Raw genomic sequence first — 62171 nt, 5'->3', positions numbered from 1 at the left:
TGATAGTGATGAAAAGATTTCAACACTAACAAATTATTTTATAGAAAACAAATATATTTATAATATTTAATTTGTTATCTTAGAACTGATCTTAATTTTTATTGTAAAATTATTAAAATTAAGTTAAGTAACTTGAACATACACACACACACACATAGGAGATAACATCGTGATAAATAATTTATCTATATAATATAAATATTTGTAATAAGTTATATATCTTTAATATTAGAAAATAGCGGTGCGGTTTAACCGCGCATGTATAATTTCAAACGGCAACCCGCACCGTACCGCGCGGTTTGTTAAAATTTCAATCCGCAACCGCATCACAAAAAAAAAAAAACCGCATTTTGCGTTGTGGTGTGGGGCGGTGCGGGCGGTTTATGCGATGTGGGCGTTTGATGAACACCCCTACTATATATTGGGGGTGTACATAGTTCAGGTTGGACAGGTTGACAGAATTTATTAACCCAATCCAAGTAAATCAGATTTTCAAAATTCCAACCCAATCCGAACCGTATCAATTTGTAACCCAAACCAATTTGTAGTACTTCGATTTGGATTGGTTTGGGTTAATAAATTATATAACTAGAAGAAAAATCTCAAGATCTTAAATAGGTCTTCAACATCTAATTCTGTTACACTAAAACTTACTTTAACAATCTTGTACAAGACATAAAATTGAATTCAGTTAAAAAAAAAAAATAAGTAGCAACAAATAATGAACAAATATATTCATGAATTTAATTTCATATTCTCATTCGTGTTACTTAAATAAATAAATTTTAGGCCATAAATACATTTACGTGACAAAAAAATTTCATGTTTGTTTGCTCTTAAACAAACATAATAATGAATTTAATCTTATATTTTCATTCATAAATATGTAAATAGCAATAAAAAAATTATTATATTAAATTTAGAGAGCACACAAATACAATAAAATTAAATGGACTAGGCTAATAAGTGATGGTAGTGATAAGTTTAATATGTTTTCATATTTTTCATGGGGTTGAGTTGGATCGGTTTATAAAACCCGAAACTCATGTTTAATCCAACTAAATTAGGTTAACATTTTTTCAATCCAGTTACTTGTGAGTTTAAAAAATTTCGGATCATATCAAATGAAATATGATCGGTTTGATAGGTTTCACCGCCGACCGTATACACCCATAATATTTATGTTTAAGATTTAAAAGAATAAAATTGTATTCAAATTTAACTCGTGAACTCTAACTTCAACACACTAACGATACAAAAGACATGTGTTTAAATTTAGATCCTGAAAATTTATTATAATTTAAAATTATAATTTAAAATTCTGTAGCAAATCCATTATAATTTAAAATTCTTTAGCAACAAAACCTTAATGATTCTAAGATTATGTTATAAAGCTTGGTTCATGTATTATATATACAAGATTTAACAAAAAATTGGTATTATAGGCAACAGACTTTAAGCTTCAACAATATATAAAAACAGCATGTCAATAAACAAAGATTAATAAAAATAAGATCATCAAAAAAGATTCAAGAGTATAGAATTTAAGCTTCAACAATATAACAAAATTTTATCCATATGAAATTTAACTGAAAGCCGCAATCCAAACAACTACAAAAGCATAGCAGCCTAAGAAGACTAATTAACCCTCTTCTATGCTCCAACAACTTCAGTCTCTGCCTCTACCATTGTTTCTTCAGCTGGCCTCTCAAGCTTCACACCAACATCTTCAGAGTAATCACCATGAACCTACACATACAAGGCCAAATCCATCAAGCTGTCATTCCAGTTATTTACCAGCATTATTAATTTACTTGGGGATGTAGCCACCTATAACAAGTAAAATACATACCTCCATCAGCTTGCCAATGTCAAACTTTGGTGCTTTGAGGATCTTAACTTTGCGAATGAACACATTCTGAAGTGGGAAGATGCTGGAAGTAGCCTTCTCTATTTCCCTGCCAATTGACTCGGGAATAAATTTAGCAACCAACTCCTTTAGATCGCATGAGCTAGCCTGATTCCTCATGATTTCAACCATCTTGCGGCGAATCTGCAGGTAATACAGCCCTCAATACCATTTGTCACTGGAACAGGCATGGCAACACAAAAACAACTCAAGAATATAACTAACCTGGCGGATCTGACTAGACTGAGCATAGCAGGTTCTCTTCTGCTGATTGGCACGTTTCTTGGTAAATCCAATGCAAAACATGCGAAGGGTGTAACTGTCAGTTGTCTTCACATCAACATGAGCCTCAATCAAAGTCTGCCACTTGCGTACAAGAGATCTCAGCTTGTCGGTTGTGAAATCCATTCCCTGAAAAGTGAAGTCCTCGTAAGTCATATTTTAAAAAATATACTAGTTGCATACAAAATAAGAAAACGAAGATGCAAAAATATCAAATACCCACCCAGAAGTTGGTAAGGACATTCTTTCCTTGCACGTCCTCTGCTCTCAAGCGGATCTTCCTGTAAGCCTGATCCTCATCTTTCTGAAGATCAGCAAGACTGACCTCAAAGACTCTATGTTTAAGTCCTTCAGAAGCAATCTGTAAAAAAACATGTCATGACAAACAATTACAATACAGAATTCCCTGTACTAATCCAGGAAGCACATATTATTCACTTTTACCTGTAATTACTGAGCAAAGTGGGTATAACAACTAATTGTTTAGCAATTAGTTACAGATCAAATATCAATACATTCTGCCATCTATAAGCAACACTACCAAAGAACATCAGGTACAATGGAATCCTACAACTTCGGAAGAAAAAGGATGATAAAGCAGCACAGCTAAAAAAACTAACATGTTCTGGCAACAATAGAAACGAATAAAGCATCTCAACAACTCCAATAACTAATCATATGTGATATGACAAGATAAAACCATCGAAATGTTCTAAACAATTGCTCACAACAATCTTAACAATTACAGATTAAATACCTACAAACAACACGTACACCCAATCTATACACAAATGAAAACAACAGGTTCTCAATACACTAAAAATAAAATAGACATCTCAATAAACAATAATAAATATTCATCATTCAGAATTCCCAACACAACACACATCATCATCGAGCTCAAAACAAACAAAATGCACATCCCCTAAAAACCCGATACAAATCCCACAAACAGATTCATGTAGCATAATCAAATAACAAATCACACACACAAATCTAGAAATGAAGAAACTAGTAAATTACCTTAGTACCCTGAGTTCTGCTAACTAGGGTTTTGCCAACATTCTTGTGCTCAAAAACATTAGGTGCCTTAATATCATACCAGTCCTTCTTGGCAAATGGATCAGTTCTACACACATATACATACACAAATACAAATACATACATTATAAACACAATCAAACACATATACATACAAAAAACATCATTATATTACTTACGCCTTCTTCTTTCCTCCTTTCTTTCCCTTGGAAATCCTCTTGTTCTTCCTGCAACAATTAAATTAAAGCCCTAATTACACTCAATTCATATATTAAATATAATCATAATTATTTTGTGAATCAAATTGAGTACCCGACGGCCATGATTGCGAATGGGGGAGATGGATTAGGGTTAGAGTGGCGCAGAAGCAGCTGCAGCAATCTTTTATAAAGAAGAAGACAGTGACTAGGGTTTTGTAGCCCGATTATGGACTTTATACTTCGTTTATGGGCCTTTCTTGGGCTTCATTTTCCAACACTCCTCTTTTCTTACCACGACTACGGCCCAATTTCATTTAACGCTCTTTCTAATGTGTGCCCAAGGCACACAGTAGTCACTAAATTTTATAAAAATGGCTTATTCTGATTGGTGGAGTTGATGTGAATGCAGGGGTCCATTCTCATTAATTATTCATCCACCAATCAAAAGAAGCTATTTTTATTGGAGTTAGGGACTATTGTGTGCCCTTGGGCACACCATAGAAAATCCCTTCATTTAATGTGCTTTTTCTTTTCTTTTTTTATCAATTTTAAATTTTAAATTATTACTCCCTCTGTACCATTTAATTCTATACGTTTCTTTTTCACTGTCCGATACGCACTTCAATGCTCTTATAAATATAGTTCTATAACTTATCTTTAAAATTTTCTTTTTCTAAATAAAAATATAACATTCAAACTTTTATTCAGAAAAGAATAAATTTTAATAATAAATTATAGAATTATATTTTACAAGAGCATTAAAGTCTGTGCCGCGTCCCCATCCCAAAAGTATATAACTCAGGAGGACGGAGGGAGTAATGAAAAACGTTAGATACCCAAAAATCATGTGTTGCATAAATGTGTTAAGATAATATTGGAATTGGATTTATTAAACTAGTGATAAGGAATATATAGTATCATATTATTGTGATCGTGTGCTGGATCCAAAAATATATCATTTCAGGACTTGATTTGATTTTGTTTTGAAGTTTCAATTTATATAATAAATTTTATTTATAATTTGAATAACAGTTTGCAATTTTAATAACAAATTATATATTTAAAATTAATATTATATATATGTGTATATATAATTTAATCTGGATAAACTGAAATATGTTAATAGAGTTGGCCTCATTGGTCCCATTTTTTTATCGACTAAGAGCAAGACCAAGAGGCACCCTAGTGGTGCTCTTAAGTCAAATAATAAAGAAATTAAAGGGAAAAGCGTGTCCAACAGTCTCCTAATCTCTCTTCATAAAACTAGGAGCTTTAAAATGTTCCTCAGTGATGAGGAGTCTGTACTCTCTCCTAAACTAATTTTATATTACTAGATATTATTTTCCCTCTAAAACTTAACTAATGTTTCCCTCCCTTTCCAATACACAACCGCCCCCCCGGCCCCCCCTCCCCTCTCTCTTTTATCATCTATTCTTCACTTTTATCATTGTTACATTTTCTAAAGCTTATCACTGTGATGAATTTTCAGGAAAGTGTACCATCTTTTTCTACTATGTTGATCCCTGATTTTCCTACTTATGATGAGTATACAACAGGTAATCCAAGTATATATTTTCCACAAGATCACAATGGTGAAGAAAGTGAGGAAGTGAGGGTTATTCCATCTCAGGTTTTTCCTTCACAAACGTTGAAAGATAGAAGACCACGAACAAAGAATTTTACGAAACAAGAGGATGAGATGCTTATCTCGGCATGGCAAAATATATCATCCGATCCTATCATTGGAGTCGATCAAACTAATGGAACCTATTGGGAGAGAATACACAACTATTTTACGAAGTACAAAGATTTCCAATCAGACCGCAGTTGGAACTCATTGATGCATCGATGGTCTGTTATTCAGCTTGGGGTTAATAAATTTCAAGGATTCTATGAGCAAGTGGGTATACCAAGTGGTTGTTCTGAAGATGATAAGGTATCGATATTCTCATTTAGTTTGATGAAAGCTTGTTTAGTATAGTTTTATTATTGATCTACTTGTTGATGTTAAACAGATTTGCCGTGCAAAAATTATGTACAAAGACATCTACAAAACTAACTTTTCGTTAGAGCATTGCTGGAAGGTTTTAAGAAACTTACCTAAATGGAATGCAAGTTTTGCTACCAAAAAGCCAAAAAAAATTCAAAAGGATAATCCAGCAGGATCTTCCCCGTGTACTCCCGAATATGTGGTGTTGGATGACTCGGAACTCAAAAGGCCAATTGGAAGGAAAGCTGCAAAAGAGATGGAGAAAAAGAGGAAAAGATCAGAAAATGAACATGATGATGGTGGAGCTGCCATATTGGAACAAATGAGAGCTGATCAACTAGAATCCAAAAAGCAGAGGAATGAACATCTCAAAGAGATGATACAATTAGCAAAAGAGAGAGCTGAACGTGAAAAAGAAAGAGATGAACGTGAGAAGATAAGAGTAACTCATGAACAAGACGAAGCTGATGCTGTTCTCCAGAGATATATGATGTTCTGTTTAGGAAAGAAAGACTATGAAAAGAGCTGTTGATGAAGAATGCCGTTGTGAAGATAGCCGTTGTAATAAAAAAAGGATAAACATCATATAAGGATAAAAGATGAGGAAACTGTTGGAGTTGGACTCCACATGTGCGTGTTAAAAGGGCTGAGAGTCAATATAATAACAGTTGTTATAGAGAGTATCTAAAAGAACTCTTGGACCTGCTCTAAAGAACTTATTAAAAACATCTGACGATTGTAATTTAAACTAGAGGTAATAGTAATTCGGACCTCTTAACTTTCGTTCGAAAATGATATTGTACCCATAATTTTGGAAACTCAAATCACATCCTCTATCTTTACATTCCAAAAACGATACGCACCCCCTCCGTTAAATTCCTTTAACTTTTTGCCTTGATGTCTAACCAAGGATCCATCTTTGGTTGAAACTTTATATTATTTCATTTCTTGAATCATATACCAGTGATTTTAATAATTATTAATTTTGGATATATTATACTTAATTTTTGTAATATATATAATCTGTCATATATATCAACTTATATATTCACCTTGTTTTCTTTGTTTACATTTTCAGGATGTTTGGAAGAAGATTATATTCACCTTGTTTTCTTTGTTTACATTTTCAGGATGTTTGGAAGAAGATTAATTTTTCTTTTTGGACATTAAAGTTTTATTTTCTAAATTTACCGGTCATCTTGCATGTCTGACGGGTAGATGATAAGCTTTCTTGAATGAAAAAATTATCACGATGATTTGTCGAATCATATTTTTTGAGATTCATTCTCATTGTCAAAAAAGATAAAAAAAAATCCTCCTATCTGGCTGTTTTGAGCTAGTGTTGCTTTTCAGTAGCCTTACTTCATCAACAATTCCATGCTTAGAATGTCATCCATTGCCTTCTCTGATCTCTAATTTAATCCCAACAATTTCAACATTGTTAGATTAGGAACTCTTGGACTCGAATCAGACGTTGATAATCCCTCACTAGAGTTTGTGTAAATCAAGATGCAATTTGGTAGAGATCCACCAACCCTAACCCGAACAAAAAAATCAGATTCGGGTTTGATTTTTACTAAACCCGTTTCGACCAACCTAATTTGTCGTTCATACTTGCCAGTTGTTTTAGTCTTGTTTTCTTTTTGTCCTTCTTACAATTATATGCATGCCTTGATGCCTTCTTAAACCGAGGTCTCCATTTTTTTCCCGGACTGTTTACATCAAAGCATTACCAACTATCCAGTGTTTTTGCGGACTGCCAACTTTTTCCCCAAACTCATATTCTTCAAACCAGGGAGTAGCAATTCATCCTCCTTATCATCGTTGTAAGAAATCAATTCATCACCCATCGAGGACTTCACCATTGCTAAATTATACGCCTTATCCATACTGAAATTATAAAGAGTTCCTCCTATTATTGAATCCGAAGAGGTTTTAGTAAATTTATTTCTCAGATTCCATCTATTAATCTCTTCTTTGTCCCCCTACACATCATTAACCTTCAGTTCACTATCATTCTCAACACTTATCTGAATCTCTTCTCTGGAAATATTTTCTTTCTCAGCCTCTAAATTCAAATTATCAACCCAAAATCCTCTTAGAACTTTCCATTTCGGGTTCTCTTCCAACATCTCTGAACTTGGGCTTCATTCATCCCTCTTCTTCGGCTTCATTCATCCCTCTTCTTCGGCAAGACTATATCTTTAATATTTCATTTTACATTAAAAAAACAGCTATATTATTCTCTGATTAACTTCTTTGGAAAATTATGAATCATCGCTGAGAAGCGTCCATGGTCCACTACTTTCTTCCTTATCATATGTTTTTCCATAGCTTCCTCTTCTTTACTCGTATGCAAACCAGTTTTCAACACCTGTTTCGTGCATTCTGCCTATGTAGCTTCCTCTTCTTTACTAGTATGCAAACTAGTTTTCAACACCTCTTCGTATATTCTGTAGATACCTCCACTGCTTGTTCTTCCACTTCTCTCGTAGAAATGTATAAAATCCTTTTCCCACTAAATTTATCACGAATAACTGCAAACCATTGGCCAGACCTCTGTAATTCTGATCATTTTCCAGTTGGTGGCCAGCGTTTTTGAATCTGGAATTTGAATTTTTAACAGATGCTTTCTCTCCATTTAGAAGCCAGGGTAAACTCCCAAAACTTATAACAATATAACTTGGCAAAAAAAGGAAAAAAATGATTACATACGTCGCAATATTGGTTACAGTATTCTTCAATGTTACATTATTTTCCTTCGTATTGGAAAATCTTTTATATTTACAGACTTGAAAATGAATGTAAAATGAAAAGATTGACGACAATCATGAGCATTACTAAAGATTGGATGTCATCCACCCATTGTGTCGGTTGCCTATCTTGGCTACCAATCTTGAAGCGCCTCTAGTGCCATTATCATCATAAAGCACAGTTGATAATTATGCAGTTCAAATTAGGAGCTAGATCCTGGTAAAGAAAGAAGACTGCTTCGTTTGGTAAACATACATGTGGACTTCGCATTCCCTTTGTCCACACTCTAGAACCAAATGCCACAAACTTTTAACACTAGCATCTTTTAGAGTCTGAATGGATTCCGGATTTCCAAGAAAATATTTGCAGAAGACCTGCGATGAGCAATTAAATAACAGTCACAAATTTAAAGCAATTGTCAGAAGAATTTACAATAGTTAAGTTAGGACAACTAACCAACCACATATAAGAAAAGTTACTTGCTCCTTTCTAGCATAATATAGACAGTGATGTGCATACCGTGCACAATCATAACATGGAAGAAAACTAGTTTAACACGCCCAAACATGAAACAACCATTGTATCTAATAGTAACAGTAAAAGATAGGTTATAACTGTACCTTATATCTTAAGCAAGAAGGGAATCTATGTCCACCAGAAGTGAACTTATTAATCGAAGATCTTTATCTTCCAAGGTCATCCTGCATAAAACAGTACCTTAATTAATTTGACAACATGACCAAGGGGAATATGGAAAAACTAAATGAACAAGCAGGAAAAGGTTAATGTACAGTATCAACTACAAAGTCATCTTCCTAAATGGTCAGACCGTCTTAAGACTTATACCCAACATCTCGTCGTTAATGATAGTTGCACTTCTAATGCCTCGTTTGGTTGGATGTAACCCAACACTGTAACTTGTACGTCCTTGGAACTAACATCAGTTGCAGTGTTTGGCTTTATACTTTTAGTTTAAACTATGTAACTCATACTTAAAACACCAGAACCTACTTCCCTTGCTTCAACTTGGTTTTTGTGGGTTACAGTGTCTATTTGTTAAATTTATACTATATTTTTTTCCAACCTTCCTATATCTAGAAAATAATAATATATATAGAACTGATATTTATTTAGGGTGCTGGTCCCTGGCACTCGACTGCGAGGGACTGTTTAGGCGGCATTACTTTTCTGGGCCGTTCGATGAATATCCAGCGGCCCAGATTATAAAATAGGTTTATTATGTCCGGCGCTTTCGGATCCCGTCCAGCGCTTTTTAACCGCTAGACGGGGAGCGCTGGATGTATTAAACTTTTGTTATAATCATGACCGCCGGATATTCATCCAATGGCTGACAAACCATATGCCAACTAAATCGGCCCTGGCAGCTAGATGTATTAAATTTTTGTTATAATCCTGACAGCTGGATATTTATCCAATGACTGACAAACCATATGCCAGATTGCCAGCTAAATCGGCCGTGGCAGTCGGTCGACTGCCAGGGACCGACACCTATTTATTTATAGTTAATTATAAATACATTGATTTTAACTTGATTTTAGATAATAGTTTTTATAATTTGTCTATATAATATGTTAATTCATTTAAATATCAATTCTTAATAAATATTATTTATACTATCATATCTAATAATTACTTTTCAATGTTAATAGTTATAATACTTTGATGTTGTAACATTTTTTCATATGTCAATTATTTTTATAATCATTTTGATTCATGTGTATAAATAATTTTAGTATATTTCTTTAAATATACAGATAATTAATTATTTTTTGTAAGAAAGTTATTTTAAATAATGTACATATATGTAATTTGTAATTATTTTTTACATATTTATAATGATATTTAATTATTTCTTTATCTGATTAAGTTATCTAATTATAATACTTGAAACCTTATAAGAGCCATGAATAAAAGTGTAGTTACATACTCTAAACCAAACATGATTTCCAAGTAACCAGTTCCATGAGATTTCAACTTACTATGTAGCTACAAAACTGGTGAACCAAACGAGACCTAAAGCTTCAAGTCACATGCCTACTAAGTGGGTTGACTACAACTCTACAAGTAAATGACCTACTACCACATTACTATTTATAATATAAAAACTGAGTAGTTGAACATAATTTATATAGGTTGGCGAAAATAAATTAAATGGTCAACTTGGCAGAAAACTCATACGTACAGTCATTCACTGCTATCATACATATAATTCTCCCGACTCCATCGAAGATGACCAATACCGCAACAGGGCTTCAACAGTTAATCTCCGTGTGGCACTGAGCATTGATATAAAAAATCGACAACCATCTATCTTGTATTCTTCAAGAGGATTCCTGTGCCCAAAGCTCCTCACATTCACCTGCATAATATCGCTTATTAGCCTCTGTTAATGGTACCCCAAAGAAGTTGTAAATCGGCAAGTAGCTTCATATACCGCGGAACTGAGTCTGTTCATATTTACAAGATGATCCCTCCAGTAAGAATCCAGAGTCTTCACAAGAATTGTTCTCTAAAGTCAACAATAATAGTAGAAGTATGTGTCAGGAATAACTAAAAATTATACAAAGGCAGGTTTAAATAAGAGAACAAAATAACTAATTATTATCATTTTTGCGGAACAGAGACCAAAATAGTTTTTCTCCTGATAGAGTAATGAGCATTCACATACTAGGTGTTATGTGGATCATAGTTACAAGGAAACGGGTACGCCCCCACGTACCCCGAACCAGTTCGTTCGACCCGGAACACGGGTCGTTTCCGACCCAGATCGTCACAATTCGCGACCGGTTCGTCAATTCCGGCGACCCACACAAACTCCGACAACCAAGTCTTTTAAGAGGAGAAAGAAAAAGATGAAGAATAACAGAGAGAGCGACGAGAACACACATAGTTCAGGGCTTTTCGTTTGATGTGATTGTACACAGAGAAGAAGAAGAAAAGGAGTGAAGAAGAAAAGAAACGGTGTGCCGTGTGTGTATATCTGTATGTATATGTATACAATCAGCCACCATACATGTGTTTGGGCTTTCATTCTCCAAGCCCAATACAATTTAATCAACTGTTACTGTTGCAAATATATTAAGTTAAAGAACTAGCCCGTTTTCGGGCCCAGTAGCTTCATAAATCACATAATAATTTCAAAACAGTTTCATTTCAAAACAATTTTATTTAATATAATTTTAAAAATATATTAATTAACGAGTAAATTATTGATTAAACTGTATATTTACCATTAAAATATTTAAATATATATTTACTTTTTTTCCAAAATGACCCATCGTACCCGTACGTTCCTTCGTACCCAAACGTTCCGTCGTACCGGATTCACTGAAACTAAAGTTTCGCGTATCCGATTTCGTCCCCCGTTTCGAATCGAACCTCGACCTATGTAACTATGATGCGGATACCAACAAGAGAAAAAATTATTTAAACACATTATTCAGTGAATTCATATGGAGAAAAATAAAAATGAAGCAAAAAACAAAAAAGAAATTCGAACTCCTGTACTGCCTTGCTTGCTTTTACATGACAGAAGAGGCAGGCTAAGAAAGAAATAAAGCTGTCTGGCTTAGGAGTAAAGTAAAGAAACAGAGAGCAGGTTCAAATATACTTTCCTTCTATCAAACATATTAGAGAGTCAAGTCATTTTATTTACGCACAAAAGACAGATTACTGTTTTGTTTAAAAGTAAAGTCTTTAATAGCTTCTTATCAAATTACAACTAAAACAAATAGTTTTTACAAGTAGAGGGTCAAATCTGAAAAACAAAGGGAATTGATATAAAAGGTCCATATTTTACTATTTGAAGTCAGATGCTTAATTGTGACAAGTAAGTTACATTGTTACCCATTGCTTCTGTGTAATTTCTTCAAATATATGTAATGCGCATCCGAAAAAGTAAGAAATGGAGCTTATCTATCAATTCCCAAATACATTCTGATGTTCATTTTATTCAGAAATTCAAATTTTTATTATTTAAAATTCAGCAGCTAGCTGTAAGGATTTAGGGTCAGAAATACTAGAACAACCAAGAGTAAGAAAACTCCAAATTCCAGGATTCTAATCTTCTAAGATGCCAAACACCAAATCAGGCATATATTCCTACTAGAGGGCCTAATTTATAAAAAGTAACACTATAAATGTTCATAATTTGAATAATATCGAATAAGTTATCATATTGTACTTCAAAATTGTTAGGACTGTTAAAATAATAATGTCATCGCTGCATTTGATATCTTCGAGTTTGTTAATTATTTTTTGCATTTTCTTCCAAATACTGTAATATCATGCATTGAGAAAATTGTCTTTCACAATAGTGTTTCAGTGTTTATTGATTACTTTGCTATAAGAATTTTTACTTTTACAAGGGGCCTATAATTTTTTGTGGCTCCTGGACCTTCAAAATGTCGGGATTACCAGATTGTGGAGCAAGCTTAAACTAACTAGTAATCTAGTACTAACCTCTATTTCCTTTACATAGGCATCATCATATCCAGATTCTTGTACGATGTTTAAATATGACGCAATCAGGTAATCTCCAAGGTATTTGCGAAGTAGATTAGCAGTTACTCGGTATTTTTGATCTCTACAAAAGACATCAGTGACCAATATAATGTGTAAGCTTAAAGATACATATGTTATCTAACAATTTGATACAGTTATAAATGTACCGCACTTTGTTGAGTCATCAGAGCAAATGGAAAGCCAGCGCTTAAGTGAAGAGTTTTTCATGCGGATACCTCGAAAGGAATTTGGAGGTGAAGGCAAATTAGGAAGATTACTGTCATTAATACTAATAGACCTCAATTTTGAAACTTGTTCCAGTGATATGAGCAAAGCTTCTTGAGTAATACCTGCTGAGAAGTCTGGAGGTAATTCAAGTTAATTATAGCATTGCATAGATGCATTATACAAATTTGGTGCCACACACACACACACACATATAATTTAAACAATCTCTAAGGCAGATACGTGCTGGAGAGCTCACCATCCAGTAACTTCCCAGCAATATCCGTGTAATCCATCAATAGCTTGCTCAGATTCCAGTTTCTTGGATGCTGAATTTGAAGCGAAAGCATTATAAAAATAAACAGTATAAGATCTGAGAACACAATCTGGAGCAGGAGTCTACTACCTTTGATGAATTGACATTTCCAAAAATGATTTCATCTACTACAGCCTGCATGTACCTATAACAATATATACCATTCCATTCAGTATCTGCCATACCTTTCTTTTCCTTTTGAGAAATCATAGAGAAGAAGGTGGACGTGAAAGCATCCTCCAAAATTATATATACATTGGGTAATCCATTACGAAAACATGGATATAGACAATATACTTAGCAATTTTCATTTAACTTACCCAAAGGAAAAAGGATTTTTTATGCATGTATATTTCAAAAAATGTGAACTAATGAATGCAGAATCTTTTACTGCTTCTATAGTACATTACAAATTTCCAACTGATCAAATCATTAAATAGCAGAGAATATTAGGTACCAGTAAACATCACATAAAAATGTGTTCATTTTTACTCATATGCTGATTGTTTCTCGGAAATATGATAACTTCAAATTCACATATCATCAGCTGATCATTTTAAGATTCAAGTCGTCCGATAGACAGGCCCACCCAGTATGTATCACTAAAGTAGGGTGGGGGGAGGGTGAGAAGTATGAAGACCTCAGTCTATACATACGCTTTCCTGTAAGGCTTCTGAGAAAAGTCCTAAAGGTTCTAGAAGATTTTAGGAAATCTATTGGGAAGCTGCAAATAGGCAAAAAAAAGAAAAGAAAAGACATAAAAATTTGAAATCTGTAAGAACTTCATAGGCATGAATAACAATAAGAACTGTCAAACAAAAGAAATACGATAAGGTAATCAATAGATGCACATGCCAGCTACAAGAGCATGAGAGTCTTTAGAAAACTTATACAATAATACAATAATTTGAATAAATAAATAAATCTATACTATTATATTAATGATAAACTAAAAATAATATGTTGGTACTTTAGTCGGTACTATCAGCCTTATGGGCTCTAAAAGGAGTATAATAGTTGTCTTATCTAATATGAACCTATGTACAAATAATATAGGCTTCGTAATCCTTAATTAGAATTTACTAGAACTACAACTGCTATTATAAATAGAGTCTTAATAGAATTTTAATCTACAATATATATGTGTGTGTGTGTGTGTGTGTGTGTGTGTGTGTGTGTTTGTGTGTGTATTATGTGTGTATTTTTATGTATGTATGTATGTATGTATGTATGTATGTATGTATGTATGTATGTATGTATGTATGTATGTATGTATGTATGTACTATGTATGTATGTATGTATGTATGTATGTATGTATGTATGTATGTATGTATGGGTAAGGCTCAAATGAGAAGCAGAGTTACATGCGAACTAGTATGTTCTGTGGTTGATAATTAGAACTATTATGTTCTGTACTCTATATTTATGTGTTCTGCAAACCTTTTTTTACTATGTTTTTTTTCAATTGCATAAAATTATTCTGATGATTATGTTTTTATCACATAACACATCAAATTCAATTGAATAATGTCACGAGTTTTATAGAAACAAATTATAGAACGAAATTCAATCAATGATTTTTATATTATATTACAATCTGAACTTAAAATTACATATACTTTCGACATATTTAAACTATCAATTAGTAAACAATATTTTTGTCAAGTGGGTTTTTATAATTATTCAAGCACATGCTTTGCAAGAGCTCCATACATATAAAAAAGAATAAAATATTAAAAGCTAGCATTGCACACGTGATAAGCTAGTTACATAATAATAATAAGATGTGAAATTGATAACTTGAATCTAAAATTTTGGTTATGATTCTTTTTCTAGAGTATAAATATTTGTTTAGGTTTTCTGTCTATACCTTTAAGGCTATTATAAATAGAAAAGGCCTAAAACAAATAAAAATTGGGGCCTGAGGTAGCTGCCTTTCCACCTCAAAGTTAGACCATTCAGGGATTGTTTGAATTAATATATGCCAGCGTAAAAGTCATAGCATGTTTATGTAAGCATAAGTAGAAAGTTTAGACTTGTAACGATTTTGACTTCTCTTATTTTACATATACATGATTTGGCAAGTAAAACTAATCAAAAGCTTCATATAAGAGATTTTAATGTGTTGCATTAATTTATTGCACTTGTTACATATGTACACAGAAAAAGCAGATCAACTTGGGGAATCAAATGAAACCATGGAAGACATGGAGTGATTAAATTTAGAAGAAACTCACTGAAACATTTGCTGAGAGGAACATTCAGAATCCCCCATTAAAATTAATTGACGAAGATCATAAACATGTTTCCTTTGCACCTAATAAAAGTACTTGTATGTTAGAAAGGTGGCTAACTTCAACACAAAACTTGTTTAAGAGATATGCTAGAATGTCCCGAGCTCATTGATATACTTCAGTGGCACATTTTGCATTAAGATAAAAAACTTTAGTAACAAGAATGTTAATAATATGCGTACCTCTAGAACTTCATCAAATTCTACAAGGCTCTTTCTTATATTGAAAAAGTATTTCTCCGCATTAATTTGTAGCATAAGAAGCTGAAAATTTGCAAACATTCAACCTCAAGTCAAGGACACAGAGAGTGAAAGATAGGCTGCACAATTAATCACTGAATTGCTCACCTGCTTAACGATTGAATCACCTTCAATTGGCAAATCCTCATCGTTTGTGATTCTTGATATAAGATTTACCGCCCATGCAGTGTCAAAATTAAACTTCTGAAACATCTCATCCTGCAAGCTGTAACACATCTAAGCTGAGTGTCTACAGATACAGAATTCACCAAATAATAACCTCCAGTTTTCAGACGATAAAATCCAAAGGGATATAGGGCTATAAACGAGCCAAGTTTTTTTATGACACAGTTACGTTGGTACAAGTTCATCTTGTGCTGCTCACAAGACCTAAGCGCTCATTTAGAAGCTCAAAAACTAAACGAGCCAGTTACGCTCGACTTGTATAAACTTATAAGTTTAGTGAACAGATGTCAAATAAGCTCCTAAAAAAAGCCATCAATAACATTCAAACAAGGTTAATCATTTAATCGTAAACAAACTTGAAATAAACAAATCAACAGATACTTAGATATACCTCCATTGTAAATGTGCTTATCCGCACACATCACATAGATAAAAAAAAAAAATTAGAAAGCGAAGATATATTATCATAAAAGACTAAAAAAAAATAAATTTGATTTGAATATTTCGATATACTATATCCTGGATAAGTTTAATTCCAAGTTTAAATATTAATATAATACAATTAAATTCAATATATACAGCAAGGTTGTAAAAATCGGAACTCGGTCCAACTCGGTTTGGTTCCGGAAAAATGAGTACTCGGAACTCGGGTGAGTACTCGGAATGAGTAATCGGATAACTAATCGGGTATTTTTTTTAATTAATTTTTTCCTCTCATATGTAGTTATATACTGATTAATAATAAAACTATCTAATAATATTAATATTTTAATAAAACACTTGAAATAATGAAGTTCAAATATAAGTTAATTGTTTGATAGTTTTTGACATAATAATCATTCACAAGTTTTAATCATAAAACACATATACTTTCTAATTAATGTCAATACTTTACCAAAAAAAGATCAAAACATACGTAAATTTACGTTTAGTCTCTTTTGAAATAATTTTCAAATAAAACAATAAAACATTGATAAGTCAAACTCGGATATGATCTCGAGTACTCGGAGTCAAACCGAAGTTTGACCGATTTTTTAATAAATCGGTTTTGAACCCGATTACTCGGAACTCGGATCGGACAAGGGGTTAAAAACGAGTACTCGGAATGAGTACTCGGCCGACTCGGCGATTTTTAGAACACTGATATACAGCATTCTACAAACTCTATGGTTTCTTTTCATGCCTTGACCAGTTCAGCATCACACAACCGCAAATGAGCCATTCAAAGACTCAGGTTTGAACAAAGAAAAAACAATTGATTTGTTTAGACTTGTGAGAACCCAAATAACCTACGCAGGTTTATCATTATGCTCGTTAATCACAATTACATAAAGTAGATAGTGAAAGCGATACAATACGGAAGATATTAGATATATGTAATGCTTTGTCTTATATTGATAAAAGTTACAAAGTATACAAGATTTCGAAAAAATTCAGATAAGCTCTAGTAATTTACATTCTGACTCAAACTTTCAGTACATATCCCATCCTAAAGAAAAACATTACAACTTGTAGTAATGTAAAGACCACCTAAAGTACAGCCTTCATGAAGATGAGATGGCATTCACATATATATGCTACTAAAAACATAGTGGAATTTGTTTTCTTCCAAGATAAATTTGATTCCCCGGCTAAACTCAATTTAAGTGGTGTTGTGAAAGCTTGAACTAAGCTGAGTGGGTATGGACTGAGCGCATGGACATTAAGGTTGTTTGTTATAATAGGATTTTTAATATGAACATCTACCAAAATGAACAGCAAGTTAGTTCAAGTATTCTATTCACAAAGTCTAAACAAAATTTGAAGATTTTATCAGAAATTCACTCAGCAGATCTAACTTAAGTAAAGTGTAATTTTCATTCAGTTTCATCAGACACTTACACCAGTGATGACTTATTATGCCAAAGTTGCTTGCATGATTCAAATGTGTTCATATCACATATAGAGTGAAAGGGCAAGGGAAAGAAGTACAAAGATATATATATATATATATATATATATAAAGGAGATATATAAATTAAAACTAAAAATATAATAAAATAATATAAAAACCAAGAAATGAGAACTGATACAAAGACTATATACTAACAGTAATCCAGACATAGAACGAAGGGTATAAAAAAAAGATATAGAGATAAGAGCTAATTGTATAAATAAATATACAACATCACAACAAGGACAAAACAGATATAGTTTATTATTCTTAAATCCACTCAACATTGAAAGGAACTTGCCCTCATCCACTGCTTTTGCAGATCATTTTTTTGGTTAGATTATGATTAAAGTCTCTTTGTACAACTTTCTCCCAAATAATTACCACAAAGGTAAACTGAATATTATTTACCTCACCATAAACCGTGTCGATCCAGGATCCCCTTGCCTGCCAGCTCTGCCACGAAGCTTCAGAATTTTTTTTATTATTTACTATGTGCTTGAAAATGAAAAACAAAACAGATAATACAACCTAGCAATGAATATAAAAATTAAATGCTCAAGTTAAGATTTTTGAGCTGAAGCCAAAAATATATCAAATATGATTTTCAACAGGCCTCTTTACTAAAATAGGTCACTGACGGGCCTTTGGAGTTGGGGAATTCAATAAATTACATAGAGTTCAAAAGATTTATGTTTCTAAGAATAAATGTAAACTTACAGCTGCAACTCAACTTAAAAGGGCCAAATTAAGTTCGTAGGGTGACACGCATATATCCTTGGCCTACATGCACAGAATGAATGTCTCTATCACTCATTTATATCTCAATCTGAACCAAAGACAGTGGATGAAGCTCTTCGAGATGCTGATTAGGTAACAGCAATGCAAGAGGAGCTCAATTAATTTGAAAGAAACAAAGTCTGGACATATGAAGGGCTCTGTACTGTATCATTGACATTAACAATTTCAAAAACTCACAAAAGAATATTAAGTACATGTCTACTTCACACAATAGCTCCATGCAGAATTCTCATGAAGGTTAGTAGATCTGCATTATGTCTTACTGCAGAACATGGTGTACTTACTCTTCTGATAGTTGATTAAAAAATTTAGTTACTGTGTCTACTAGTTTCTCTATAAATTATAGAGTTGTAATGTGTTTTTCTCTATACAAGTAGCTGAAAAGGATTTTAAATTGAGATGTCCACCAGAACTCTCAGCATGTGTCAGGGTTTTGTACTTATAATTTCTTTTCTCGATAATTCTCTCTATAATCTTTAAGATTCTACTTTAAATCTTTGTTATCTGACAAGAATCATTACACAAGCTAAAAAAAATTATACCTATAATTTAAAGAAGCTTAGTAGAATTGATTGCACTTGTATACTCAGCAACAACTCCGAGCTTCTTATCTACTTAAAGCTTATTTGATATGGTTAACAGTAACTTAATGTGAATTGCCAACATATGAAACAACGTGAAAGAGGATGTGAAGCTGCACAAGGTCGGTGAATATATACTTACTAGCCTTATACCCGTGCAAAGGACGGGCGAGAATATAATTCAAAAAATCTTATTTATAATTTAGTTTTTAACGTAATTATTTTTTGTATATGAGAAAATCTATGATAATGTATTGAAGTTTGATTAAATATTATTGACCGATTGATTCTGTTTTCTTTAAGCTTTTTACAATATTGTTTTATATATTGTAAATGGGTATTAGAAATGATATATATTTTTATCATATATCTATATCTATATCTATATCTATATCTATATCTATATCTCTATATATATATATGTAATATTAAAATATGTTATCGATTGTACTTTCACTTTTTATTTGCTTTTATAACTAATTATAGTTATATTCTAATTTCTTCGTATATAAGAAAAAGAATATTATTTATCTTGTATCAATTACATGATGACTTCCTATTTGTCTTGGAGTAGAAGACATCAGAGCTAGGAAGACTCACGTTGGTCAGTCTCTTGTTATTTATCTATTTTTTCTATTTAATTTTTAAAATAATGCAGAGAAAAGTGTAATTCAGTTTTGACCAAAGCTATGTAACCAAACGACTACAAACTATCCAGATGTTCGCTTATTATAGTTTAGTATAAGATTAGTATAAGATTAAGAACTTCTCATCACGAACTTAATGCTTAAAAACTACATCAAGTAACAATCTGCAGTTTCTCTTACATGTAATATCAACTAGAAAAATTCACTTTACAAATGTGCACATATAATCAGAGTGTGACTGTTTATTCTTGTCCACATGCACATTTTGGGTGTATTTATGTTTGCGCAGTAATAAATTCTCTGCCAAATGCCAACCATAACTAGGGATGCATATTCACCCCGCCCCGCTCGACCCCGATCCGATCCCCGCCCCGTTCGGGTCAGGGATTCGGGGAAAATTTTCAGGTCGGGACGGGGAACGAGGAATGTTTTATAAAAATTTGGGGATTAGGGCGGGGTCGGGGATTTGTGTCTCCCCGCCCTGATCCACGACCCCGATTGTGTATATATATATATATAAGAATAATAATATATTTATATATATTATGCTAACTAAATTATTAAAAATAGATATCTTTTATAATATTATTAAAATTAAAAAATAATCTTTATTTTTATTGGTCGATTATAATTATATTGTAATATAATATATTTTATAATTTTAAAATTATCTTTTATTTATATTGTAAATCAATTTTAATATGATTTCATGTCGAAAATACGAGAATTATATCATTTTATTGAATTCGGGGATCGGGCGCGGGGATAGCACTCCCCGACCCCGAAGTGCCCCCGCGCCCATCCCTAACCATAACTTGTGTGTATTGATAACAATTTAACTATAAAAAATATACGAAGCGAGAGGAGTTCCCATCTACTAGATATCCCATCTGCTAAAAGGAAATAAAATGAATATATAACAAGACTTCAGAGCCACATAAAACTTGGTGATTCTATGTTTTATCAAGGACAGTTACCTGATTATCAATTCTACGGGACTCGTGAAGTGAAGTTCCAATCACATGAAGCCCCCCTAGATTTTTCACTTCCAATCCTTCCTTGAAACTGTGAACTTCACAATCTTTTAGAACTGAGAGATAAGTGAGTGCAATGGAAGGGCCAAGACAATACATTTCCAATGGTCCATTAGCAAGTTTCTTTATCTCTTTCACATCCATTGACTGACTCATCTCCACTGCATCTGAAATCATAGAATTTACCTCCTGATATGTCCATCTTCCCTCGCTTTTGCGTACATAAGTAGCTGCATTACACAATTTTACCATCAAAAGAAAAATATCATCATGAGTAAAGATGTGGTAATAGCAAACGGGATCAAAAACATCATAATATCCAATATTTCTTTGTATATAAGCTAATTTTTGTACTAAAGACTGAAATCACTCACCCATTAGAGTTGTCCTTTCTAATAAAGCTAGAGAAGATGGTCCCAACACAATCTTGGACAAAACCTGTACCAGTCGATGAGATAAGAGAGGTATCATAATTGTCCAGCAGCTTCAGCTGCATCTAACTTCATGTTGTTACCTTCGATGACATAGCCTGCCCATCATTCTCAGCATCAAGATCAGTTTGAGTGACAAAAGGATGCAATCTATCCTCGATAACTCCTCTGGCAAGCATCTAAACATATCCATGCAGAAAAAACAGTAATCCCATCATATATATACAAGCTTATAACCCATACGGTACACTGGTTTCTGTCAATGTTTTGTGAATTTATTTTTTATGCCTGTATGTAGTTTTTATATATTTGTTTATATTATTATGCTACTTCTAAAAATATTATTTAGTATTCGGTAAAGAAATATAAATACAACTTTACATGTAGACCAAACTTAGAAACCGTCATGAATGAAATAACGACTTTATGATTTGTTTTACATCTACGCATATGTAATTTTGTCATGTAAGAATTTATAATAGATGTTAAATATGAACATAAGTAATAATAAGTTTAAGAGAGAGAGAGTCTGAATACAATTATAACTATATTTGATATATACTCTTTCCGGCATAATCTTTATCTTCAATTCAAACAACTCTTGTAGTATTTAATTTATTAAGTACCATACTACCAACAAACTACCTTTCGGCTTTCGCTATGATTAACACCTGGGAGCTTATCACCATAATATAAGAGGAATCAATGCCACTATATAATTTTGTATGATAGAAATAAATTCTGATAATCAGCCCGCAAAAGTTGATGAAGAAAAGATTGTCAATGCCATCACTTATTACGGGAACTTTCTCAACTCAGAGTAGTATTCCAAGGAGAAAACTACCTTAGGATTTCCACCTAGAATTATGTCAGTGCCCCTTCCTGCCATATTTGTTGATATGGTGATTGCATATTTTCTCCCTGCTTGAGCAACAAACTCAGCCTCCCTAGCAGCATACTGCAAAATATTGAAGTAGAACAAGAATTCAGACAAATACATGCATGCATGCATGCATGCATGCATGCATATATATATATATATATATATATATATATATATATATATATATATATATATATATATACATATATATATTGGCAATTGCTCAAATACATAGTAAATTAGAGTACAAACTACAAACTTAATCTATGCCCTTGGATGAATTTAATAAAATGGGCCTCTAGATGTCACCACACACAATTAAAATACACCCTCCAGCACATAATTCCTCCGTTTTTTAATTTAATTTTTCTCGTCAACCGGTGAACTCTTCTTAAAATGAGATTTCACTGTATTTTTGTTCATCTCCTAACGATCATCTCCTAACGATCAATTTGAATACATTCTATTTCAATGTGACTTAGGAAAAAAAATATTTTGGTTTGTAGTTTGTATTTTAACGAGGTTTGTATTGGAGTAAGACCACACACACACACATATATATAAAATCAGGATTCAAACAATCCTACTTAATGCTCAAAAGTTTAATTTTCAACGAACCTTGGGTCTTGCATTGAGGACATTGTGGGGGATTTTTCGCTCCATCAGCAGAGCAGACAAGTACTCCGAATTTGCAACACTACATCAACAATCAAATTGAATTCACTTGCAAGCCTAGTTACCCACCGGTCTAATAAGTAAAAAAGATATATAGAATTACATCTAGGCAGTTGGACTATAGAACAAGAAATGCAGCAAATAGATTATTTCTTATACTCATACTACATTGTAGCCTGTAGGTATAGTATATCTTAACTATAGATTACAAACCGGCAAGCAGGGATACTTCACATGGGTGGAGTATCTAGTATGAGATACGGACCGGTGCAGGGTGCACCACAGTGCGTACGCGTTGTGCCAGGTGGCGTAACCATTGGAGTCAATGTGCCGATACGCGGGGGTGGGGCGATTGCGGTGCAAAAAGGGCAAGAAATGTAATTTCACAGGACCTTAAAATAAATAAACAAAACATAATTGATATTACATACCCAGTTATATCACCCCCCATTTCAATTGACCTAATTGCTCGGAAGCACGGACACAACAAAAAGTCTGCCGTATGCATGTCGAAAATGGCTAATACAGGGACACTGCACCGACACGGTTGAGTATGTATCCAATACCCCATGTGGCGTGTCGGAACGCAAATGCAGCCGACATGCAACCAAAACCTTTGCCCAACTTTAAAAAAGGCCCAGTAATGTTTATAACCTAATACCAGTCGTCTTTTATATGTATAAAGATTTTATATGTATATAAATGTTTAGCTATCTCCATCTATTTTTCATCTCTCAATCTGATATGTACACACAAAGCCTATATATACATACATTTTATATCTCTATTTGCTAAAGATCACTTGATTATATAATTATACGAGTGGGAAAATGAGTTCAAGTGCGAAGTTGTTTAATATTCAACATATATAAATAGGGTCATGTACATATTTTATATTACTATTTTTTGGCCGTGTCCCGTATCCAGGACTCTTTGCTAATTGGCCAATCCCCGTGTCCCGTACCAGAGTCGGTGCTTCCAAGCCTAATTACAATTGCAAAGACGTTGCGCCTTCTCCTTCCTATCTCTGTCCTCCGTAGCTTCTCCTTCCGGCAAAGACATCGACAACAAAGGTAATCATATGTCTCTTTATCCTATCTTTTATCTTTCTCCGAAGCTTCTCGTTCTCTCTCTATAAGTGTATGTATTCTATGGATATATGTGTATATGTACTACGTTTATATATACCAGTGTTCTAAAAAGCGGCCTAGGCGGATGCCTAGGCACTAGGTAAATGCCCCGAGGCGGGGCTAGGCGGCATTTTAAACGTTTTTCCCTTAAATCGGTCAACCTTGGAGTTATGCGGTCAAATCAGTCAAAGTCGGTGACTCGGTCAACATCGAGTCAATGTAAAAAAGCGTTGAAATGCTCAAAGTTTGAGGGTATTTTTGTAATTTAATAAAAATTCATTTTTCTGATTTTAAAAGAAAAACGAAGAATTACAAAAACATATATCTCGAATCAATGAATCACTCGTTAGCACTCTCTGGTTTTCTTTCGTTCTCGTAAAACTAGGGTTCATCGAAATCGAATATAAGATTCTTGCCGCTTCATTCTTCAATCGGATGCTTTAGGTATCTAATCTCTATCTCTAATTCTCTATCTCAGTCTCACATTCATTTACTCTCTAATTGATGTATTGAATTTTTGAATGATTTCGTATTTGTATGTACCCTGTATGTGTGTGTTTCTATTTCATACTCCCTGTATCTATGATTTGTTAGCTTAGGAGTTAAGAGTTAAGATTGTATCTTTGTGTGTACTTTTGTGTTAGCATTCTTGGACATATTGAGGTGTTATTTACTTATTTAACATTGATGTGGTTATAAACTTATAATGGCCTGCATACTGTTTGTTAATTTGCGAGAACCATGGATGGTTCCTCCTCGGGAGCATCTAATTCAGAAGCTGTAGGTTCTATTACTTCGATGAAGCGAAAGTCTGATGACGTTGGCTTGGAATTTGGCGAATTAGCTACTAAAAATGATTCGGATAGAGTGAAGTGTAACTTGTGTGGAAGAGTGGTTAGTTGAGGTGTACACAGGTTGAAACAACATATAGCTCAGATGAAAGGAAATGTGGCATCATGTTCGAAAGCTACTCCGATTGATAAAGCAAAATGTTTGCAAGCATTAGCTGATGCTAAAAAGAAAAAAGAAGAGAAAAGAGAAAAACTCCAAGAAATTTAGGATCATGTTAATATATCTCAGGGCACAAATGAAGTTGAGATTCTTGATAGCTCTACAACACCGCATTCACTTGGACCTATGGATAGTTTTGCCAGGTCAATGTTTGCAGCAGATACAATAGTGGATGTGAGAAAAAATCGAGACAACAAAATATAAATGACGCATTATACAAGAAAGGACCAGTGAGGTGCACGCATACTTGGCTCGTTGGGTGTATGAATCAGCAATTCCATTTAATGCTGTAAATAATGATGCATTCAACAATTTCTTGAGGCTGTTGGACAGTTTGGACCTGGTTACGTCCCACCAACTCAGTACCAACTACGGGAGCCTCTACTGAAGCAGGCAGTCGAAAAAACAAAGGAGACTGTTAAGAAACAAGAGGAATGGAAGAAAAATGGATGTTCTATAATGACATATGCTTGGTCTGATAGAAAACGGCGCAGTATAATGAATATTTGTGTTAATTGTAAGCTTGGGACCACATTTTTATCATCAATCGAGAGTTTAGCTGAGGCTCATACAGGATAATACATCTTTGATTATGTGGATAAATGGATTGATGAAGTTGGTTCAAAAAATGTTATTCGAGTAGTGACTGATAATGCTTCAAACGATATGGCAGCACAAAACTCTTTAATGATAAGAGACCATATACTATCTGGACCTCGTGTTCAACACATACACTTAATCTTATTCTTGAAGGAATAGGTATGATACTTTATTAGTTTATTCAATTGATAAAGTGACCATATATCTTTTTAGTTTGTAATTTACTAAGTTAGTTCTTTCTGTTAACACAGGGAAGTTGCCAAAGTTTAAGATTGTTATTGATAAGTCAAAGGACTTGACGGTATTCATTTATGCACATCATAAGACGTTGACCTTGATGAGAAAATTCACTAAAAAGAGAGATATAGTAAGGCCTGGAATTACGAGGTTTGCCAGCCCCTTTCTCACCATGCAGAGCTTATTGGGATAACATGAACAATTAAGATGTATGTTTTCGTCAAAGGAATGGATGGAATGTAAATGGTCTTCGTCACCAAAAGGTACTAAAACATATAACACCATTGTTAGTCAATCTTACTGGCAGGCTCTTGCAACTTGTATAGACATTTTTAAGTCATTAGTGAAGGTTCTTCGTCTTGTTGACGGGGATTGGAAACCATCAATGGGTTTTGTTTATGGTGAACTTAAAGATGCAAAAAAAGAAATTATTCAGATATGCAAAGGTGCAAAGGAATTGTATGAACCTATACCGGATATAATTGAGTCAAAGGCTAGAGATAGGCTTGATGGTCCATTGCATGTAGCAAGCATTTTTTTTTAAATCCATATTACTTTTATAGAGATGATGAACTAGAAAGGGATCCAAAATGTATGGGAGCTTTACTCACTTGTGTCGAATCATTCTTCCCTAATGATTATGACAAACAGAAAATAGTATGCAACCATGAGCTCTTAAAGTACAAGGGGATGGAGGGGATATTCTGAAGAAGATTGGCTATTTCCGGAAGATAAAAAAATGATGATAATTTTAATCCTGGTAATTATGTAATGCATTTTAACTGTCAATTTTTCTTGTTCTGATTGTACTCATATTTGTAGTTTTTTTAATTTCAGTTTCTTGGTGGTCAAACTATGGATTTGAGACCCTTAATTTACAATTCATGGGAATGAAGATATTATCTTTAACTACAAGTTATTCAGGGTGTGAGAGAAATTGGAGCACTTTTGAGGGGGTAAGTATAATATATAATCATCCTTTATGATTAATTCTTGTTTCATGTTTCATGTTTTACAGACTCATACAAAAAAAAAATAGACTAGATGCTAATAGAATGAGAGATCTAGTTTATGTACAATTTAATTCCAAGCTCGCCAATAAAAAAAGAAGGAAAAACATGATGTTCTATTAGCCAATGATGCTAGCATGGCCCAGTCATGGATTGTAGGAGCAGATGAAGATGATGTCGAGTCTCAAGGTTCTACAAATATTGCAGATGAGATGTTTCGCGATCTTGACGAGGATAATTTTGAATCCGAAGGCGAAGAAGTCAACGAGGAACTTACATTTGAGGAGGAGGATGTTTATAGTGTATGGTAACAATCTTTGGTTCAGTCTGCAGCTTCTAGTTTACTACCTTTGACAGTGAACTGTTATTTATCAGTTGGACAATGATGTTTAGTTGCTTTATTTATCAATCCGAAATTTTGTCAAAATATTTGTAAGTTATATTATCCTGGTGCTGAATCATGATTTTTGTGATTAGTATTTGAAAGTTGAAATCTTGGAAGTGACTTTTAATTCTCAAATTATATATTAATTATTAATTATTAAATTTTAAAAATAATAAATAATATTTAAATACATCCGATTAATCCTTCCGATTAATTCCCGATTCACCGATTAGTCTCTCGAAGGCACCCCTACCGCCCTGGGCCGCCTAGCGAGTTTTAGATCACTGATATATACATGTATTTCTGAGTACTTGATGTGTTCTCTATACTTGAATGGTTGGTGTTGGTGACTGGCTGACTGCTTAGTAATGAGTCTGCTGCTGTATATATACTACTGCCTGCCATTGCTTGTAATTTTAAAATTATAATTTTTTTGTTTCTGCTCCTTTTATTAGTTTGTGGTTAAAATAGCAATATATGTGTGTGTGATGTTATGTGGATCAGTGAGTGTATAATTGGTGGTGCTTTTTATCCAACACCGCATGTTAATTTCTGTGGCAATGGCAGTAGCATACTGCAGGGGTGTCTATTTTTTGAATTTGTTTTTTTATTTTGTAGTTATGGATTCATCACCAAGCTCCGTGGCAACTACATGAGATTTTCAAAGCCAACAAATGGTTGTGTAGATGTGTTATGAAAACATATGATGAAAATTGCAAAAACGGGTGGAAGAAGTTGATAGCAAAAATTATGTGTAAATTTTGTAATTATGAATTTACGGGCTTATATTCAACAGTGAAAGCACATTTAATGAAGGTGAAAGGAATAGGAGTTCAAATTTGTACCAAAATCACTCCCGGAATTAAAATTTGTAGTCAGATGCAAAGAGAGTTGGTGGAGGAAGAGAGGACACAAATTGATATTCCACTACCTCTTTCAACTCAAACAATCATGTAGTAGTGCTTAGGGAAGCGTACAAAAGATGCAAACGGATGGATTAAAAAAAAAGGCTATTGACAAGAACAATCATATATCAAAAGAATATAATATGGACTTGAGAGCACAATTAAATGCCGAGATTGCAAGAGCCTTTTATTGTGGAGGCTTGCCTTTCATTATGCTATAAATCCTCGTCACACCAAGTCATATACAATGACTTCTAAATTCAGTCTTTCAGGCTATGTTCTTCCTACTTATAATGCTATACGCACAAGTTGTTTGCAAAAGAAAAATGCTCATGTTGAAAGACTAATGGAACCAATCAAGACCACTGAGAAGGAGAAAGGAGTTAGCATAGTTTCTGATGGATGGAGTGATAATCAAAGAAGGCCATTAATAAACTTTATGAGGGTTATAGAGAATGGTCCTATGTTCTTAAAAGCGGTCAATTGTGAAGGTGAATATAAAGATAAATTTCACATTGCTAACTTGATTCCAGAGGTGATCATGGAAGTGGGACCTCAAAATGTGGTTCAAGTCATCACATACAATGCTCCATTTGCAAGGCGGCAAGTATATAAATATGTTGTGAATTGTCTATTACTTAGTTATGTAATTGCATATTCATCTATGATTATATATGTTTCCAATTTTAATCATGCATTTTCTATTAGGTGTGATTGTTGAGGTCTCATTTCCTCATATATTTTGGACTCCATGCGTGGTGCACACTCTTAACTTGGCATTGAAGAATATTTGTGATCCAAGAACAATGAATCCAATTAAGATGTTTTTGAGGAATCGGATTACAAAGGTGGGTTGCTTAATCACGACATAGTGAACACAATGCCCAACAAATTTTCACTCTTGAAACTTGTTATTGTTGCTGAAAGTCTGAAACAAGGTTTGCATCTGTGATTATCATGCTTAGGAGGTTTGAATTGTTAAAACATGCTCTTGAAAGATGGGTGCTTTGTGAGGAGTGGGCTACTTAAGTATGATATCCCAAAAGCTTAAAGTATGAGGATGACAATACTTGATAAATATTGGTGGGATAAGGTAGATTATATTCTTGAGTTCATTGCACTTATGTATCATATTCTTTGTTTTGTTGATACATATAAGCCTTCACTTCACTTGATTTATGATATATGGAATGATATGATTGAGAAAGTAAAGCATATCATATATAAGCATGAAAAGAAAGAGCTCTAAGAAATCTACATTTTATGATGTAGTTTATACAATTCTCATTGCCAGATGGACTAAGAGTTCTTCACCACTTTATTGCTTTGCCCATTTACTCAATCCAAGGTACATTTTCTAACTCATTCTTTCAATCAACCATATTTATACCTTCGTCTATTTCTTTTCTTGATGGATAATTGGATATTAAATGATTTGTGTAGGTATCATAGAGTCATGAATGGCTTAGTGGAGCTCCAACTGGTCTTCCTCATCAAGATATTGAGTTATCACAAGAACGATACAAATGCATCAAAAGATATTTTCCACATGGGGAGGCAAGAAAAGTTGCAAGTGTTGAGTATACTCGATTTTCATGGAAGATGGATCACAAGATGTGGTGGCTTGTTCATGGATTGGAGCTTCAGCTCCAAATATTCAGATAATAGCTTTGAAGCTATTAGGGCAACCACGCTCTTGTTCATGTTGTAAGAGAAATCAGAATACTTAATCCTTTATTCATAAATAAGATACTACCAACTTGATGTACTTGACTATTTTGTTTAATTTGACTGCTAGTCTTTGCTTTTACTAAATATATATATATATATATATATATATATATATATATATATAGGCAAGTGCTCTAATGAGAACCCCAACTAATGTGGGATATGAGATCTAATCTCAGCCTCACATTTTTATCCCTAAATTAAATCTCAACCACACAACTTATATTTTAAAGTTTTCTTTAATCCACCTATCTTATCACCATCGATCCACTGTCTTCTCTCACCACTTCAAAACTCCACCCCCTTGCTCCAGTTCCAGTTCCTACCATTGCTGTTGATGGCTCAACCTCTCTATCACTCTCCGTCGCTGATGCGCGGGCTTGGCCATACACACACAATAATCAATCTCATCTCCCCTTTCTTTGCTGCTACCGCTGATGTCGCGGTGGCGTTGTCAACGCCTGCGACATCGTAACCCGGCTGCACAACCTTGATATACAAAAACTCATCCTCCTTTCGTCTCCTCCATATCTCCTCCTCACTCTCGGCCTCTCCTCTGCTCTTCCTCGTTCTCACCGACGAGAGTCCATCGACGGAGCATTTCGACGGCTCTCCGACCTCCATCCGGTGATTACAATCTTTCTTTAATCGATTCCTGACACCTCAAGCATTATCATGTATCAGGTTATTCATTTTTGTTCACGGTGATTTTATTTTGTAATCGGTGATTTTTCAGATTTAGGGAGTTGTAGATGGTGGTGGTCCGTAGATGGTGATGGTGGTGATTGATGATGGTGTTTTTCGTGATTATTGTTATTATGTTGGTGACTGGAGTTCATTTCTAGTGATTTTATTTTGTAATCGGTGATTATTCAGATTTAGTGGATTTGTAGATTTCGGTGGTTGTTTGTAGTTGTTGATGGTAGTGATGTGGTGGTAATTAGTGATTATTATTATGATTTACAATAAAATCTGGTGATTATTTTTATGATTTTGGTGACCGGAGTTGATGAATGCAGCTGGTAGCCGGACGGGTGGGGATGAATAATGGCTGGATGTGGTGATTTTCATTTTCTGGTGGTGATTTTTGGTTTTCCAGTGGTGATTTGGGATTTGGCGGTGGTGATTTTATGTTTGCCGGTGGTGATTTTATGGTGGTGGCCGGAAGTGGTGGTGGCCGAAAATGGTGGTCGGTGGTGGTTGGAAGTGGCAAATGGTGGAACTAGAGTGAAGATGGTGATAAATTATTTAAAAATTAATGTATGGTGAGAAATTGATATAAGGTTTAAAATGAGTGGTTAGGATTGAATCTCATATCTCACAATAACATTAGTTCTCACTGAAGCATGACTCTCTCTCTCTCTCTCTCTCTCTCTCTCTCTATATATATATATATATATATATATATATATAGAGTCATGCTCCAGTGAGAACCAATGTTATTGTGAGATATGAGATCCAATCTTAACCACTCATTTTAGATCTCATTTATACCTTATATCAAATTATCAATCTTTCACCATAAATTAATTTTTAAAATTTAAATATTTTATCACCATCTTCATTCTAATTCCACCATCAGCCACCACCGACCACCATTTCCGGCCACCAACACTTCCGGCGACCACCAAAAAATCACCACCGTCAAACCGAAAATCACCATCGTAAAACAAAAAATCAGCGCTGTGAAAACAAAAATCACCACCAGAAAACGAAAATCACCACACCCAACCACTATTCATGCCCACAAATCCGGCCACCAGCTCCATGCCTCCATTCATCCACTTCGGTCACTAACTTCATAACAATAATCACCAGATTTTATTGTAAATTCTAACAATAATCACCAATTACCACCACCATCACCATCTACAAACCATCACCACCATCTACAAACCCCCGAAATCTGAAAAAATCACCGATTACAAAATAAAATCACTAGAAATGAACTCCGGTAACCAACATAATAATAATAATCACCAGATTTAATTATAAATCATAATAATAATCACTGATTACCCCCACCACTATCTACATACCACACCACCATCTACACCTTCAAATCTGAAAATTTTGGTGCTAAAATTTAAAAAGGCGGGTTGGCTGTAGTGTGACGGCCACTACTCGCCGGAGTTGCTGATGAAGTTGCGGCGGGGCAGAGAGACGGCGGCACGAGAGAGCGCCGAGAAGTGCGTGCTGTTCTTCCATGAGAGAGAGCGGCAGAGGCTTGCGGAAGGATGAAGGTGAAGCCGCCATTAAAATGAAAAGGTCGCAACTCTCCCTTTCCACCGCCATCAACGAGCATCTTTCTGCCAACGCCGCCAATCTCCACCGCTGATAGATCTTAAAAGAACAGATCTTGTTATTTTCCGGCGACGGCAGTGGCCGGGGTTTGACGGGTGCGAGAAGCGTGGAAGGATGGATTGGTGTTGTACTGTGGTGGGTGGGTGGATGAGGTGAAATAGAAAAAATAAGATTTAAAATAGTGATTGTGTGGTTGTGTTTTAATTTAGGGATAAAAATGTGTGGCTGAGATTAGATCTCATATCTCACATTAGTTGGGGTTCTCATTTGAGCACTTGCCTATATATATATATATATATATATATAATATGATATGATATATTTTAACTATTTTTATATTTACCATATTCCCATTTTTATATTTTATTTGCACCGTGCTTCCTAGATTACAAATAACTGCATATATGTACACTTGGTTTTAAATAGTATATTAAATATGATGATGTATTATTCGGTAGTAATAGGTTGGTTTGCCAAGAATCTCTGGTTCGAGTCCTGATGCCACAGACGCACGAATAAGTTCCCAATCATATGGGCGCCCTTGTTCCTCTGCCTAATGCTTATCAAGTGATGGAAAGTGTTTAAAGATGAGGAAGTGTTTAAAGATGGCTGCCATAACCGTCTTATCCCAAAGTCTTTAACGTCTAGGGAGAGTTGGTAATCTAACATGGTACTTATGTAGATAGCCAAAGCACTACAATGATCACACCACACAAAACAAAGTAGATAGAAGGAAACACAAAAGTAAAGGAGATAGAAAGAAACAGTGAGCACATTCTATAATGATAAGACAAGAGCATCAAAATTACATATAAGATAAAATGCAAATAGGAATACCTAGTGGTGCCAACAAGAACGGGTCGACCAAGCCTAAACATTGACACAATTTCTTCACAAACATATGCCCACTTTCCTCTTGCATTCTAATAAACCACAGATTTAAAGAACGCGTAAGCTTGTAGGGACTTGTGCATTTCTAGGGTTATTGACAATTGCGATCCTGTGTTCATAGTCCGCGTATAACTGACCCCAACTTCTAGTTATTTGTATAGTGAAACTTGACTTTGTCAGGGGTCAGCTTTCAGAACAGATTTACAAACTCAGGATCAGAACTGCTAATAAGCCTTCTATTAATATATACCAAAACAAAAAGCTCATCTTACTGCAAAAGCTTGTATAGGCAAGTCATTACGTATATTTGGCAGATTTGTAGGCACTTCGATAACGGGCACCTGGAACATTTTTAAAAATTCTTTCTCCTGAAATGAAGATGTCATGACAAATTATCATATAAACTATCATGAAGATTACAATTATACAGGAAATGAACAGCTTAGCACTATATTGGGATAAAATAATTAGCCATACTTCCGTCTTCGCAGTCCCTGTCATCCCTGAAAGCTTTGGATATAACTTAAATAGTGATTGGTATGTGATTTGTGCCACAACAACTGAATCAGCCTATTAAGTATCAAGTAAACATGAAACTGTAAGCTAATTAAGAAAAACGGGTGGTATAGCAATGCTGCTCCTAAAGTAAAAAACGCTAAGGCATTTTCGAATCAAAGACGTACCTGAACCCGTAAACCTTCTTTAGCCTCCACAGCTTGGTGAATCCCCTCAGACCATCTTCTTTTCTCTTCAACTCTGCCAGTCAACTGCGAATAGGTTTTAGAAGGATTGGAGAAAATGGAGCAACAAGTAGATTTTAACAGCTATGAACAAATATAAATCTGCGCTCCTACAAGGTATTATAATATTTAAAATGAGCTTCAGTGATGCTACAGAACAGTTATGTTATCAGTAAAACTTTAATATTTATTTATTATTACACTTGGGCCTTGATTTTTGAGGTGTTCAAGATAGTATGAATCACATGGCACAGCAAAAATATTAAATAGACAAAACATGCACAATTACTGGCATAGAAAATTATAGGAAACAATATTCCCTGCCTGATTCATCAATTGTTATAACATCAAAGGGTGATATCTCGGATATCTTACATATTTATGCATCATAACTCCCCAGATAATGGTTTGTATTTTTAAAAAAGTTAATATTCACTTGTAACAGACTAAAAGATTAAGGAATTGGACAGACAGTTGACTTCTTATCAGGGGATCATTAGCTGAATCATTAATTGAACAAAACAGTGCAAGCTAAATAATCAAGCACATGAGTGTTTGTAATACCTCATTTATGATGAGAGCCTTCCCATCTTTGACCATGTATTGGACATCCCGCCGATAGAACTCCTTGGCCTTTAAAGCATTCATAACAAATCTGCAAATTTGATGATACATGTCAACAGTAATAACTAAAGCTAAAAGACACATAAATCATTTCAAGTATGCCAAATACAAAACCTTAATAATTACACTGTAGCAACTTTTGCTAGGTTCCTACCACGCCGAACCCAAAATAATACAAAGGAAACATAAACATGCACAATAAGTGCCAACAGGGTAACAAAGAAGGTTAACATGGTGGACTAAATCTTAAGAGCTGAAGTCCATTAAGTATAGAGTCCTTTGTTTTAGATGAAAACAGTTGTTAGGTGCTAATTCTTGCAGAGTGGCACCTGAAGTTTGGAAATTAGACTTACCTAGCCCAAGGATCATTCTCATCCCAAAGGTCATTTGTCTCTAATGCCATCTCTGAAAGCGCAATTCCTTCCTCAGTAAGTTCAACTGAGTTGTCCTTCAACTCCACATTGTAGTGCTGCAGCAAAGATAAGGCTTCAGGAGATAAAATTTAAATTTTATATGGAATTGGACTAGTAATTATAATAAATATATTACAACAGAGGGTGGCAAGAAACAATACAAGTCCTAGTGTGAGCAGCTCAGCTACTTTTGCAGCAACTGGATATCTTGCAGCATCCATACTTGCCTAAGATATGGATAGAAAAAAGCCTCAAAATACCGTTCTTCGTCATACTATCAACAATTTATATAAGCAACATTGAAAGTAGAAATGTAAGGCAAAGGTCCAATGAGAAACAAGTTACTTCGCCACTTATTAACAAAGGGTTTCTTCCTTCATCTATTAGAACAGAATCAACTTCATCAACTATTGCGAAGTGGAAAGGTTTTGGCCTGTACAGTGTACACACATGCGAAAAACATTAAACAAAAGAAATTTAGAGCTAATCCCGAAGCATCACAACGTTAGAGAAATACCATCTCATCACAAGTTGACCATTGCTTCCAGCAAGATTATCTCGTAGATAATCAAAACCAAGTTCCTAATGCGACCATTAAGAGAAAGATGCACACAAGAAACAAGAATACTTCATTATTGAGAAATTACCTCCAACTGGCTAAGACGGTATAAAATATGTCAAATGCATGAAAAGATATTAGAATTAACTGAGTTATTTGTGTATGTTATGTCGCATCCATAGCTGCGCTTCCTTTCCTGAGACGTCATCCCTTTCTGTATATAAAGAAATTTTACAAATATCCAAGAGGACAGGGAAAAATTAATTTTGCACGATAAGTCTAACCTTACTATAACATGTTTTGAGTAAGTGGAACCTTATGAAACGTATTTACACATACACATAATTATGTATGAGTATGACGTATTGGCACATACACATAGTAATGATTATTATACTAAAGATGAAGCAAGTTAACTTGTAGACGATATAAAAAAGAGAAAGATAAGCCGTTAAAGCATTCTGATCACTGAAAGAGCTATTATCTTATTATACTCAATGCGTAAAGACCTAAACAGGGTTTTTTCTTCTTCTCTAATACTGTTACCATATTCTTCACATGTCTCTTATGATATGTAAACAAAGACACGTAATTTTATTTCATGTGTATTGACCAAGCCTTTACAAAGCATATGCTTACTAGTAGCTACTTAAACATCAATATCAAGTTAACAGGCTCTAGTTGGAATGACCAACGTTGCCAGTATGATTAAAGATAAATGTATAAATGTGCATCTTACGATACGATACATGATCCAAGGTTTTGAAATCCAATTATAAACTAGTAACAAAAACATATACATGGTGTCATATGATCTGAACTGCATGTGGGGATACAATTGCTATAGAAGGCCAAAGTTCTTAAATCTAGTTGAAACTCAATGAAGGATATTAAAACCTAGGAAAGTGCCATAATTTGAGAATTATCAAAATTTACTTGTATAAGGCCGACAGAAAGACCAAGGGAACGATGAATACGGCCCATCCACTCAGCATCTCTTTGAGCTAGGTAGTCATTGACAGTAACGACTATAAGATATGAAAGAAAATTGTTAAAATAAGTTTAAGTATAATCAACAAGTTGCAAGGTATAAATTCAAACCAAGTACAATACAGTTAAAAGTGACTCTCAATTAAATGCAAAAAACACACCCATTAATCATTATACATAAACAAAATACAAATAACAGAACCAGCATCTACATTATTTTGCATAATCTCTCCGAGGGCATACAGGCATAGCTATACAATTGTGAGAACAAATCGTCACTAGTACTTCATTTTATTTTGAAAGCTCAACATTTGTTGATAATCCCTTCATGAAACCTATTGGATTTTTCATATACATTCAATTCGAAAGGACATACAACTTACCATGAACACCTTGTCCAGTCAAGGCATTAAGATATGCAGCCAATGTGGAGACCAAGGTTTTTCCTTCCCCAGTTTTCATCTCAGCGATAGACCCATCGTGAAGCACTGCACCCCCAATAATCTAGCAATGCAATAATATGAAATCAAGCCAGCCAAAAAGCAAGAAACTATATGCATGCTGATACATGTCATTATAGACTGATGCAGACCTGCACATCAAAATGACGCATTCCAACCTTCCTTCTAGCAGCTTCTCTAACAACAGCAAATGCTTCTGAAATTTATTCCAGATATTATAAGAAAATAGTAAGTCATGATATTAGTAACTAGTATTCCATCATAACATGCAATGCAGATTGCGTAATGGAGTTTATACAGGTAAAATCTCATTATTTTTCGTAATTGCTTACAATAAATAGAGGATAAATGTATTTTTTTTCTACGTGGCTGGATAGTTATGGACTGAATCTTTATTTGAGACCATCTCTACAGTCTACACATATATATTTTATAACTCTCCCTTCACAAATACAAGGCAATTTCATAATTTTTACCCTGAACCTTGATGGTATATTGAAATTAGAAAGAAAACTATTTCAAAAAAATGAACTTTAAGGCACCAAATACAACATTTTACCACGTACCAGGTTGAATATCTGCAAGTAACTCCCCTTGAGCCAGTCTATTGCGAAACTCCACGGTTTTTGCAGCCAGCTACAAGATCATAATAAGGGAATTGTAACTAATGCAAATGTAGCATACCCACATAACTACTAATTAGTTTCATTTTCAGCTTTGTTACTTCAACTACAACTATGATCCAAACACATGTAGAATGAATAAATACGAGCAAATATATATGATTTACTCGAAGTACAAGTAAATACAAATAAAACACTTGAATTCACTTTGGACGCATACAAGCTCCACTACATGTACACTTTATTGGCTAAAACAGTTTGTATCTATGCACAGGCCCATATTGTTATTCTAATTAATTGACAAAGAATCGGAAACCAACCAACCTGGTCATCAGAAAGCTGTTGGATTGCCTGTTCAAGCGAATTAACAGAATTCACAAGGCGGTTATAATCCTTAACAACCCAATAATTGGAGCTAGCAATATGAGTTAAACCCTTGGCATCACCACGAGAATCACCCTAAAAACAAAAACAAAATCAGCGCAAAGAATTCACTGAGACATTTTATCAAACAATGGTGTGCATACCTTTTTAGAGGCAACAGAAATGCTGCAACGGAGGGTTCTGGTAGAAATAGAGAAGATGGGTCGTGCCCTGAAGGTGATTTTTGCATTATTGTACGTAAATTTGGTGTGGTTGTGAGATTGAATGTATGCTGATACTGAAGTTGCAGAGTATAGAGAGGTGAGACTTGACATTGTAGTCAAATTGTTCAATGTTGTGTGTGTTGGTGCGCGTGTACTTTGGCTTTTAAACTGTGAATATCTATAATTAAATCATTTACAAAAACAATATTTATCAAATAAATTTCAATTTCATTTTGGTTCGGATATTTATACTATCTATACTATACTATATCATAATAACCCAATACAGATATAATTTATATTATATTATATTTATTATTATATAATTATATAATAAATCAACATAAATATAATTTGTAGTCGAAAATTTTTGACCATGTTTTTTTATTTGGCCATTGTCCCTGTATATATAAGTCTACAAAGTGTTGGCCCTAATATCACTGTATATATCCATCATTTATACATCATTGTTCTAAATATTAGGATCCGAAAAAATGACTCCAAACAACATTTATTAACGCTATATCGTGTAGCGTTTTGAATATTCATCAAAAACGCTACATCGTCTAGTATTCTATTAGAGTTTATCTAAATGAACGCTAGTTTATGTAGTTTTCTGTTAGGTTAACTATGCTACATCGTATAGCGTTTAATAACTGGTATTTGAGGTCATTTATATCCATATGGGGTAAGAAACGTCCAACTCTGTTATTTTGGACATTATTTTCAGATTTTGTGAGATCTAGGACCATTTTTCGGTCTGCAACGTGTAGAGTTCTCTTACTCTTATACATGACATTCATTGATTTTGTGAATACATTACAAAATTTAGTGATATAAAATTATGAGTGATTGATACTTTGCACCCCTTATGTTTAGGCGCTTTTTCGATATGGTCTCAAACAATATTTTTTGGCAGTATGCACCCTAAAGTTTGAAAAGCGCTTCGCTTTGCACCCCTTTGACCACTCTCCGTTAATGAACCGTTAAAGTTAACAGATTTCAGATTTTCACTTTGCACCCCACGATTTTAATTTTTTTCATGAGTATTTTGAAATATTGTTTTTCATGAATGTAAATTGTTCTTGTCATTAGGGGTGATGCTGATTGTTTTTCATCTTATGATAGAAACAATGCTGACGACAGATATCACAGCTTCTTCTTCTATTCGGCAACTCTTGAAATCTAAAGAAAAAAAGAAAAATTCTTGGAATTGAACAGTGCTAATTTTTACCAGAAATATTAGTCAGAGTTGGTGAATATTGTTGAAAGGGGCTGACTACTTTATCTTGAATCAAAAATTTTTGACAACATATTACTGCAAGCAGATATAATATGTTCCATGAATCTAATTTTCATTTCATCCGGGAAAAACCATCTTTTTCTCAATAATGTCTTTGTCGTTTGATCCAAACTGGCAAATGAGGTGTACTACACATGCCTAACAAATATTAAGCAGGTGTAAGCAACATTGGAGTAAAGCAGTCAACCAAACATTTAGAGTAATTAACAAGTGTAGTTTGAGTTTGGGTTTGATTTGTTCAAGTACGTAGCTGAGAAAACACTTTTTTCAGCTATGATGTCCAGTCACCTGTTGTTCAGATATGGAGGCTTAGATGATCAACTGGTGGAGCTGAAGTAAGTGAAAATGAATGCCTGTACATATGCATTTCACATATTCATCACTAAAGGACTGATATATTTGGAATTGGAGGATTAAATAGTCTGTAAGCTGATTACTAAATATATTATCATACCATTCAGCTGGAGAAACTTTTGAGCAGTTGACAAAAATATATTGGCCACTACTAGTGTCCTTGAAATTTTGAGATTTAGTGAATTGCAAAGACATCACGTTTTCAGGGTATACAACAACCTGAAATTCGAGTCAAGTTACTGCATCAGTTCCTCATATATGTGATGTTGCTATAATATCACATATATAGGCTTAGAATAATTTACGTACTTAAGAATTTCCACAGTTCTTTGCCAGACCTAAATGCTCGGATTAATCAAAATACTCATGAAAAACCTGAAATATTTTATTTTTTTTGAAAAAAAATATTTCAAAATACTCATGAAAAAAATTAGAATTATGGGGTGCAAAGTGAAAACCTGAAATCTGTTAACTTTAACGGTCAATTAAACGGAGAGTGGTCAAATGCGTGCAAAGCGAAACGCTTTTCAAATTTTAGTGTGCATACAACCAAAAAAAATTGTTTGAGACCAAATCGAAAAAACGCCTAAACATAAGGGGTGCAAAGTGTCAATACTCTAAAATTATCTATTTCAAATCATAAAAAAATCGATATAAATTTCTATAGTTTATTTTAATTTAATATTATATTATGAAAAAATTATTATTATTCGAATATACCGGAATGATCGATTAGAACTGTCGATTGGTGGAAAGAAGGCAATGGAATATGAAGAAAACAGGTGACATATCTTGTTTGAATCAGACCGATAGAATTTTGAAGTTAACTGATTCACCAAATTCTAATTCTTTGTGTGATATAAAAAATTGATTCCAAACAAACAGAATCATCTGAACGATTCATATTGATATCATTCAGCTTCATTTAGTACAAAACAAATGACCCCAAGATTGACAGATCTGAATCAATTCTGAGAATCATAACTGCAGTGAATTCACTGAAACTGCCTCCTTTACTTCAGCAATGACCTTTTTTTTTTGCCAGGAGATCCACATAATTGTTAAATGTTATTCTTCTTAACTATCTGCAAGTTGATAGAATATAATTTATTTCTTCAACTAAACATTTTTGTCTGGTTAATTGAAAATCAATTTCATGTTAAATACAGTTTGTCACATTTTTACGGTTTACATTATGTCAATCTTTGTTAACATCTACTCTCACATTATAGCCTTTGTTGAACAAAACGAAGTCTATCACAAGCAAGAATTAGACATTGCAAGAACAGAATGAACAAGGTTGGCTAAAAAGAACACCTAAAATTTTGTATTCTCAGTGGCAATAACTAAAAATGTTGTTCTCGCAACACAGGCTGATTCAGGCATAACTCAAACAAAACTACTGTAGCTAGTAGTGCACATACACAAATTTGGACAGTTTAAAGAGGAAGAGATTGAAGATCAAGATCGTCCATTATCTAAGCTAAGATACTGGAAAAAAGATCAGGTTTAGTAAACTATTTCAAGAGTGCATTAATTTGTAAACCCAAAGTCGATAAACAACAATAAGAAAAAAATATAGACCTGATCTTTACCACTTCCATTTCAGCAACAAAAAAAAAATCACTAGCCGCACTGGGAAAAAGAAGAAATCCCGAAAACAAGAATGAAGTAAGCGTCTACCCTTAAATCTTATACATAAGTCTATATATTCCACATGCGACAGAGGTTCAAGATAAGCAAAACACTTAGCAGCCAATTTGAACTCAATAAGGATTATTATATACAGATTACATCAAAGAAATCGCGGAAATCCAACTTGTTACAATTAATTGTAATATTCAGCAAAAAAATAAAATGAAGCATCTCAAATGTAAAAGTAATTGAAATGATAGCTTTTGAAGAAAAATATAAATGGAAAACAATATCTGCTAAGATGTAAATAAGAGGTAAAACCTTGTCTAAGGAAAGTAATGCTAAAACCTTGTTAAAATAAATAGTTGATATAGGTCAAGCTACAATGAAAATTTATCTGTTGCCTTATATTTGAAAGGATTATTTCATTTTTCGTGGCCTTCCAGGACCCCTTGGCCTGATGTCTTTCGGCTCCCTTGGCCTTCCACGACCCCTGGGCGTTACACGTTTAATGATACGTACCTTCAAGTCTTTGCAGTCACTTCCCCTTCCCCGTATAATCTCCAACTCCAACTCGTCCTTTTGAGTATTCAAATTGTATTGTTCCAAGAAATCTCTCCATCCCTGTGTAATCACTGTCCGCCCATCTCTTAGGTGGGTGATAGAAAGCTGCCACACCTTCCCATTATGATCCTGCATCTCCACGCTTTTGTTCAGCGTGATGCCATGCTGGTCAAGCAGTGGCTTAGGAACATACTGTGCAACAATGGACAAAGATATGACATAAAACCATGTAGGCAACGAGAATTGTAATATATGATAGAAGAATAAAGCACACTCTAGCTGTTTGGCGATTCAATAGGAGAAGCACATAAATAGTGTTTTTATTGTGTTGTGCCAGCGAAAATCTTTTTAGTTATACTTAAAAAATACCAAATGAGATGGAGACCCAGAACTCGATTCACTTTGTATTTGCAAGTTGCAACAGTAGGAAATTACAGAACAAAGAGAGATCGCTCTTAATGCACTAATAGTTAGATAGATTTTAAAATTTCGACACACATACATCAAAATATATAAAGAAATTATACTTCTAGATGGTAGATGCAGTAGCTTTTTAGTAATCAAAAGCTTTCTGACATTTTACTTGTATAGACAAATTATTTGCTCCAATTCATTCACCATTTACTAATCTGATGGATAGTGGTGCTGTATATTCTAAAATTATCTCAGATATAAGTATAGTCGTGTTAGGACGTTCATGTCACATTATACTCTACAATTAGAAATGAATCTCTACCTTATGAACATACTAAACGAAATACTATGACAAATCTTGCAACAGAGTTACATATATACAGGCCTCAGAATACCAAGGCTATTCGTTATAATTTTGACGAAAAAGCAGTTTGCAAATTGGCAGCTCTTGAGGACCATATATAATAATTTTTGCAATATAAACGTTAAACTTTAAAAGTCATAATATCTCAAATACAGCATGATATATAAATGTGAAACATTGTATGACTTGGTCCAGATAAGCCTTACCAACGTGTATGGTGTTGAAGGTCGATAATTTGCAGGAAAGCAAGGATTCTTTGTACAGGCATGTTCAGCTGATTGAACGAACTTTTGCTTTTTACCAATTCTGGACCCTCTACTTGGTGACATAGATTGCCTTATTCCTTCAGGACCTGCATATCAACATTTAACATAAAGCAATACTTGAACATAATAAAATTAACAGTAAACTACTAACTTTGTTCATGTCTTGCAGGTATGGTTTCCCTATGATTCTGCATTGAGTCAGTTTGCATTTCTGCACCCTCGTCTTCTATCTTTACACGAGCTAAATCTTCGGTTTTGATTCCATTTGGACCAAATATTTTTACAACGAAGGATGACGAGCTTTCAACATACCTCAAGACAAAAAAGCTTCCTAACTCAACTGATTTATCGGATACAAAACGTTCCCAGCCATTGTAGAGAAAAAAACCCTCCTTAGTCTGTTTAATGTCTGCTTGCCAACATCTTCCAGACAGATCTTTAAGGGTAACAGCATTCGCTATTTTTCCTTTCAAATTCATCATAAAGACTGACGGTATGAGCTGCAGAATATAGTAATCAGATTACTATACAGCTACAACTAACTATTGAGATGCTTTATTTAGTGAAGGAAAGGAAAATTGCCACTTATCCGAAAAAGGTTACACATGTGCTTTTGCATTCATATAATCACTTTTAATAGGTATAATAGTTGTCGTCTGTATATACGACACCAGCATTCAAATTTCAATTGAGGATGGATGTTCCAGTGAAATCATGTTATTAGTTATAAATGTGTGTTTCTAAAAGCAGTTCGTCCAGAACTATCACTTACTAACAACATACTACCAGCATCTTTCCGCTGGTAGGCAAAAATCATAAAATGAGTCAAATTTTGCCCGGCAGACAATGTAGTCCCCCGCATTCACATAACAAATTTAGGCTTAATGCCTTCCAGCAGAAAAAAACCCGCTACTAGTATGTTGCATCAATCACTTGTCACTTGTCCATTTTCTTGAACCAGAGAGCACAAAATAATGTCAAGCAGCTCCTGATAACTATAAAACAGATTTAAAAAACAAGAAAACATCCTAACATTATTTTCTAAAACAAAAAACAGAGAATCATACCTGATAACACCAAAGCTGCATAACTAAAGCAACGTAAACTAGACAAGCAACTACATATTTATACAAACGGATTTTCTAGTGTGTGCCCATGGGCACACACTAACAACCACTTTTTGTTGAGGTGGAGGGCTTTTATTGGCCAAAACCTCATTAATAATCACAAAAAACATGACCAGTAAAAACCCTCCACCTCAACAAAAAGTGGTTTTTGTCCACACTAGAAAGACCGTTATACAAAACTTATAACATTCAGCACTCAAACTAATAAAAGTTCCCATTTATAACAAAGAATCACTTCGAAATCAAGCAAAAATTAACAGAAAAGGTAACAACTAAACTCATACTACTGGGTATAACTCATCAAAATTAACACAAGTCATGCACACACGTACGCATATATGCTCGTATGAGAACAACGTACATGTAAAGAGTTAAAAGAGAGAATAAATATGTTACCAATCTCTGACCATTCGTATCCGGGAGAAATACATCAAAAAAATCAAGGGTTTGATCGTCCTCTGACTCCATTGTCAAACCCTTGTGCCTGTAGCTACTAGGTTTAGCGTAATAGTTTGGAAAATATGCGACGGTTAATGCAATGACCAAAGAGCAAGTCCAACAGCATACCTATCCTATTACTTATAAATAATATAAATAATATAAAATAATGAGTGCTAGTATGTCTTAGTGATTTAGGTAATCTATTTTAAGTGTCAACTCCAATAGTAATTCCTATATTTGTTCTCCTAAGATTATTTTAATAATAAATTTGAGAGAGAGAAGAGGAAAATGAGAGAATAGACAAAGAAAGAAGAAGAGAGTTGATTATTTTATTTATAAATATTGAATAGGTAATGGCTAGGGGTTACTTATAAATAGGTAATGGCTAGGAGAACTAAGGTTGTGCTAGTAATTTAGGATAACACTAGGATAGTGTTGGAGTGCATTTTTTTGACACGTTACCTAAATGTGAGTTTAAGACATTAACCTATTGGACTTGCTCTAAGATATGTTTATCTTCTAATTAAAAGGGAACTAATATCCTAACAGAAAAATATATTAAATTAGGAAGTTAATGTTTATTTTTTTTATTTTATCATAGTTTAAAATATTGAATTTATAATTTATTTATATTTGAAAGGACAGGATTATTATAAATATATTTTTATATGTTCAGATTTGTCATCATATTTAGGGCCGGTTAAATGGACAGTTCGACACGACCCGAACCATTCTTATCCGAAAGAAATACGTCAAAAAAATTAAGGTTTTGATCATCCTTAATTGACTCTATTTTCAAACCATTCTGCCTATAGATAATAGTTTTAGGATAATTATTCGTTAATCACGGAAAATATACGATATATATTATATTTATCCTAATTATAAAGGGGAACAAATTCTAAAAGAAAAATAAACAAAATTCTTAATCTTTTTTTTTTTATCATAGCATAAAGCATTTACCTTATAGTTTATAGTATTTTTATATATGAAAAGGGAAGGATTATTACAAATAATTTTTGTATGTTCAGGTATAGCGTCACATTTAGAATCAGCTAAATGGACAATTCGGCACAACCCAAAACCGTTTGTATCCGGAACAAATCAAGGATTTGATCATCATCAATTAACTACATGTTCAAACCCTATATATATTAAATATATCTTAATTATAAGGGAGAATGAATCCTAGCATAACATAGATTATATGGACATAGATTATATGGTGAACAAATTTTTTTTCATAGCGTAAAACATTTATTTTATAGTATTTTTTATATTTGAAAGACGTAGGATCAGTACGGAAAAAAATATATGTTGAGATATATCATCACATTTAGGGCAGGCTAAATGTACAGTTTGGCATGTACTAAACCATTCATATCTGGAAGAAATACATCGGAAAAATTAAGGGTTTGATAGTCGTTAATTGACTCCATTTTCAAACCATTATGTCTATATGCAATACGTTTAAGGAAATTATTCGCTAATCACGGAAAATATACAGTATACTGATCTTTATGAAAAATTGAAATTAAAAAAATTATTCTCGATCCTGAAGTATCGTACTTAACTAAACTAAAGTATGTTTTATTAATTATACATGTCTTGACATAATTATAAACATGAGTGAATTTTGAAGTTAGATAAATATAATTTTATTCGATCTCCACTAATCTATCTAATAAAATTTTTGACTTCATTTGTTAGGACAACATGCTTCTTCCTATTATGATAACCAGGGATCCGAAATTATTGAATATTTATATAAAATATATGGGAGATTTTTATTGTTATGAAATAAATTGTTGCAGACGGTTTTTAAAAAGGAGCAAATGCACGCTACATTCTTTTTAGGGATAATTAATTTATACGTCCTTGAACTTTGGCCCATTTTTGATTCGCGTCCTTGAACTAAGTTTGTCAATTTATGCATCCTCAAACTTTGTAAATTTCCAATTCAGGTCCTTCCGTCAGTTTTTGACTAACGGAAGTTAGTCAATTAGGGTTTTCAATTTGAGGGTTTTTGATTTGTTCATGGATTGATGAAATTGATGGTATGGGAAGTTTCGGGAGGTCAAACCGAACAGATTAATGTAGGTTTCAATGATGGAGGATTGCCGGAATGGTGGCAATGTCTCCGCCGGCCGGAAAATGGCCATTGATTCCGGCCATCATTCCGGCAATCCTCCGCCATTGAAACCTACATGAATCTCTTCGGTTTGACCTCCCGAAACTTTCCATACCATCAATTTCAATAATCCATTAACGAGTCAAAAACCCCCAAATTCAAAACCCTAATTACTAACTTCTGTTAGTCAAAAACTGACGGAGGGACCTGAATTGGAAATTTACAAAGTTTGAGGATGCATAAATTGACAAACTTAGTTCAAGGACGCGAATCAAAAATGAGCCAAAGTTTAAGGATGTATAAATTAATTATCCCTTTTTTTTACCTTCATGATTTTTTCCACTGGATATTCTTATTAAAATTTTTAACAAGCTAACATCACGTATAAAGAAGGATACATCAAAGGTGACAGGAATGAACAATGGGGACCAATTTACTTACAATACTTAGTTGATATTCATAAAAAGTATCTGATGAATTATGAGTTCAATACATCATTTTTAGCATAAAGACAAATGTTCTATGCTCATTATCAGAAAATCACTTATTCTAAAACCTCACCTGGGGCTAATAGTTTTTATTTTCCAACTCATGGAAAACCCTTCCCGCTCCGCTTGGCCTTATTCCCCTCTAAGCATATTTTAGTGATAGGTTCTATAAGAAGTGGACGATCCTATTTGGCCAAATGCATAGCAACAAACTCCAATGTTCTTTTCATTACGGCATTTTTGAACAAATTTCCTAGATAATCTTAGTGATGACATTGATGCTAGTGAGGATATCATGAAATACAATAGAAGAAAGGGATCAATGATTGTCAAATTCGTTTATGTGGAAATCTAACAAATTTGTTCACAAAGACATTTTTTTATGCTCCTTTCAAGAAATTAGTACACAGGATCGTAATGCGCTGATTTTGAGATATTTGTTAATTTTTTTAATTATATCGTGATGACGCAAAAATGATATATTGTTATTTTGTACAACTTATGTACTCTTTTTCTTGCAATACAATTTTTTTTAGTAAGACTTTAACTATGCATGACATTGATACAAGTCATACTAGGAGTGTTATGAAATGTAAATATGAATGACTTTTATTTTATAAAAACTTTTAATTCTTGATTTTTTCTATTAATAATGTATATGATCTTTGTTTTTTTCACTTGTCTTGTTATTTATCTTTAATGCATGAATGAAACCACTTGTATCACTTGCAAAACTCAAAAAAGAAAATAAACATAAGAGAACCGTTTCTACTTCCTTCTCTCTTTTCTAGATCTCTCAACTTTCTTTCTACATATATTATTATATAACAATACGACTTTTATTGAAAAATTTTATAATCAACAGTTTTTGAGAAAAGCAAATTAAAATAACTCCCAAAGTGCTGGTGTTAACTAAAAAAATAAAAACAACACCCCACAACAACAATACACAAATCATCATCTGAGTTAATTTCATCCTCATCCCGCTCCAAAATGACACTAAAAATTAATATTATACATTCTCAACAAATAAATGATCATAATAAAATAAGATGATGTCCAACCTTCGAGTTATGTTTTACATAAGTCTTAATGTTTGAATACATCACTTAGCAAAAACAGGAAAAAATTTATTACATGCGTTGAAATATTGGTTATAGTATTCTTCTAATTCTTCAATGTTATACTATTTCCCTTCATATTGGAAAATCTTTTATATATACAGGCTCGAAAATGAATGTAAAAATGAAAAGATTGACCATCATGAGCAGTACTAAAGAGTGGATGTCATCCACCCATTGTGTTCGGTTGCCACTCTTGAAGCGCCTCTAGTGCCATCATCTCCATAAAGCAAAATTGATGATTATGTAGTTCCTAGATCCTGGAAAAGAAAGAAGACTGCTTCGTTTGGTAAACATGCATGTGGATTTCGCATTCCCTTTGTCCACTCTCTAGAACCAAATGCCACAAACTTTTAACACTAGCGTCTTTTAAGAGTCTGAATGGATTCTGGATTCCAAGGAAATATTTGCAGAAGACCTGCGATGAGCAAGTGGATAACAGTCACAAATTTAAAGCAGCTGTCAGATAATTTAACAATAGTTAACTTGGACAACTAACCGAATACATATAAGAAGAGTTACTTGCTCCTTTCTAGCAGAATATAGCACTGTGATGTGCATACCGCGTACTATCATAACATGGAAGAAAACTAGTTTAACACGTCCAAACATGAAACATCCATTGTATCTAATAATAACAGTAAAAGATATATTCTCACCGCACCTTATATCTTAAGCAAAAAGGGAATCTATCTCCTCCAGAAGTGAACTTATTAATCAAATATTTTTAACTTCCAAAGTCGTCCTGCATAAAACAGTACCTTAATTATTTCGACAACAAGACCAAGGGGAATATGGAAAAACTAAATGGACAAGCAGGAAGTTTAATGTATAGTTTCAACTACAAATTCATCTTCCTGATTAAATGGTCAGATCGTCTTAAGAACATACCCAACATCTCGTCATTAATTATAGTTGCATTTCTAATACCTCGTTTGGTTGGATGTAACGCAACACCGTAACTTGTACGTCCTTGAAACTAACATGAGTCACAGTATTTGGCTTTATAACCTTTAATCTAAACTATGTAACTCATGCTTCCTAGGTATCCCAATTTGCAGTAAAACACTGGAACCTATTTCCCTTGCTCAAAGTGATTTTTGTGAGTTACAGTGTCTATTTGTTAAATTTATACTATATTTTTTTTGTAACCTTCCTATATCTAGAATATAATATCACATATAAAACTTTTATTTACTTATAGTCACTTATAAATACATTAATTCTAACTTAATTTTACATAATATTTTTTATGTGTTATTTTTTTTATAATTTATACTATTGCACATCTTAGTGCAGAAGTCTGCTGAGAAGTCTAGAGGTAATTCAAATTAGTTTTTTTTTTTTTTTTGATAAGCAGAAGATATATTAGAAACTCAGAAACTCGGACGTTCTTACAAGGTGCAGGGTATAACCATACCACCCCAAAAAGCATGAAGCTTACTTGCCAAAATGCCAAACCAAAATAGCAAACTAAGGAGCAAGGACCGAGTAAAGCAAAGGAAAATAGCAAACTACATGAAAATAATGACGCATATCAGCCAGCTAAATGCTAGAGGCACGACGGATTTTCTTCGAGCTCGAAGCAGAAGGAGATGGAAGACTTTCAGGCTGCTTGAAACCCATTTCAGCAAATAGAAGAATGAGATAATGGGCTTGTGATGATACAAAAGCAAAGATTCCGAGGTCTGCCTCATCATTTAATTCCGAGGGAATGAAGTTGAGACAAACAGAATTATCGAGCAGCTTCTGTACGTCGAAATCCGGAATTAGCAGAGGAAAATCCACCTGAAGACCTTGAGAGAAGGCATTTATGGCAACTGTGGAGTCAGTGCAAATAACAACCTTGTCATTGGGCGAGCAAATTGATCGTAATTTATCCAAAATGTGAATTAATGCAAGTACTTCCGCCTCATGCACATTAAAAGAGTTAGATGGACCAGAGAAGCAATAAAGCAATTTCCCAGTGTTGAGCTTTATTATGCCACCCACTCCTCCACAATTATTGACCCATGCAGCATCAGACATGCAAATAATATCATAAACCTCGCATCGAGAAGCCCAGTAAGCATGTCTAAGTTGATGATGATGCAAGCTAATCGCACCGATAGGATTGATCCTCCACGTTGGGTCATAGGCGAATGATAGGACCCCAGAAGCCATTCCCCATTTTGCTATTCGCACAAAGATTAGTTCCTGAAAAGTGTCTGCTTTTAATCTTGTATTGGAAAACACAAACTCATTTCTTGCGAGCCATATCGACCAAAGGGTGGCTGCCACTGTCAGGTGCCAGACTGGTTTAATGAATTTCGATTTTTTGAGGCCAAGAATGAGTGCGAGGTTGAAGGATGCATTTCTCTGAATGAGAGAATTTATGCTCCACCATTTTCCAATAAAAGACCATGCCCATGCTGCAAGGTCACAGGTCCAGAACAGGTGAGAAATAGATTCCTCTGCCATATTACACCACGGGCATGTTGCTGAGATGTATCGAATGCGCTTGTTAAGCACCCAATTTGTTGGAATGATTTCCCATGCAAGCTTCCACATGAAGTTTATTATTTTTGGAGGTACTTTCATAACCCAGATTTGTTTCCAGATGAAGGAGCCCGGCATTGAAAGAACTGAAGGTCTTCGAAACACTTCATATGCTTTAGAAGTTGTGAAAACTCCATTAATTGGAATCCATATCAAAGTATCCTCATTGTTAGAGAGAGAGAAAACTCTCAGCATCTCTGAAATTATAGCAATCTCAGAATTGTCTGTTGTACTGAGAGAGTTAAGCCATAGAGAAGAATGAAAGGGATCCTGTAACCATAAAGGTAACAAAACATTGACTGTCGAATGTTTTCTCAATGAGGAAGAGTAAAGCGTAGCAAATTTTGTGTACAGGGCGGTGGAGCCAATCCAGACATCCTCCCAGAACAGCACCTTGCAGCCACTTTTTGATTCTCATCGAAAATTTTCCTTCTTAGAGATAAGTGAACATTGAGGATCTAACTTAATAGAGAGGATACTTTTGACTATTGGGGAACATTGATTTACCTGAACTTTGTCAAGATCAAATGTCCATGAGGGACTATACCGCGAAGCCATGATGTTATTCCACAAAGAGCCCCTTTCATTATAAGCCCTCCACCACCACTTAGACAGGAACACATTATTACGAGATTTAATCGAGTAGAGTCCTAGCCCACCTTCAGCTTTAGGAGAGCATATACGTTCCCAACTAAGTAGATGAAGCTTCCTCGAGGCATTTTCGACTTCTCCCCATAGAAATCTACGTCGCTTTGCTTCAATGAGATTGCATATTGTCGTAGGGATTTTATACAGGCTGAACCAGTAAACGGGGATACTGTCAATTGCCGCTTTGAGTAACACTAATCGGCCAGCTATGGATAGACGTTCAGCTGCATATGATTTTATTTTATCATCCACCTTTTTTAACAATGGTTGCCAGAAGGAGAGCTTTTTGGGAGAGGAACCGATACTTGCTCCCAGGTACTTAAACGGAGTATTTCCTTGCTGGCAACCTAAGATAGAAGACCACTTCGAGATTTGGGACCGTTGCAAGTGAAACCCGTATACAAATTTATTGACACACACACACACATATATATATATATAGGGGCCTATTCTAGTACAAACTAACATAATCCTAAAAACCTAAAAACCTGGTCCAGCCCAATAGCATAGCCCAGCCCAGTTCACACAAAAGAAGCGCCCAGTTCATTACACAAAAGAAGCGCGGAGACAAATTAAATAATACAGTTAGATACACATATACATACAATACAGTTACGTCGCACTGTTCATCTTCTTCGACACAAAGGTACGAATCTACAACTACGAATCGCATTTTCTTACAAAATACTCACTGATTTCTTCGTGTATTTGATACAGCGGTTCAATTTCACATCGAAATAACTGAAGAAGATGTCTGTGACACTCTTGGATTGCCACATGGAGGGGAGACGGTAACAATAGGCACAGCCGAAATGTATGATGAAAGAATATCTGAGTGGTCAAGTCAGTTTGCTACTAAAAAGGATGCAGATCAAGTGACTGTTTCGAAATTAGTAGAAATGATCAAAAAACAAGGGGTCACTCAGAATTTCAAGTTAAATTTCTTGCTTGTCTTGTCGAATGTGCTCATTGGAACAAGCACTTATACGTATGTGGACAAACAGCTTCTAAGGTTAAATGGAGATCTTGATCAGTGCTACAAATTTAATTGGGCAGAGTATCTTCTAAACTCCCTTGTGTCTGCAACAAAACTCTGGAATCAAACCGCATCAACCTTCTTTGCTGGCTCATTACCATTCCTTGTGGTATCAACTTACAACTTCTTTCATATTTAGTTGATTTAATTCTAATATTTCATCATTTCGCGTTAAATAATTCTTTTTATGCTTCATATATAGCTATTTTATGTTGATCGAGTAAGGCCAGGAAGTATCAAGCTTGTGGAGCGAAGATTTCCATCATACAAAGGTTGGAGTGAGGAAGCACTAAAATTAAGGTAGTCAATCGAGATTTTTGACGGAGCTTTTGGTCTTGGAACTGTTCTCAAACCATTAAGAGAACTATTTTCCCAGGACACACAGCCAATCCATAGTCCACATCAGGTAAAATTATTTGAATATATAATATATATTACATAAGTCCATACATTTTATCTCCATAACATATCTCTAATGTCTTCAAACATTTATCTAGTGGAAACAACAAGATAATGATTACACTGATCCTTGCGAAGATAATAGTCATGAACATGTTGGAAGCCAGGAATGGAGTCCTTGCACAAAGTCCACCAATCAATACCAACAAAATCAAGATGCTATTCCTGACATTAACATGGAAGATGTGCAGGACACTCAAACTCAGGTAACTTGTTTTGTTATAAATTTCATTTTTGTAAAAATACTACAATCATGCTTCTAATTATTAAAAATTTCAGGGATGCGAACAAGGAAATAACGACACATTGAATCAAGCTGATGGCACAGGGGATCAAGATGATCGCGCATGGCAGACATGGACTCCTTGGGAAAAATCAAAACATTTTCAATTCAAAACTATACGTACAAATGATGTTCCCGAAGTTCACATGGAAGATGTAGAACAAGAGTATGAGAGGGACACATCTAAGCGTAATAATCAAACAGGGGTAAGGGCACTAAAATTATACTTTAATCACTAAAATTAATATTTTAATCACTGTATTTAGTAGTTTAATCACTAAATTATGCTAAGTTAATCACTATATTTTACACTCTAATACTGTATGAACTACCTTCATCAGTAAAATACACGAAATGAATGTATCTCACAATTTTTAATCACTGTGCCTATATTTTAATATTTTTACAGGACTGGTTGCAAAATCTACAAGACTCAGCACAAGATTTGATTGAATTGAAGATGCTTTTTGATGCTGATCTAAAGTCGGCGTTAGCAAAAGATCCCGAAAATCCTGAGATACACATGATTCAGAACTTGGTCAATGATGTCTTCGGCAACAATCAAGCAGCATTTCCTCAACAGAATACACATCAAAACTCAACTCAACAGGATCCGAAAAAACCAATTCCATCGGAAATTGATGATGATTTTGAGCTTAATTCTCAGGATATCAAGCAACTTGACTTGATAGAGTTCCTACACTCAGCGAAAAAAGATATCAATGTCAACCATTTGTTTGTTACTGATGAGATAGAAGATGTAATACCAAACTTCTCACTTGGTATAGATGAGGACATTTATGGTAACAACAAACAAGCTGTCAACTTGGGATCAGATGAACAACTTGATGTCAGCAAAGATGATGATCATGTTTTCACGCCTAAACCAGCAATGAGAGAAAAGAGTCAAAGGGCTTTAAAATTGAGTCGATACGGCAAATCCCCATATGTTGACAGAGTTGTCAACATAAACTCCAAATTAACCAATCAAGAATTTGGACTCTGAAAATATATGATAAAGAAAGAAGATCCAATGTAAGTAAATAAAAATTCATTTTACTTTACTCCTAAATTTCCAATTAATTTAAACGTACTTCTGCTGTTAATGATATTTGATGCCATCCTTTTTTTGTTTTCTTGTCAACAGCGAACATATGTTCATATGGAATGATTTCATCTGCATAAGAGACGATATGCAGACACTTAAAATCAACACTAATGTGGCCACATCTGTTATAGATATATGGACCTTCATTCTGAATGATGGAGAAAAATATCGGTCTGATGAATCTCCCCTACGTCTCTTTTGCACAATCGGCTCTGTGGTAACCCATCTCAACTACATCTCACTAAATTACATGTTTTTACATAATATATACTTAGTATCGTATCCTAAAATTACTTCAATATATCTTTTAGCTTCCAAGTTTAGTCGATCATCTCAAACTTGCCACCACATATCCAATTTTTGCTATTAATATGACTGAGATGCTCATAAGAATCAACAGGCAGGCAATAGAGACTATGCACATGGTATGAACAATATTTTTCCATAAGTAGTCTAATATTTTATACTGTGGTTTATTTTTCTCACAATTATAAATTTTGTAGGTGTTTTTCCCAATATGGGCATATCAGCATTACTATTTAGTATGCTACAACTTAAAAACTCCATGCTATGAGATCATTGATAATATCCAAAGGGGTAAAGACGCAAAGCTTTCTTATGGTCCCAAACCAAGAATACTGGTATAATATTATATAACCACCTTGCCACTTAAACAAATGTATCTTTCTTCATTCCATAATTCACATATTATTCTTATCACTATTAATATATGCAGCATTCACACTTTACAAAATACCTGGAAAGCAGAGGAAGTTTTGGTTTGGCAAGGATTATCCGACAACTGAAACCCACATACAAGAGTATGTCATGGCAAACAAAGAACAACTCTACTGACTGTGGAATCTTTCTTATGAGGCATATGGAGACCTACAAAGGTCATACACTCCCATGGCACGCTTCAATCTGTGATGAAAGTGTAAGAATTACTACATCTTTTATACTTTTGTCATCCTACTCAATAAAGACACTTGTCTAATAATAGTAGGTTTATATTTAATACTGCAGGTTAACCAAAAAAATCAAATTATGAGACTCCGACTCAAATATAACAACATGATTCTATCTTCAACACTGAATGAGAGGAGATCAGAAATCATAAAAGTGGGGAAGGAATTATATATTGATATGGCATCAAAGAGAATAGTCAATTTTGCCATCCAATCTTCACAAACATCTCAAGAAGAAGGCATTGCAGTGACTACTCAAAGAAAGGCTGATAACAAGAAGACGGTCACCTTCGCAAAAAACCTCACCTCCACTCTAAATGAAGCCGCCGACAACCAATGATTGTTTCAGCAACTTCACAAACAATGATTGTTTAAGAATTAGTTACCTTATTTTTCTGAATACTTGACAAGCAATGATTGTATGGCAAATTATCTTGAGCAATGATTGGATATGAACTGTCTATTCTATTAGCTTGACAGTTACTGATTTTTTGTCGAAAATGATAACTGACACTATTGATTATGTATCAACATTATCAAAAAAAATATGATTCTATCTTGACTATATTCAGCTTTTTGTGTTTGTTTATGATATTTTGTGGCTAAATTTATGTGTTCAAACATCATACATAAACAAAATATAAAAAAACAATCACATTATTAATTATTTATGTTGCAACCATAACATTCATAACAGAACATGCTAAAACAATGATAATAAAAAAAATTAGAAATTCAATGTAGAAATAGACAAAATTATTGCTAAAAACAATAACAACTATAACCAGTAACTTAGTGATCACAGCTACCTACTTTAGTGATTACACATTAACATTTTACTAGTTGGCCTGCATAATTTTAGTGATTACCCATTATATTTTTACTATAAACCATTACCATTTCTAATATTGAAATCAATCGCAGACACAAATTAAAAACATACCAATAAACTAAAATAATACCTCCACATTATATATATTTAAAAAGCATAACAAAGTATGACAAATCTTATCAATTAAAACCAATCTAAAGATATCAACAAGTACCGTGTTCAATCTCTTAAGTACTGTGCACCAAAAAACAAAATTAATACAAAATATGAAAATTATGCACCACTCTCTTCAATCCGTGCTTTCTTCTTCTTCTTATCACAAGTTCTTGAATCATGAGTTGTTGCACCACATTCTTTGCATTTTCAAACTCTTTTCTTCGCTTTAGTCACTGCCTTCTCCCTTTCACTTATCAACCTCTTAAAGTAGTTACCTTTGTTCTTGCAAATATTTGGTGCAAGAATTGTAATATCTCCTGAAGGCTGCTCACCAATCATTGCTGCCATGTGATCCTTCTTCGTCAAATTACTACAATTTTTATCAAGCTCAGAACTGAGCTGCATTACAGTACTATGAACCTGATCAAGCTTGTCCAACTCCATTCCAGCCTTATTAACTGCTTGCCGAAAGTCAAACCATATATTTGTCAATTTCAATGATACTTCTTCCATCTTAGAAAAACTGTTTGAAACTGCTAGTGACATTGATGAGGTCCCGCTGTCCGCAAGTTTCGTCCACCGATTTAAAACAAGTGTCCGTGGGAACTTAGTCACTCCAATCTGTTTCAAACCACAAAATGAATGTCTGCAAACTATCCCACACATAACAAACTTCTTGCACGAACAAACAGCATGATTTAAACTAACAGAAACCTGCAAAATTATAAAATTAAACACATATCATTATCTTCATTCCAAGCATAATTCATATGAAACTACAATTTCTTATTCTGTTAATCTATAAGACATACGTTACCTTGAAGATTTTATCCGGCACCTTGACATCTCTGATTTCCATGTAAGTAACACCATCTCTTTCCTCACTCATTCTTTTGATTTGCATGTCCAAACAGGAGGCAATAATTTCTTCTTGGACTTTATAAAAGATAGCAAGTGTAAACAGGTCTGCTGCATCATTTTCTATAAACCATCTAGACACTGCAGAAGGGAGACTAGAATTGGACTCGTGATTCAACCGATTCGTTTCATTCCTCTGCCGATCCATAGCACTTTGATACCGTAACCAAAATTCACATAAAGAGTCTCCTTGTTTATGGAATTGCCCAAAAAAAGAATTTTCACTCTCTGATCTTGATGTAGTCCTCAACAATCCAAACATAGGCTCGTCTCTAAAGAAAGCGGGTATCCACGAAGACCTTATACCATACATATCTTTTAACCACTTGTTATCCTCCAACTTAAACTCCTTAATAACAGCTTCCCATCCTCTCTCAAATTCTTCTATTTCTATATTTGATGACCATATATATTTCTTCATCTTCTCCATAAAATCTGTCTCTTTGACCAAACGGTTACCAAGCTGAAATAAATATTCACCAAACTATTAAACAAAAATCAAATTCATACCTCTACTAAATAATACTACCTTAATAATTATACAGCAGCTAACCCTACTAAACAAAATTAAAACAGCAGGTAACCCTTAACAGCAAGCAAGAAAACTAAAACATACCTTGACCGGGAATTTTTCCATAATATGCCACATACACAAACGATGTTTAGAAGCAATCAGTCCATTGGCCGAAGAAAATGATGCAGGGACAACTATTTTCATAGCTGGACATTGATCAGTAATCACAACCACCGGATTTCTTCCCATAGCCTTTACAAGATGATCAAATGCCCAAGTATAGTGCGCAACATTCTCTTGAGATAAAAGACAACATGCAAACGTCACACATTTGTCATGTTTATCCACACCGGTGAAAGGTGCAAATATCATATTATACCTACACCAAACAAAACACATAAATAACACAGCAGTCTGTACCAAAATCACTAAATTAGAATATTTCAATCACAAAAACACACCACATGAACAACTAAAAAATCACAGAGAAATCACTAAAAATCATATGTTTATACTAATATTTTGTTTGCATTACATATAATATCTAAATTAGAACAGAATGAATACATGTTGAATCATCACTATATTCAAAAAAAATATTTCACATATATAAGAAAACTAAAAAGATAACGTGCATATATGTAGAAAGATAAAGTGCAAACTTACTTGTTTGTGTCAAAAGTTGCATCAAACGACATAGCATCACCATATAGTTCAAAATTCCTCCTACCAATTGCGTCCGCCCAAAACAGTTTGATAAGGTGTCCAGCTGAATCAACTTCGTATGCATAGTAAAAACCTTCTGAAGTCTCTGAAATGACCTTGAACTTGTCAATAATCATCTGCCCATCTTTGTCACCAACATAGCTCTTCAAATCCCGATTAAAATTTCTAAAATCACACAATGTCGCGCCAACATTGGAATATCCACCTACCATTTCCTTTACAAGAGTATACGTTTTGCTACAACCTATGTTAGCTTTCGCAGCATCATACACAACATTCCTTAACCCCACTGTCATTTCCCTACTAGCTCTCAAAAATTGCCGTCCTGTTTCACTAGCTAGAGGATGGTTATGTACATCAATTAAAGACATTACAAAATACTTGTTTGGAAACATGTATTTCATAACCAATCTTGCCTTACAACCACACCTCTTCGACACAGTACGCCTTTCTCTACACTCAATGCCATTCGTTCTACCAATATTTGGCTCAACAAAACCTTCACAACTGCAAACAAAATGCTTGAGTATTATCGTACCATCATCAGCTCTCTTTTCAGTTCCCTTCCGAACATCAAACCCTCCTAAACGACCATAATTCTTGTAAAATAAGATGGCTTTATCCAAGCTGTCATGAACTTGATTGAGGAATGGTATATACTGTTTTTCACCAACAGACGGTGAATAATATCTCCTTCCACCAGGAGACAATACGTAGCTTGATATTGAATCATCATAATCACTACAAGCGGGATCACAGCTAGCACTCGAACTACTGATACGAGACGAATCACCACATATAGAACCTGTGATATTGAACATTTAAACATTTAATCATATCATCAACTTACACTATACTTGATTATAACGCAACTTTATAATGTATTATGCGGTCAACATAAACACATAAAACTACAATCAGCATCATTTGTCAACAGAAAAAGACACAACAATCACTAAATAACATATACACTAGTATCAAATCTCAAAACCATTACATGAAAAAACTGACCTCACCAAAAACATACTTAACCTCAGTAAACAAAAATTATCACCGAATACCTAATTTACTACTTAAACTCATCTGATTTACTAGTTAACATCATATATCACTAAAAGAACATTAGTCATTCATACGTATGCTAATTTATAAACTCAGCAGCTCCAAAACTACAACTTTCAAACAAAAACACCTAGTACATCATCATCTACATATCTACATAGTTAATCGAACAAATAAAAGAAAAGTAAGCACCTTGATTATCACTGATTTTGATGAGGTCTTTTGTAATCATCGTACACAATTTATAAACTCAGCAGCTCCAAAACTGATATTGATTCGGATTGCAACAGATGATGAAGATGTAAACACAAAAAAGAGCACAGATAGAGCACCGAGAGAGAGCACCGAGAGAGAAACGAGAGAGAGCACCGAGAGAGCACCGAGATAGAGCACCGAGATAGAGCACCGAGAGAGACGAGATAGAGCACCGAGAGAGACGAGAAAGAGCAACGAGAGAGACGAGAGAGATTACCGAGCTTGAGAGAGACGAGAGAGATTACAGAGAAACAGTTTCTAGAGAGGGAAGTTGTTATTAGAGAGAGAAAGTATATGAAATAATGACCGGGTCAACAAAAAAATCTTTGTCTTTTTCCTTTTCTTATATCAAGTAAATGAGTGGCCCAGATTAAAAGTTGGTAAATAATAATCAAAGGTGGATATTAGTTTGTAGTTTTTACAAAAAAAAAGGTTTGTATTTGAACAAACACCTATATATATATTCTACCTTACATAAAAAGAATATGGGAATATAAAATTTAACAAATACATGAATTAAAAACTTTACAAATGTGTATTACATTTACGTTCACGTTCACATCACACTTAGTTAACATTCAGTTGTGAGAGTGAGTCATGTGATTATATTTAATAACATTTAAAATATTAGAAGGTTAAAAAAGTAAGTCCCGTGTTAAGCAAAATTTATTACATTTAGCAAACCCCTGTTGTTTGTGGCAATATTGTCGTGATCAGGAAATACAAATTTTTATTATATTGAGGTTAAAATTAACAATGCAATATTTTTCACGCAACTATAATTCCCGAATAACTACCTTATTTATTTCTACATGGATTATAATCCCATAAATTCCATATCCCAGTTATTGGTTTGATTCATATTCATGTTTGTAAGGCACGTAGACCTGACCACTGCCCGCCAAAAATAACAAAGTAACCGATAAAAGTTATTTAAGATGATTTTTTTTTTATTACTTATTAAATCTTAGTAGAATATCCCTGGACAAAATTTGTCATGTTTTGGTCCTTTCTACCTACAAATAGGTATTTCTATATGACCACGGCAAAACCCATAATCATAATCTTCCCTTGCAATGTTTAAATCAATTCTCCACCTTGCATTATGCTGCTCCACCTGTTCCATGTATAACACACATCGCTCTAATAAAAGAAGAAAGGACGCAGATATTGAGCCTGTTTGTCTGGGCTTAAAACCAGAAGTTAGTTTGAGGTACTTTTTCAGTAAATTAATTTTTTAAAAAACTTCTCTTTTGACAAAAATTTACTCATAAGACATAAGTTACCTATAAATCACTTTTATTTTTTTAACTATATTTTTAATAACTCATAAGTCATTAATAAGTCAAAATTACCCAAAAAGACATTTTAAACTCCCAGCTTAACACATAAGCCACGTTAAGTTATAAGTCAGGTTAAGTCATAAGCTAAGCCAAACAGGCTATTTATCAGATTACTAGAATATCTAACAAGTTACTAACGTAAACATGTACTAACACATATTTTACTTTTTAGAGTCCTTTATTCAGGAAGAATGGAGAGTATATAATCTACAACTCAGATCAGGAACAGGTATCTGGAATAGTAAATAATAAAAATCTAGTTAATTTAGGGGAAAAGAGAGTTTACCAAGGAACAAATAAGAAACAGTATATGCATACATACCTTAGTAGCAGAAGTGTAGCATCGACCATCCAGTTTAACAGTTCCAGTTGCAAGGTGCTATAAGCATATTCCAGCAATATCAACGCTTGCTTTGTAACTTGTGTCAGATGACTCAAATATCTACCTTCTGATAAAAAGAAAAATAATGATAATCTCTACCTTAGAATCTGTGATATCTGAGCATGCTCCATCACCACTAACAGCCTGCATCACTATTAAAAGTTCCTTCCTACGCGCGCACTTTTTTACAGTGCTTAGCAGTTAAAAAACCAAAAGTCTTAGAAATACATAACAGATTTTGAAAAGAGGAAATACAGTACATGCATAAATGAATAAATTGCTGTTTCACAACAATAATACACAACAATTAGTTACTTTCTGCGAAGATGCATGCCTCTTCATATGCTTAAAAATTAAATGGAACAGAGGTCAGGCAAATAGACTTCGAAGCCCTAGTAAGATGTCCAGCCCTTACTCCTACACCTGTACAATGTATAACTGACAAACTAAGAATTAGTGAATTACTATAATGTGTGCTAAGTGGTATATGAATTCACTTATAAGAAGGTCAACCTTAAGAGCTGCCGGGATAGTTTTTATCTTTTATTTCAAGCTTTTTCCTTATAACTAATACTAAAAAACTATACT

At 34.0% G+C, this 62171-nt stretch overlaps 7 protein-coding genes across 15 annotated transcripts in view; 2 read left to right on the top strand and 5 right to left on the bottom strand.

The window, feature by feature from the left end:
• Positions 1 to 1486: 1486 nt before the first annotated feature.
• On the bottom strand, positions 1487 to 3685 carry LOC108224451 (small ribosomal subunit protein eS1). The gene is made up of 7 exons (XM_017399086.2): positions 3545 to 3685; positions 3412 to 3459; positions 3215 to 3320; positions 2415 to 2552; positions 2135 to 2320; positions 1853 to 2053; positions 1487 to 1749 (listed from the first exon to the last, which is right to left on the bottom strand). The coding sequence occupies exons 1-7, from the start codon at positions 3553 to 3555 to the stop codon at positions 1654 to 1656; spliced, it is 786 nt and encodes a 261-aa protein (XP_017254575.1). The 5' UTR covers positions 3556 to 3685; the 3' UTR covers positions 1487 to 1653.
• Positions 3686 to 4909: 1224 nt separating this feature from the next.
• LOC108225696 (glutathione S-transferase T3-like) lies at positions 4910 to 5954 on the top strand. Its single transcript, XM_017400626.1, has 2 exons — positions 4910 to 5368; positions 5448 to 5954. Exons 1-2 carry the CDS (start codon positions 4910 to 4912, stop codon positions 5952 to 5954), a joined length of 966 nt encoding a protein of 321 aa, XP_017256115.1.
• Positions 5955 to 8105: 2151 nt separating this feature from the next.
• On the bottom strand, positions 8106 to 38296 carry LOC108227667 (protein translocase subunit SECA2, chloroplastic). Of its 4 annotated transcripts, none has more exons than XM_017402944.2 (33): positions 38088 to 38296; positions 37885 to 38019; positions 37504 to 37573; positions 37069 to 37133; positions 36860 to 36980; positions 36423 to 36514; positions 35635 to 35700; positions 35445 to 35509; positions 35273 to 35360; positions 35089 to 35154; positions 34868 to 34983; positions 34455 to 34545; positions 33834 to 33917; positions 33628 to 33720; positions 33423 to 33518; positions 33097 to 33182; positions 22890 to 22968; positions 22233 to 22346; positions 21472 to 21567; positions 21332 to 21395; positions 20901 to 21187; positions 18306 to 18361; positions 15884 to 16001; positions 15719 to 15799; positions 15480 to 15559; positions 13332 to 13386; positions 13185 to 13254; positions 12873 to 13062; positions 12659 to 12782; positions 10632 to 10706; positions 10380 to 10556; positions 8797 to 8877; positions 8106 to 8550 (listed from the first exon to the last, which is right to left on the bottom strand). In XM_017402944.2, the coding sequence occupies exons 1-31, from the start codon at positions 38256 to 38258 to the stop codon at positions 10395 to 10397; spliced, it is 3156 nt and encodes a 1051-aa protein (XP_017258433.1). In that variant the 5' UTR covers positions 38259 to 38296; the 3' UTR covers positions 8106 to 8550; positions 8797 to 8877; positions 10380 to 10394. The 4 variants fall into 4 exon arrangements, with proteins under 4 accessions (XP_017258433.1, XP_017258431.1, XP_063935338.1 ...); XM_017402942.2 differs by having other exon boundaries at positions 8411 to 8550; positions 10401 to 10556; XM_064079268.1 differs by lacking the exon at positions 22233 to 22346 and having other exon boundaries at positions 8411 to 8550; positions 10401 to 10556.
• A 3409-nt stretch (positions 38297 to 41705) lies between these two features.
• On the bottom strand, positions 41706 to 44682 carry LOC108225695 (putative B3 domain-containing protein Os03g0621600). Its single transcript, XM_017400625.2, has 4 exons — positions 44571 to 44682; positions 43199 to 43547; positions 42988 to 43133; positions 41706 to 42195 (listed from the first exon to the last, which is right to left on the bottom strand). The coding sequence occupies exons 1-4, from the start codon at positions 44640 to 44642 to the stop codon at positions 41860 to 41862; spliced, it is 903 nt and encodes a 300-aa protein (XP_017256114.2). The 5' UTR covers positions 44643 to 44682; the 3' UTR covers positions 41706 to 41859.
• Positions 44683 to 48268: 3586 nt separating this feature from the next.
• The window catches only part of LOC108224752 (pentatricopeptide repeat-containing protein At4g32450, mitochondrial-like), a 16630-nt gene continuing 2727 nt past the window's right edge, over positions 48269 to 62171 (bottom strand). Inside the window, exons 1-4 of one of the 6 annotated variants that reach the window (XM_064079972.1) lie at positions 61524 to 62171; positions 49020 to 49100; positions 48855 to 48924; positions 48269 to 48773 (exon numbers count right to left, since the gene is read on the bottom strand). The exon at positions 61524 to 62171 is cut by the window's right edge and continues 2727 nt beyond it. The gene's annotated coding sequence lies outside the window, so the exon portion shown is untranslated. Of the gene's footprint in view, positions 49101 to 61523 lie in introns of all 6 variants that reach the window. The other 5 variants (XM_064079970.1, XM_064079968.1, XM_064079971.1 and 2 more) reach the window with 5 other exon arrangements.
• On the top strand, positions 52290 to 55952 carry LOC108227120 (uncharacterized). The gene is made up of 10 exons (XM_064080042.1): positions 52290 to 52686; positions 52780 to 52983; positions 53075 to 53242; positions 53316 to 53525; positions 53729 to 54354; positions 54467 to 54644; positions 54739 to 54852; positions 54931 to 55068; positions 55164 to 55364; positions 55454 to 55952. Exons 5-10 carry the CDS (start codon positions 54332 to 54334, stop codon positions 55733 to 55735), a joined length of 936 nt encoding a protein of 311 aa, XP_063936112.1. The 5' UTR covers positions 52290 to 52686; positions 52780 to 52983; positions 53075 to 53242; positions 53316 to 53525; positions 53729 to 54331; the 3' UTR covers positions 55736 to 55952.
• Positions 56591 to 61733, bottom strand: LOC108225694 (protein FAR1-RELATED SEQUENCE 5). Its single transcript, XM_064080017.1, has 7 exons — positions 61683 to 61733; positions 61524 to 61580; positions 60879 to 60975; positions 58482 to 59346; positions 57918 to 58194; positions 57201 to 57764; positions 56591 to 57097 (listed from the first exon to the last, which is right to left on the bottom strand). The coding sequence occupies exons 1-7, from the start codon at positions 61731 to 61733 to the stop codon at positions 56591 to 56593; spliced, it is 2418 nt and encodes an 805-aa protein (XP_063936087.1).

This window comes from Daucus carota, chromosome 6, assembly GCF_001625215.2.
Source record: "Daucus carota subsp. sativus chromosome 6, DH1 v3.0, whole genome shotgun sequence".
Taxonomy (NCBI): Eukaryota; Viridiplantae; Streptophyta; class Magnoliopsida; order Apiales; family Apiaceae; genus Daucus; species Daucus carota.
Note: the sequence above shows the minus strand (reverse complement) of the source record. Positions and strands in the feature narration are given on the sequence as shown.

Bases quoted from the DNA above. Each gene is read 5' to 3' on its own strand.
- LOC108227667 (XM_017402942.2), bottom strand. From the start codon at position 38,258: ATGTCAAGTCTCACCTCTCTATACTCTGCAACTTCAGTATCAGCATAC. The intron at 35,155-35,272 runs GTAACTTGTTTC...TCCATATCTTAG, and splicing joins CTTTGTTAATAAGTGGCGAA to GCAAGTATGGATGCTGCAAG. The intron at 21,568-22,232 runs GTAGTTTTCTCC...GGATATGTTTAG, and splicing joins TTCTAGGTGGAAATCCTAAG to ATGCTTGCCAGAGGAGTTAT.
- LOC108227120 (XM_064080042.1), top strand. From the start codon at position 54,332: ATGATAAAGAAAGAAGATCCAAT. The intron at 54,355-54,466 runs GTAAGTAAATAA...TCTTGTCAACAG, and splicing joins ATAAAGAAAGAAGATCCAAT to CGAACATATGTTCATATGGA. The intron at 54,645-54,738 runs GTAACCCATCTC...TATATCTTTTAG, and splicing joins TTTGCACAATCGGCTCTGTG to CTTCCAAGTTTAGTCGATCA.
- LOC108224451 (XM_017399086.2), bottom strand. The intron at 2,553-3,214 runs GTAATTTACTAG...GTTTTTTTACAG, and splicing joins GCAGAACTCAGGGTACTAAG to ATTGCTTCTGAAGGACTTAA. The intron at 1,750-1,852 runs GTATGTATTTTA...TTGTATGTGTAG, and splicing joins ACATTGGCAAGCTGATGGAG to GTTCATGGTGATTACTCTGA.
- LOC108225694 (XM_064080017.1), bottom strand. From the start codon at position 61,733: ATGCAGGCTGTTAGTGGTGATGGAGCATGCTCAGATATCACAGATTCT. The intron at 61,581-61,682 runs GTAGAGATTATC...ATATGCTTATAG, and splicing joins CAGATATCACAGATTCTAAG to CACCTTGCAACTGGAACTGT. The intron at 59,347-60,878 runs GTAGGTAGAAAG...TCAATATCACAG, and splicing joins TCATATAGAAATACCTATTT to GTTCTATATGTGGTGATTCG.
- LOC108225695 (XM_017400625.2), bottom strand. From the start codon at position 44,642: ATGGAGTCAGAGGACGATCAAACCCTTGATTTTTTTGATGTATTTCTC. The intron at 43,548-44,570 runs GTAACATATTTA...TATATTCTGCAG, and splicing joins ATACGAATGGTCAGAGATTG to CTCATACCGTCAGTCTTTAT. The intron at 43,134-43,198 runs GTTAGTAGTTTA...GTTGATATGCAG, and splicing joins ACCTGCAAGACATGAACAAA to GTCCTGAAGGAATAAGGCAA.
- LOC108225696 (XM_017400626.1), top strand. From the start codon at position 4,910: ATGAATTTTCAGGAAAGTGTACCATCTTTTTCTACTATGTTGATCCCT. The intron at 5,369-5,447 runs GTATCGATATTC...GATGTTAAACAG, and splicing joins GTTGTTCTGAAGATGATAAG to ATTTGCCGTGCAAAAATTAT.